Below are 72,089 nucleotides of genomic sequence, written 5' to 3'. Positions count from 1 at the left end.
TAATAAACGAACGAACATGAACAAGAAATTTCGTTCGATTAGTTAAATGAACGAACATGAACAGAGGTCTCGTTCGTTCGGCGGGAAGTTCGTCTATGTTCGTTCGTTTAATAATAATGCTGATTAAACATTAAAATATAATCTAAGTATAATTATAAATATTTCGTCATAAATCCGTAGCAAGTTGCTACACATTTCCTACCAATAAATTTTCCATCACAAATGCGTAGCAAGTTGCTACACATTTTCTACGCAATAATTAATAATAATGCTGATTAAACAATAAAATATAATCTAAGTATAATAATAAATATTTCGTCATAAATGCGTAAAAAATTGCTACGCATTTCCTACGCAATAAATTTTCCATCACAAATGCGTAGCAAGTTGCTACACATTTCCTACGCAATAATTAATAATAATGCTGATTAAACATTAAAATATAATCTAAGTATAATAATAAATATTTCGTCAGAAAACAACTTGTGACGGAATTCTGATAGATGGTTTAAGTTAATTAAAAAAATAAATATTTCGTCATAAATGTGTAGGAAACGATATTATTTTCCCTTAGTTTTTTGGCTTATATAAATATTTATTCGGTAAAAAATAATAATGAACCTTTTGTAGATTATTTCCTACAGATTTATGACGCAACTGTCAATTAATTAGGGTTTTATTATTTTTCGTCATAAATGTGTAGGAAACGATAAGATTTTCCCTTATTTTTTGTTTTGTAGGTTATTTCCGATAGATTTGTTACGCAACTGTCAATTAATTAGGGTTTCTTATTTTTCGTCATGGATGAATTAAAAATTTGTAACAAAATCTTGGAAAAAATTTTTTGTAGGAAATTCGTCATAAAAGTGTAGTAATCTGTGACGAAAAAAATTGTGTAGGAAATTTCTGTAGGAAATTGTCCCTTTTTCTAGTAGTGTTTAAAAAAATAAACATAATTCCTATGTCTATTATATTAAATAATGAAAATCAGTATTTGAAATATTTTGCTATGTAAACATGTATTTTTTTATTTTTAAACATGTATTTTTTTATTTATTTTGATATTCACCTATTTTTTTAAATGGTAGAATGACATACTAACATTTTATCTTTAGGGTGTGTGTACACATGTATACACGAGCTGTTAAAGTTGTTTTAAGAGTACACATTTCATAAATAATATTGGAATTTGAATGCATTTCAAATTGTACTTATATTTCATCACTGAATCTTATATATGTTGTTTGGATTAATTCTTAGAAATTGTATTTTTGTTTAAGTTCTTATGTGATCTCAGTTATTATTATTATGTAAATATATGAGGTGTGTATACATTATATTAGTTAATTATGAATAATACTAAAGTATAAGTTTATTAGAGTTAACTAGATCGAAATGAATTGGACCTTCAAAAGTTGTTTTATTATATAGTGGACTTTCAATAGTAATGTTTTACAAACTATTAAAAATAAAAAAAATATCAGTGATTTTTTAAAACACGTTTCTATCACTAAACAATTCTGAAATGTTAAAATGCAAAATTTGCAGTCATCTTTTGAAACAACAATCTTTGCCATTCATGAATATACTTTTTATGTATTTGTATTTCAAACATTACAATAACTAGTTTTCTAGGATCTACTTTTACATGCAATACATTTTCCTTTTACCGGCAAAATACTCACACTCTCGACTCTATGTCTACTCTACTCGCACTTCACAAGATTTAAATCCGCAACTACTTGGTTAAAAAAACCCCACTTTACCATCTTAATGTCCCCTAGGGACACATGCAATACATAACATATGAACAAATAAATATTTTATAAGTTGTGTGAGATGTCAATTGCCAAGTTAAAAACTATAAAAGAATAGAAGTGAGACTTGCATCGCGAGGTTGAGATATACTTATATTCTCGAGGAACTTTAGGTTTTTAACAACGTTGTAATATCGACTATGTTTTAAAGTAGATGGCTTGGGTAACGTGATCATCAGTTAAAGCGATTACGATTAGGCTACACCTTATATGGTTTAGTTATCATTTAGGTAATAAAGATTAGCTAAACTGAATAGTATATACATGTTTTTTAAGTCACAAATCTAGTCTTTTACCCTTTATAGTGTAAAAAAAAAAGAATTACGTCATAGATGTCAATTTATGAATAAATATATAAATAAAAAAATATGTAAAAATTTCTGTTTTTAGATGCAAACGAATAATCCATCATTACATGTTATCTTACTTCATATACCATCTCCCACATGAGTTTTTGACATGAACACATGGTTTATGTTATGAAAAGAAGGACGGGACGTCATATCTGATGCTTGACATCCCAACAAACTCAGAGAAAATTTATGACGCTCAAACCCCAAAACATGAAACAATATGTTTTACGTGTTAAAATAAATAAAATGCTTAAATTTAGACGTCAATACGTATTGAAAATCCAACAATCTAAATTTTAAGGCATCCATCGCTACGGTTTGGAGGATATGGACCGCGAGGAACTTAAAGGTGTTCAAAGACAAGTTTATTCCTATCTCCAAAATAGTGGACCAAATCAAAGAAGATGCTTATCAATGGATAAGTAACAGATCGAAGCGGAGCTTGCCGAAGTGGGAAAAACAGACCGTTTTTGACATCTTAAATATGATGTAATTGTGTCGTTTTTTGCTGTTTTTGTCCTTGTTTTTGCGTTTTGTTGTATCGTTTCTCAGCTTCTGCTGGCTTTATATATATATATATATATATATATATATATATATATATATATATATATATATATAGAGGATAAGGATCATGTGAGAAGTAGTAGGCTAATTGAGAAACTTGAGAAGCATTCTAGACCACACATTTTCTTTAAGCTTTTCGTAATATACACATATGTATAGTTTAAAATTGACTATATACATATGTGTATAATTCAATATACATATATGTATATAGTCAATTTTAAAAACTATACATATGTGTATATTACGAAAAGCTTAGAAAAATGTATGGTCCAGAATGCTTCTCAAGTTTCTCATATAGGGTGGACTTCTCTTAGGATCCCTACCATATATATATATATATATATATATATATATATATATATATATAAAAAGCGTTTTGCCGTTAAAAAAAAATGAATACTTCTGTGGCAAAAAAAAAAAAATAACGGGGATATGAGACAATGGATTATTTAATGGCATTTTAAGATAAACACAAGTTTGAAAAAAAAAAAAGATAAGAAGGGTAAATTATCTTTAAACACTCATTACCCTTTAATCACCTCATCTTAATCACATTTTAATTCTCTCATCTTTAACAAAGTTATAGATAATTAGTTAGTTTTTTTTATCAACAACAACTATATATTAATACACTGAAAGCAAGGAGCTGCAAAAAGTACATACAAACGACTGAAGATCAAAATCTAACCAACTATTCCATGACACTGCATTGCTCCTTGCCCTGTTTTTAAACCACAAATACGTATCTTCCTTGATGTCGTCGATGATCCTATTGACCGAAACCATATTATCTTTAAACTGTTTTTTGTTTCAGGCCAGCCATAGCCTCCAAATGCAGCCTAACACCACCATATGGATTGTTTTTTTTTTCACCTCTTCGAACCCACTTGTTCTTAGCAGTGGCGGATCCAGGATTTTTATCTACTGGGTTCACTTTTTTAGGTGCTCGAATTTCGATCGACTCGACTTTAGAGTTTTCGGGTCGGGCAGCTTTATCAACTTTTTTTTCTATAACGCTTCGTTGCATTCCTATCCCAAATAAACTGAGGATGCGTTGTGCCAGATTCGTTGTTTGTTAACATGGTAACTGAGCAACACACAAACAACACAAGCAGAGAATAAAACACGTTCGACTTCCGTGTAACTGATGCCTGCTACTAACCCTAATTTCTTAATCATTGAAATTATTAATTATTACCAATCATTAGTTCAAATAAGCACACACCCTCCTAAACATATCAAATTCAGTAACTTTAGTTCCACTTTAATTAAATAAGTGACATCTTGATCATACAATCAAGCAAAAAAGGAAATCCCCATCTCACCTACATTCAACAAGATTCCATATCAACCACATTTGTCACCACAAACTATTAATGACCAAAGGGGGCATAACTAGCACACTTAAGTTCCTCTAACATAACCTAACTTTCAAACAGAAGATCTGATTCACAAACAATCATCATCTAAAACACATTCAGGGCATTATTAAACCAAACAACACCATCAAAACCCCACAACATACACCACTACTTACACATTTACACCCCCATGCAAAAACCTCCATCATCAATAATCAAGATTCCACAAATACCCACAAGCAAAAACCAAAAGGGTAAAAGAAAAATCAATCTTTTTTTCTAATAAAAAACAGCAACTGGGCTAACAAGCAAATCATGGGTCTTGCGATCCTATCTATACATGTATCTATAATCCATAAAAAACAGGAAAAAAATCCTAAAAATTGAGGTGTTTAACGTGGCAGTTACAACATTGAAAGAAAGACTTGCCAGAGTGTAAAGTGTAGTAAACTGGAGGAGGACGGCCGGAGCGAGCGGAGGTGGTCGCTGAAGGTGAAGGCACCGCTGATGACTGTTGTTCACTTGTTCTCTGTTTTTTTTTTTTTTTTTTTTTTTTTTTTTTTTTTTTTTTTTTTTTTGCTGTAACCCTAAATGGGTCTTACATTAAAGAAAAAATAAAAATAGAAATAATTGCCTCATACGGGATTTAAACCCGGGTATCTTGGGAAGAATAACGCGGATTAACCAGTGGAGAACCAATGTTTTTTGTTTATGGGTTCCCTTTATATTTTACTTATGGGTTCCTTTTCAGTTTGTTATATATATATATATATATATATATATATATATATATTTGCACTAAAATTTAAAAACCGAATGGGTTCCAGGGAACCCGATGTTTGTTAATAGGTCCGCCCCTGGTTCTTAGACATGGGATAGGATATCGCTTATCGAATCCACGTCACACAACACCGGAATCCTTAAACATCTAAAAAAATCTACGAGAGACTCCTAGCCAACAAACAAGAAGCGAAAATATGATCGCACGTTTCGTTGTGAAGTTCGCATCGAGAACATACCAAGTCTGGAATAGTCAGCCCCCCTTTTCTAGGCGACACCATAGTCGCCACTCTCCCCAATTCGACCCGCCAAGCTAGATAATTGACCTTCAGCGGGGCCCAAGCGTTCCACTTGAAAAATCCACCATCGCTAGGAATCGAGGATCTAAAGGCAAACTCGTTCCTAATGCTTCTGGTCGAAAATTGTAACCCGTCATCATTCTCCCACACCTACTCGTCTTTTGCTTTTGTTAAGTTGACCACTTGAAGAATCTGCATCAGATTATAAAGCTTAATCCACTCCGAACTCGAGCTTGGGTCTCTACACCAATCCCACCTCCATTACCTTAAACATTTTTTTATATTTTTAGTTTTTGATGTTTTTATTAAAAATGCTTCCACACGTATTTATAAGGAAAGCATCGATCTTTTAAAACATTGATTTTTAACATGTTAAATTGAATTTTTAAGAGCGTTCCCCGGTTTCCCACTTTTTAGTGTTCCCCAAGAACCCTCCCTATATATATACATATATATATATATGTATATATATATGTATATATATATATATGTATATATATATAGTGGAGAGTTCAAATGAGAAGATTTTTTTTGTAAGAAGAAAAAAGAAGAAGTTTCAACCAATAAGAATGCTTCATTTTACTTCATTTAATATTTGTATTTAATTTTAATATAAGGGTATATTGGTAAACTTACTAAATCATTAATGTGTATTCTTCTCATTTAATAACTAGTTAAATTAAATTTGTAACTCCTTTTCAAAATATATACTTTTTTCAAATAAAAAAAAACAAGTTAATTTAAAGTGTAGAATAAATTACTAGTTGTGTAGGATAAATCACGAGTTGTGTATGATATATTTCGAGGTGTGTAGGATAAATTTCGACTGTGTAGGATAAAATTCTGTAATGTGTAGGGAATATGTAGGAAAATTTTTGATATGTGTAGGTTTTGTAGATTATATGTAGGATAATTAATAAATAGTTGACTAACTAATTAAAGAGAGAAAAATTAATGATCTATATATATATATAAATGAGATGGATTTGGGCTATGTGTCCTTTGTCTTTGGCCATCTAGGCTGATGTGGCAATTTGGTTTAGGAGGGAAATCCCAATTTGCTTTGTACAATCACGATTCCAAGGAAAAAAGGCGGGATCCGAATTGAGTTGGGTCGGGTTTTTCGAATTCGGGTCATAGTATATATTTCCTTTTTTTTTCATTCTTCTTGCACACACTTTACAAACCTTAAAAAACTAAGTTGCATCCTCTCTCCTATCACCACCACCAAGATCCTCAATTCTAAACCATAGCCAAATCTCTGCAACATCATCTTCTTCACACAAATCAATCCTATTAACCAATCAAAGGTATGTTTCTATGTTTTTGATTTTATTGTTTCTGATTTCTTTGTTTTACGATTGTAATCTACACAATCGATCCTAAATCTACTTTATTTATGTTATTCAATTCTATAGAAACTTGATTTTATAAAGATTGTGTCGAATGCTATTAACATCTTCTTTGTCCTAAACTTTGTAGATCTGATCATAAAAATTGAAGGTATGTTGTTTTAATTTGTTGTTTATCTATTGTGTATCTTTAATCTAGCGATTGAACATTTATCTTTCTGTTTTTTTTTTTTTTTTTGCAAATAAAATCAAGATTAGAGGTTTTATTATCATCATCTACATATATCAAAGTTACTGATTTTTGTTGATTTTGTTTTTCATGTGGAACCCTAAATCTTGGATAAAATCGGACTCCGATCATTCATGAAACAACAGAGGTTAGTTAAATGTTATAGCTGTTTTCTTTTTTTTTTTAGTTTGTGTAGGTTTGATTTTATCCTTTCTGTTCGGTATTTCTTTTTTTTTCGTTGTTTGTTGGTTGTTTGTTGATGATGATCTTGCATTATCCGATTCCAATCATATGAAATGATATTTTGTTGATGTTTTAATTTTGTTCTCATGTTACTCATATTTTTATTTACAGTCTTTTAGTTTGTTGTTGATGATGATATGTTTTGATTGTGTCCGATGTTTTTTGATTGTGTTGATGAAGATTTACAGTGGTCTGATATTTTTTCATCCGGTATAATGTTTTTGTCTTCGGAATATTGATTTTGGTTCTAAAAAATAAATATTTTTTATTTTTTTTAAACCGTTTCTTTTTATTTTTGAATTTGGAAGTTTCTCAATTGATTCAATTATCTTTTAAAGCTTATTGATTGTTGATTTAGGAATATTGATTGTTTTTCTATAAATACTTTACCGTTTTATTTTTTTAAAAACCTTCATATATATTTTTCAGATATGCATCCCTTGCACAACAGTCCTTCATTTTTAAAGCTTATTGATGAAGATGAACCGATATTTTTGGTACATTTATGTGTATTCTAATTACTAATCATATTTTAAGTAAACTGATATTTATCTTTTTTTATTTCGTTTTAAACTTATAGCAAATAAATGGTGATTTATATTTAGTATGATAATTTATGGCATTGGATGTTAGTGATATAATTTTTAGAATTCAAATTTTAAATTTTAAATTTTGAGGTTTCTAATTTAAATTTTAAATTTAAAATTTTGAGCAATTTTAAATTTCGTTAGTGATTTATTTTTAGTATGATAATTTTGCGGAATTAAGGTTTTTGTTTCTATAAATAAATGGTGTTACGTTTTTTGAAACCTCAAATTTAAAATTTTAAGGTTTCTATTTATATTTCCGGATTTTAAATTTTAAATTTAAAATTTTGATCAATTTTAAATTTCGTTAGTGAATTATTTTTAGTATGATTATTTTCCGGAATTAGGGTTTCTATTTCCGGAATTCAAATTTTAAATTTATATTTTTGAGCAATTTTAAATTTTGTTAATGATTTTTTTTTTGAAACCTCAAATTTAAATTTTAGTGATTTATTTTTAGTATGATAATTTTTCCGAAATTAAGGTTTCTATTTAAATTTTAAATTTAAAAGTTTTCAATTAATGTGTTTCATTTTAAATTTCGAATCTGTAAATTGAATTTAAATTTGAAAGGTTAGATTTTCCTAATAAGTTTGCTTGATTTACGGGATTGGATATTAGTGATTTAATTTTCAGATTTTAAATTTTAAATTTTGAAGTCAATCATTATTTTAAATTTAAATTTTGAAGTAAACCATTATTGTGTTTGATTTTAAATTTTGTATGCTTTGAAATCTTGATGTTTTTTTATGAGATGCTTTGACTATATTATTTGTAATATTAGGGATGCTTCGAGTCTTTGACTATTGTTTTTGTACTCGAGTTGCATATCTCACAAACTTTTTATGTTTTGTAATTTTAGGTGAAGAGCTTCTTTCAGACTCCTTCCCCTACAAGGAACTATTGAATGGGTTCCTATGAGAAGTTGAAGAAAAGGTATATCTTGCACTGTTTTGTGAGTTATAATTTTTTGTATTTTAGTTATAATTTTTGTATTTAATTAGTTTTTAATTCTTTAAAGATGTCTTTAATTTCTTTTTAAATCTGTTTTTGTTTCTATAAATAGATTAGTGTTGTTAAAGATGATTTTTGTATTTGAAATTATGATTCGGTTTCTGTAAATAGACTTTGTTTCTATAAATAGATTACCGTTATATTTTTTTAAACAATGGTTACTTCCTTTGCAGTTATGGATAATGAAAACAATGCTCCTTCGTTATTAAAGTCGATTGAGGACTATGATCCTATATTCTAATTACTAATCATATTTTAAGTAAACTGATATTTATCTTTTTTTATTTTGTTTTAAACTTATAGCAAATAAATGGTGATTTATATTTAGTATGATAATTTATGGCATTGGATGTTAGTGATATAATTTCTATAATTCAAATTTTAAATTTTAAATTTTGAGGTTTCTAATTTAAATTTTAAATTTAAAATTTTGAGCAATTTTAAATTTTGTTAGTGATTTATTTTTAGTATGATAATTTTGCGGAATTAAGGTTTATGTTTCTATAAATAAATGGTGTTACGTTTTTTGAAACCTCAAATTTAAAATTTTAAGGTTTCTATTTATATTTCCGGAATTTAAATTTTAAATTTTATAAATTTTGATCAATTTTAAATTTCGTTAGTGAATTATTTTTAGTATGATTATTTTCCGGAATTAGGGTTTCTATTTCCGGAATTCAAATTTTAAATTTATATTTTTGAGCAATTTTAAATTTTGTTAATGATTTTTTTTTTTTTTTTGAAACCTCAAATTTAAATTTTAGTGATTTATTTTTAGTATGATAATTTTTCCGGAATTAAGGTTTCTATTTAAATTTTAAATTTAAAAGTTTTCCATTAATGTGTTTCATTTTAAATTTCGAATCTGTAAATTGAATTTAAATTTGAAAGGTTAGATTTTCCTAATAAGTTTGCTTGATTTACGGGATTGGGTATTAGTGATTTGATTTTCAGATTTTAAATTTTAAATTTTGAAGTCAATCATTATTTTAAATTTAAATTTTGAAGTAAACCATTATTGTGTTTGATTTTAAATTTTGTATGCTTTGAAATCTTGATGTTTTTTTTATGAGATGCTTTGATTATATTATTTGTAATATTAGGGATGCTTCGAGTCTTTGACTATTGTTTTTGTACTCGAGTTGCATATCTCACAAACTTTTTGTGTTTTGTAATTTTAGGTGAAGAGCTTCTTTCAGACTCTTTCCCCTACAAGGAACTATTGAATGGGTTCCTATGAGAAGTTGAAGAAAATGTATATCTTGCACTGTTTTGTGAGTTATAATTTTTTGTATTTTAGTTATAATTTTTGTATTTAATTAGTTTTTAATTCTTTAAAGATGTCTTTAATTTCTTTTTAAATCTGTTTTTGTTTCTATAAATAGATTAGTGTTGTTAAAGATGATTTTTGTATTCGAAATTATGATTCGGTTTCTGTAAATAGACTTTGTTTCTATAAATAGATTACCGTTATATTTTTTTTAAACAATGGTTACTTCCTTTGCAATTATGGATAATGAAAACAACGCTCCTTTGTTATTAAAGTCGGTTGAGGACTATGATCCTATATTTTTCGAATTGTTCGTCGACCAAAAACAGGTTAGTTCAGTTTTGTTGGTGTTGTTTGTTTTTTGGTATGTATAGTCTTTCTTTTTTATTTTTGTCTTTAGGTGTTAATTTGAAATTTTATGTGATTATCTTTTGAAGTTCTTATGGTTTGTTTTGTGAGTTATAATTCTTTGTATTTAGTTATGATTTTTGTACTTAGTTAATTGTTAATTCTTTAAAGATGTCTTTAATTTCTTTTTAAAGTTGTTTTTGTTTCTATAAATAGATTAGTGTTGTTAAAGATGATTTTTGTATTCGAAATTATGATTCGGTTTATGTAAATAGACTTTGTTTCTATAAATAGATTACCGTTATATATATTTTTTTAAACAGTGGTTACTTCCATTGCAGTTATGGATCATGAAAACAACGCTCCTTCGTTGTTAAAGTTGATTGGGGACTATGATCCTATATTTTTGGTATGTTTCTTAAGTTTTCAGTTTTGTGCACACAATAAGTTATTGCAACTTATATGTTTTTTTTTTGTTTCGATTGATAGGAAATACCATATGATTTTGCAACCTTATTGTGGGGAGAACAACTTTCATATGTCAATGTCTTAAAGTTATTGATGATGATTTATCGTGAGTCATTGAGTTATAATTTTTGTATTTAGTTAGTTGTTAATTCTTTAAAGATGCCTTTGATTTCAATTTTAAAGTTGTTTTTGTTTCTATAATCAGATTACTGTTGTTAAAGATTATTTTTGTATTCGGAATTATGATTCGGTTTCTGTAAATAGACTTTGTTTCTATAAATATATTACCATTATATATTTTTTAAAACAATGGTTACTTCCTTTGCAGTTATGGATCCTAAAAACAACTCTCATTTGTTGTTAAAGTTGATTGGGGAATATGATCCTATATTTTTGGTATGTTTCCTTAGTGATTTGATTTTTAAATTTTAAATTTTGAAATCAATCATTATTTTAAATTTAAATTTGAAAGTTTTCCATTAATGTGTTTGATTTTAAATTTCGAATCTGTAAATTGAATTTAAATTTGAAAGGTTAGACTTTCCTAATAAGTTTGCTTGATTTACGGGATTGGATATTAGTGATTTAATTTTCAGATTTTAAATTTTAAATTTTGAAGTCAATCATTATTTTAAATTTAAATTTTGAAGTCAATCATTATTTTAAATTTAAATTTTGAAGTAAACCATTATTGTGTTTGATTTTAAATTTTGAATGCTTTGAAATCCTGATGTTTTTTTATGAGATGCTTTGACTATATTATTTGTAATTTTAGGGATGTGCTTTTATTTTGATTCATTAGGTGTTTATTTTGGATGGTCCGGAGTTTTTGGCTGCAACTATGTTGGACAGAGATATGCTTGATATTGCTGTAAATTGGTACCATGTCGGTTGGTTTTGCTTGGTAAGGTTAGACTTTCCTAATAAGTTTGCTTCATTTACGGGATTAGATATTAGTGATTTGATTTTCAGATTTTAAATTTTAAATTTTGAAGTTAATCCATATTCTAAATTTAAATTTTGAAATAAACCATTATTGTGTTTGATTTTAAATTTTCAATTTCGAAGTCAATTATTATGTTAAATTTAAATTTGAAAGTTTGCCATTAATGTGTTTGATTTTAAATTTCGAATCTGTAAATTGAATTTAAATTTGAAAAGTTAGTCTTTCCTAATAAGTTTGCTTGATTTACGGGATATGATATTAGTATACTTTGTTTATTGGGTTTTAACTAATAATTTGATTGATTCGGTTGTTAGATTTGTGACGATGCGTCGGACAAACAACATTGGGAAAATATACAGCCATGAGCCTTGGTAAGTTAACACATTAGTTAACGTTATGATGTTTTTTCATGGCACCGACACATTATTGAGTAGTAGCGCATTAGGTTAGTGATATTAAAATTTGTGCCTTGAGAAATTTTGTATATTGATTGATGTTTGAAATTGATTGTGAGGTCTTTGATTGTGCATTATATTGCTGATTGATGTATGAGATTTTGTTGATTGGCATAAGGTATTAGATAAGATGTGTTTGAAGTTGTGAAGATGAATAAGTGAGACATTTGTAGCAGATATTAGTGAGTGCACAACACATTAGTTAGGGTTTTGAATTATTGCTACAGGTTAGTGATGTTAGAGATTGTGTTATGAGAAATGTGTAGATTGAATTATGTCTGTGTTTGATTGTGACACCTTTGATTGTGCATGAAATTGCTGGTTATATGAGATTTTGTTGATTGTAGACAAATAAGTTTGAACAGAACTTATTAGATTTGAAAGTTTGCCATTAATATGTTTGATTTTAAATTTCGAAACTGTAAATTGAATTTAAATTTGAAAGGTTAGACTTTCCTAATAAGTTTGCTTGATTTACGGGGTTGGATATTAGTGATTTGATTTTCAGATTTTAAATTTTAAATTTTAAATTTTGAAGTCAATCATTATTTTAAATTAAAATTTTGAAGTAATGGCAATCTGAGTCTGATTTTTTCGTGATTAATATCTGCTTGAGTAACCCAATCTGAGTCTGATTTTTTTCGTTAACGATTCTGGTAAACTTTCCCGATTTGGGTTTTCTGCAAGGCTAATCATCTAAATTAATTTTTTATTTTTATGGTTTACCATTGCATAAGTTAGTATAATTTGTTGACAAACTTTTGTTTTGTGGGATAGTAGTCATAAATTGAGTAATATTCAAGGTTTATGTGTTTTTATTTTGATTCATTAAATAAGATGTGTTTGAGTAATATTTAAGGTTTATGTATATATGAGATTTTGTTGATTGGCATAAGGTGTTAGATAAGGTGTGTTTGAAGTTGTGAAGATGAATAAGTGAGACATGTGTAGCAGATATTAGTGAGTGCACAACACATTAGTTAGGGTTTTGAATTATTGCTACAGGTTAGTGATGTTAGAGATTGTGTTTTGAGAAATGTGTAGATTGAATTATGTTTGTGTTTGATTGTGACACCTTTGATTGTGCATGAAATTGCTGGTTATATGAGATTTTGTTGATTGTAGACAAATAAGTTTGAACAATTAGATTCACATTTAAGTATAAAAAATGAGAGGTTCTTATAATCTGAATTATATTCTGAACGAAAAACTGAAAGGAAAAGGAAAAAAAGAATAATTTAACACAAAGAAAAGAGGATAGAGAGAGAGTTGCCACATTTTTAAAACCAAAAATATAAGGTAACCATGCTTCTAAAATCTACTATACTTTTTAATAATATTTTGTGGAAAATGGACTATATTGGGTAGGTAGTCAAACATGGTTTTTAGGGTCAAAACGGCTGTGTTGGGTTGACTCGGGACACTTTTATGAAAAACTTGATGTTTCTGACCTTAATAAACCATTTTTGTAGATGACCAATGTATATCTCTATTTGAGGAATTCTCCAAAGATCCAGAGCCGATTGTTTCATAGAGCTGTGAAGTTGCGTTAAACATACTGGATTTTGAACGATCCGACAAACCATTCGAGGTACTTGGAAGATTAAGTCTCTTATCTGGGTGGTTGTTACAGGTTTAGGATGTTAAATGATTTTGGATGTACTCTGCGATGTCGATGATGCAGAGATGTTGGTGAAGCTCAGGTTAACAACTTCATGTGTATATTTTAATGAACAAAGTTTTTGTTGTTTATATTTTCTAATTTAAACTATTAACTTCTAAATTTAATTAAATGAGTTTGTTTTGCAGGTTCGAACAACTTCATGTGTATATTTTATTATAAAAAATAAAAGTTTTTTTTTGTTTCATGGGTCGTTCAGAGAGGCAAGTTTTTGCCTCCGGTTCTTGCCCGAAGTTTCTGACCTTACTCGCAACCCATTGACTACAACTTTCAATTCAAAACAATTATAAAAAAATTACGTTTGAAAACATGTATTTTTATTTTATTTAATGACACAACTCGATTAATATAAAGTAAATTTTTCTACCCGCGAAGTTCGCGGGTGATAACCTAGTATGAGTTATAAATGAAATAGCATTTTACTAATATGTCTTTTCTTCTTTTTCTTCTCACATTAAATTTCTTCTCAAATGAACCTTCCCCTATATATATATATGCGTATATATATATATATGTATATATATATATATATATGTATATATAGGATAAAGCTAGGTAGAAAACCCTCCATTTTGAGAAAACCCGGGAAACTCAAAGCTCCCGACTTTTTTTTTTGAAAAAAATAACACATGTAATATACATGTTTTTAAGAGTTTTGGGCAAAAAAAAAAAAAAAAAACAAAAAAGCGCCGAAGGAATCTTAAGAAAAAAACAAATTTCAGCAAGTTTCAGCCTTTGTTGCCTAACACATGTTAGTTACCCGGACATTGCTGAAATTTGTTTATTTTTTTTTAAAACATCCATTCGGCGCTTTTTTGTTTTTTTTGGCCCAAAACTCTTAAAAACATGTATATTACATGTGTTATTTTTTTCAAAAAAAAAAAAAAAAAAAAAAACGTCGGGAGGTTGGGTAAAAATGGGAGTTTTCAGAGTTTTCTTAAAATTTTAGGGTTTTCTATATAGCCCTCCCCTGTATATATATGTATATATATGTATATATATAGGGGAATGTTTAAATGAGAACGCTAAATATTGTGAAAATTGTGAGAACGAATAAAAAAAAAACAACGAGAACTTGGTCAAAAACAATTCAAATTCAAAAAAAAAAAATTTACACTTATCATTGTTATTCGAATACAATGTTAGAAATTTGATTTACACGTTTAAATTTAAGTGAATTCCTAAATAAAGAAAGTTTACACATGTGTAAGTTTGCCATTTACACATATGTAAAAAATCTAATAAGAGTGATTTTGAGAGGACAAAAATGTATTATTTGATGTTGTAAATTCTTTTTTTTGATGTTGTGTTTTAATTACAATGAGTGTTGTATTAAAATTTTTTGGGTATTATTGGTTTTTTCATACGTTCTCATGTTTCTCGCATTATTTAGCGTTCTCAAGATAACCCTCCCTACATATATATGTGAGAACACTAAGAACAATTTCCATCCATAGATTATACTAAATTAAAGGCTAAGATTAGTGGCTGAGATTAAATGAGGGAGGAAACCTAAATTAAAAGAGCAAGGGTATTATTTTCAAGGAACTACACACCCCCCAATCATATTCCCTCCCCAAATCCCCAAACAACATAGAGAGCTCTTCATCTTCTCCTTCAAGCAATCGGAAATCTTTGTGACTTTTGTGCCTTTACGACCATTGTACAATTCCGAGCAATTTCAAATCTAATGAAATCTTGTGTTTCATATCTGAGATTGTATAATTACGTGTGACATTTACAAATTTCAATCCTTGTACGATTTCGAACTCTCGAGAAGTTTTTCTGGAAGTTTTACGTAAACTATTACGCAAACGTAATCAGTTTAACGCAACGTACACTCCGGAAGTTTGTCGATTCGTGTATTTCTTAATACGGAACATGTATGCACATCCAAAAATTTTTGTAATCACTAAAATCTTGTATTTTAGTGATGAGAATGCAAAAATATCATCGTTGCGTAATTTCGGTCGTTTTTACGTCCGTTTGAGCATTCGTCGTAATAAAGCGAAAAACGTGACTGTACAGTCGAATGAACCGACATCCACGATGTTTCCAAGCTAATTTCAAGTCCCCTATGCTTTAACGTCCTTGAAAAGCCTGAATATTGGGTTAACTGGGGTTAAATGCGTCAAAAATGCATTAAAAAGGCTGCAGGGACGATTTTTGACAATTTTTGAAAGTCTGACCATACATGGTCGCGCCACACGACAACCCAGGGTGGCTCTGGTCACGCGACGCGAGAAGTGGGTTTCGACAGAAGGTTCTATACAGCTGCAGCTCTTGTATTTTTAACTAGTTTTTCCTTATTGTGGGCAATATTGTGTGATCTCCAAGGCTTTGAGTCTTGTCCACACACTTGTTGTGATCACATAAATCCTTGGGCAACACTCCTAGACACATGGCAAGATCTTATGGCTTCACAACTAATATAAATACCCATCAAAATCTGCCCAAAAACTTGCTCATTTGCTCTTTCTCATCTCAATTACTCTAAGTGGAGTTGCTACCATATTTGGAGGCCTCCCATCTGAGTTTTCTTTCATCCTAGAACACAAGTAAGTGTTCTATCCAGTCTTTTTTATTTATTTCAGCTATTTAAGCTGAGAGTCAAACAGTTTGACTTTCCGTTTTGACCATGAATTGGTCAAATCAAAGTTCAATCGAACTTTGCAACATGATCGTAATCACGAAGGTTATAACCCCCTGCGATTATACCTACTGATTACCACGTTTACTAGTCGAAGTGACGAGTCAAAGTTTCGGTCAAAATGCACAATTATGTACATTTTACGACGGAACTATTTTTGGGTATCAAAACACTAAGTTTGATACCAAATCTGTGTTATAACTTAGTTAAACATGTTTTGACATGTTTAACTCGTCACTTCTAGTTTAGTGCTTATTTAGGGTCGTAAGTCGAGCGGTTTGACCACCGCTTTGGCTTTCGAATCCGACCCGTTTGGTTGATCTTAGGATCCGACCAAACACATATTTGTGACCATAGTTGTATAGAGAATAACCTCTTAAGGTTATACCTTATGGTCACTTCGTTTGGTTAGTTATATGATAAGTCATTATTATACCCTTAGAAAATGACCAAAATGCCCTTTTTACTCATAAATTCACTTTAAGCATATGTGACCAACTTTTTGACATATAAACTAATATAATAACATTTTCAAACATGTTTGGGCATTTAAGACTTATCATAGGACTTGTCTAACCATCCAAACGCGTAATTACGCAAATGACACGTTAAAGTAGCATAAACTACCTTAACGGGTCATAACGGGTCAAAAGCACTTAGGATTCATTCCAAATCAGAATGTAGACTTTGTTAAACCGTTTCATATGAGTTCCAACACTCATTTGGTTTACAAGACCTCATTCTATCCGATTCCCCCAATTATGTACTGTTACTTTAACATAGTTACCTGATGTTAGGACACATTAGGACACGTTGGAAGCTTTGATATTTCCCTTGATTCAAGGATACTTTGCAATCCCAAGTGAGTACATAAATCCCCTCTTTTATGTTTTGCTAAATGATTTGGGGTGATTCATATGTGCCTATTCATTATTTTCATGATTTCAAAGCTATATGATTTCACATACATAGTACTTATCCTTTAACGAATTGAAACCATTACCTATGGCTTATAGAATGATTTTCAAAGTTTGTAAGAGTATTGTTGCTGCGTATTATATTCTTATACATTCATTAACAATGATCAAGCTGATTGGTAGTACGATATAGCGCTATAGGACTTAACACCCCATTCCCGTTTTAGGGAATGTCAGAAACCAAGTTTAAACCAAATAGATTTTGCCTTCGTGGTAAATCTATAGTCACTAAAGTATAGTTTGATATACTAAGGTTTGAATGTATTGCCAGACGTCCACAATGTGTTTTACAAAGGTTTTCCAACTAAGCCATAAAGAACTAATCTTTTATTTAATTTCTTAAACCAAACTATAGTTGATATACTACCAAATCACAATTTAAGTATATTTCGATATACTTCCAAAGCATAGATTGATATGCTACTAATGTGATATTGTTTACCAAAGTATAGTTTGATATACTACCGATTCTGTTATTTCCTAAACCAAAGTATATTTTGATATACTACCAAAGCATAGTTTGATATGCTATTTTCAAACCAAAGCATAGTTTGATATGCTATTTTCAAGCCAAAGTATACTCTGATATACTACCGATGCTTTCATTCCTAAACCAAGGTATATTTTTTATATAGTTCCAAATCTATTATTTCATGAACCAAAGTTTATTTTGATATACTATCAATTCAACTATTTCAAAACCAAAGTATATTTTGATATACTACTTATTCAATTATTTCAAAACCAAAGTATATTTTGATATACTACTTATTCTATTATTTCAAAACCAAGTTATATTTTGATATATTACTTATCCTATTATTTCAAAATCAAGGTATATTTTGTATATACTACAAACCTTTGTATCAAAACAAAGTATTTTAGAAACCAAACTTTTATCAAGGATTCATGGCCATCTTTGTAAACATAAAATCTTTTCTTATGATATCCAAAGCCATGAATTTAATTCACTAAAATCTATGTTACTCATAGGCATTTTTATGCTGACGTTTTATTTTCACATATGTTTCAGTTTCTATTATGTGATGATTGTTGACACATGCTACACATAGGATGGACTCGTGCCTTAGTGACTTTAAAACTTGAAAGACAATTGTTTGTACTTATTTGGTTTGTATCAAAACAATGTGATCTATTAATCAAATAAAACAAAACTTCGAATACCATGTGTTATGAAACAATGATTCTGTGACATGACTCCCCGACGTTTCCACCGCGGTTTGTTGTATTACGCGGTCGGGGTGTTACAATCGTCCTTCTCCCTCAACAATCATCGATGACCGAAGCACCGTCGTTCACAACCGTAACACCACCGTTCAGAACCATAAGCACCGTTTGATTCGCAGCAGCTGTAAGCACCATCTGATTCGCCATTGTTTGCTGTTGTAAGCATTATTCTTCTACTGACGTTCTCTAGCATTTTGTTTAATCGTAAGTCTAACCGTCTCCAATTCCCTTAAATTCTTGTTTAGAAGTTCTTACGAATGAATTTGGTTCAGTATTTGTTGAGATTAGGTTTTGTTTGACTATTTGATTTTGCATTTAAACTTTGTTATTGTTAGGTTATGAAGGTGTTTGTATTGTGGAGATGTGATCATTGTATGAAATATAGTTTAATTATGGTGAATTATTTTTAGTTTTTGATTTTATCCAATGCTTAGGGTTTTCTATAGATGTGCGAATTTAATTTGTGTTTTGATTGTATATGTGGGCAAATAGATTAGGTGACAACTACACAAATTTAAGATCTGTTTTTGTTTCCAAAATGATATGATATTGTATTTAAACTCTGTTATCATTAAATTTTTAGATTTTGTGATTTAGTTGGATTTTGGCAGTGTTAATACAGTAGTGATTTGATTGTTATGTGAAATGTAGTTTTATGGTGGTTCAATGGTATTCATAGTTGAGGTTTTATTTGCTATAAGATTCTTCTTGTATGCAGATAGATTTTAGGTAATGATTGCAGAAAGTCAAGATCTATTTTACGAAAATTTATGTGAAAAAGAAGGGATTGATGTTACAGAAATGTAGAGAGTGCTCCTAAATTGATCTTGTTGTATTGACTCTTGATCACCATTAACCAGTCTCAAAGTTTCACATTTTGTGATTTAGTCATTAAAGTCTAAAGACGAGACCATTCTTGGTTGTCACACCCCTATTTTCCACGTGTCACCGGTGGGCCTGGTGGGGAGTATCGTGACGTAGTTGATATCGTCATAGTCAAACAACACAACTTAAATGCACAGCGGAAGCAAAAGATGAATATATTACAAACCGATATAAAGTAATATCAAAGTATTACAAACGGAAAGTAAAGGATCCACAGGCGGATCAAAGATAAATGAAATATTGTTCAACAGACTTTAGGCATCTTAAGCTTGCGAGACTCTTTATTGATGCTAGGAGTAGCCAGCCTATTCCGATTAGTACCTGCACTTAGCCTTTTTGGAAAATACGTCAGTTTTCACTGGTAAATACAATTTAACTGACTTATTTTGAAAATGTTTTAAAAATTGATTTGAATGCACATGGCACAAAACTTTTTATAACTTGGGATAATTAATAAATTTTAAACTTGTAAAAGAATTACATGTTTGTTATGCGTTTAGTCGCCCGGTTCGTGCCGAGTTTAAGATTAATAGACACACCACATAGTATAAACCCACGGCGGGAAACCAGTGGTTATACCTTAATAATTATGGACACACTGTCGGGTGTACGCCTACACCCGCGTGTCAAGGTCGTGGCCATTTCATGAATGATGCCAAGGATATCCGGGACATGGTCATTAAACTCCCAAAGGCGTAAAACAAACAAAACGAATTTTTAAATGGGTCACATTAATAATACTCAACTACTAATGAGTTAAGGTCAATTGCCCGACCAAGCGGTATTTTATATACCGTACCCCAAGCCCGTATAAGGGAAAATAAGTTAAAAGTATTTACCTGAGCAAATTTATAAAGTTTATCCCAGCCGTATACCACCAAGCAAGTACAGATAGCTTTTACTGGGCTCCTAAATCTGGAACGAAGGTTTTTAATAACCTATTAGATTCCTAACGGGTCTTTAATTAAGCCTATGCTTAGACCGGTTAGTTTTTAAAGGTGGATACGGTTCAAAACGCATGATTAAGCGAGAACCGGATTAGAATGTGGTTTAGACCCGACAAGCTTGTATACTTGTGTAATAAGGGTAAACTAAACACATTCTGGATTTTGAGATAAAAATGATAAGGTTTGACCCGTCTCGGCTAATTTATGCAAACTAGTTACATAAGCCGATCCGAACGCGGAAAGTGCGTAACGGGTAACCACAAGAGTCATGAACAAATTTCCTAAGTTAATATGCCTTAAATATGTTGTGATATCAGTAGGATACCTTCCATTATGCCAAAAACGAGATTAAGACCAATTTATGCCCCGTGGGGGTATTTTGGTCATTTTAAAGGTTATAAAAGGGATTAAATGTTATTCTGAGTTACAGGTCTAATTAAATCAGTAATTATACTTAATTTAATAAGTCATAACAGTAGGGTATCATATATATGTGAAATTTATTAATTATAACCATACTATGCACCGTAGGAGCATTTTGGTAATTCCACATAGGCTTAAAAAGGGCAAAACAGAGAATCTGAGTTTAAAACTTTTGCTTACTGTTAAAATATAGAAATTTACTGAAAATATCAGTAGGCATCAACCCTTATATATTTAAACTAGTTTCGATACATACTATGAGTTAAAAACGCTTAAAAAGGCGATTTAGAGCCATTTCCGGGTTTTGTATAGAAAGCTGATATTTTTATTATTCCAGAAGGCTCAAAATATTTTATTTATCATATTAGATCAGTAGAACAAGGTTTGGGGTCAAAAGGATTTGTAAAACTCATTTTATAGCCCAAAAGGGCAAAACCGGCAATTACCGAATCAAGCCTAGAACCCTATGTTATGCTCAGTCTAAAAATAAATAAAAATCTTTAAAAATCCCAAAATATTATTTTATATCAGTAGGTAAAAAGTTTGGTATCAAAAATTGGGTTTAGATAGGATATACGCTAATTACGCCGTTTAATTAATAAAAGGCTTTCTAATTACGCTATTGAGCATAACTCCTAATCTAGACCTCAAACTGATGTCAAATTTTAGGGACAAGTTTATAAATTAGTAATAAAGATTATTGTCCTCTCACATTTTCAAAATTCTCGTTTAGGGTCAAAAGGGCATAACGGTCAACATTTAGGCATTTAACGGGAACATGCATGAACTAGGATTTCTATGGAACCAAGTTGTATAACCTTGGAGGGTTATACTAACTTATAATACGGTCTTAATGGAATCCTAAGGCATATCTAAATTAATCTAAATCGGGTCAGAACTGAAAGTCAAAGCAAAAGTCAACTTTTGCGACTTTCGGTTCCGGCCGAGCCTATACTTAGAATTGTCGGGTTGAATCATGCTTAGGCATGTTCAACTAATATTTACCAAGTTATTAAAGTGACAAAACTGATTTTATAGCTTCTATATTATTAGTTATGAATTTTATTTAAACTAACCCGTTTGACTTTTATTTGACCCGACAATTAAACTAAGTAAACGTGGTAATTAGGAGGTGCCCTTTTGAGGGTTAATTACCTACCTAATTACGGTCACGTAGCCATGTTCGTTGCGAACCATAGCTCAACCGTTTAAAAGTCAAAGCGTTTATCGATAACGCTTGACTTTTCGGTTTAAAACGCTAAATAATTAAACTAAGCACGAAGGAACACTTACAAAGGGTCCAAAGGACAGAAGGAGGTAGCTCAAGATCCTCCAAGAATTAGAGAACAAGCAGAAATGGAATGAGGTGTGAATGAAAGCCAAGATCAAGTGGGTTTATATAGGATTTCAAGAACCGTTAGGATCGTTTCTCGTAACCCGAGCTTCAATCTTGGCCCTCCATGTGTGCCCAAGGTTTCTAAATACAATGGGTGTTGAAAACCAGCTCATGGTATTGAGAATTTTACCTAAAAGCCCTTGAAAAATGACAAAAATGCTGAAAATATGAATCTGCCCAGACCTGGGCGTAGGCTACGCTGCAGGGGGCGTAGCCTACGGCCTGCACAGCTCAAACAATCTTTCAAAAGTGCAGTTTTGGTCCCTGCTTGCATAATAATGTGTTTCTAACACATCTAAGGCCTGTTAACCTCATTTCAAGGCTCTAACATGATGCCTAAATGTAGGGGACATGAAACATGCTCAAAAGCATGTCGGATGTCGGTTCGTTTGGCCGTACGGTCACGTTGTTCGTCTAATTACGACGAAACACAGACGGACGCGAAAAACGATTCAAACTATGCGACGAATGGAATTTTATCAATCCAAACATTAAAATAAAATATCTTAGTGCTTACATAAATTTTTGGGTGTCCGGATATATTCAGAATGCAAGATATGCGCGAAAATGCAAACTTGTGCACTTTTTGACACTTTTAGTCCCTGCATGACTTAAAAGTTTATTTTTGCGCACCAAACACCTCCAAGCCTATATCTAAGCTATATAAATAATAAATAGGGTATGTTTAACTCATGGCCATATTCCGGAAGGTCCGATATCCTACGAATTGACATACTTTTGCAGTTTGACGCAATTAGTCCCTTAATTGCGCAAAGTAGCGCGAAATGCCGTTTAATGATATCCAAGCCTTCCATGGCTCATATTGATCATTCCCAAGAATATACTTAAATATTACTACGCTCTCGTTCACTTAGATGGTCACCGAAAGGCGTAGATTCAAAAGTTGACGCTTTAGGTCCCTCTATTGCGCAAACTTGTGCATCTCATCATTTAATAGCATTGAAGCCTCATCTAATCCATATTAGACATTCTTGAATGTATTATTAAACATCAAGATGCTTTGGGTTCGCTAAATGGTCATTCAGAGGTATAATTAAACATATTGACACTTTTAGTCCCTCTAACTTGCAAAGTTGCGCGTAACTTTACTTATAGGCATAAAAGCCTTAGTTGGCCAATAATTGGCATTCCCGAGAGTATAATCAAATATCATGAAGCTCCCGGTTTGTCAAAAGGTCACTCAGAGGTAAGAATTAACATGTTGACGCTTTTAACCCTTTATTGCGCAAGCTTTCCATTTATTCCGCAAACGGCTACACTCGATCGCCAAGTGGCTCATTTGTGAATATAATTATCATGAGAGGTTATTTAGAAACTTATTTTAGGTATGCTAACACTTCCAGTCCTTTCACAATCAAAGTTTTTGATTTTTCGAAAAAAATAGTCTCTTAAATTCACTTTTTGACTTTATTGGGGTTTATTACACGTGTCAATATATCATTGGACGTGATTTTTACAAGGTGTTACATTGGTGTATCGATATAATATCTTGACATGTTGTACATTTTGGATGGGAACTATAGGATTACAACCTTCACACATTTCTATTGACTTATCTCAGTTTGTTCCACAGGAAGTAAAGTGTCTAGATAAATTTGTAAAAAAAAAAAGAAAGAAACCAACACTAAGGACTAAGGTTATATGTCAATTGTTTGATGGTACATTGGTTGTTTATTATTATGAATCTAACATATTAGTTTATTATCTACACATCTATATATTTCCTAGAGATGGTAGATTAGTAGGTTGATGATAACGAGTTAAATTTGATGTAGGCAAGTTTTGAGCTCTGAAATGTGTGCAAGACGATATCAGAAGGTTTATAATTCTTTGTTCTATAAGTCCTAGAAGTTTGATTCACATGTGTTTGTTTACTCTTGTTTCATTATAGAGAATCGAAAGTCTTTCTTGAGTTTATATCTAATCAGATGTATATAAATCATTTTTATAACTAAATGTGCTAATGAAATCGTGTTGCTCTCTTGCTGAGTTTAGTCTTTATATTTACTGATTACTTCACTAAAATAGGGTACTTTTGCAAGTCTAGTGGTGTTTATCAAAACGGTTCCCGAGGACGAAAAAGGAAAAATGAAAAGTAAGCATCCTGAACACTATTCTGAGATTTATAAAGATTTATTGTAGACTTACTGAACGATATATTAATACACTATATTTTCAACATCGAACGTTTCGGCTCGGGTTCGTCCTCGACATTCATCGATATTATTTCCCATTCCTTGAGCCGAATTTTTTCATCGGAAATTCGGATTTTCTCATTCGACAATCGGACCTTCTCGCGTAACTTTTCTTCCGATACACGAGATTTTTTCCTCGACGGCCCGCTCCTTCGCCTTCGTCTTTTGGGCCGAGACGTCGTTGTACATTTTTAAGTGTTCCATAAACTCAACCATGTTCGGGTCCACCTTTTCCTTTTCTTTCCCCTTGGCCCGCTCCTTCTTTGATTTGTCTCGGCCCAGTGGACTCTCCGGTTCTTGTACGGCGTACTCCTCTTCGTCAAAGTCGGCGTCATCATTTAAGTTTATGTTACACCTCGCGTCCGATCCACCGGCGCTAAAACTACCCGTTTCCGATGTTTTTTGGCGTTTCGCCGTCGCCCCCCCTTCCCCCCCGCGTCCCGGCTTCTCCGTCCCTCTCTCGCCGTTTGAGACGGTCCAAAAATGTGGGCCCACAATTAATGAAAGTGACCGTTATAAAAAAAATTCCAATTTTTGAAAAAAAAAACAAACGGTCAGATTTTAAAAATATATATATTTACATTCCATTTTCACTTTCAATCACAAAATTAACCCCAAAATTTCATCGCTCTCTCACATAATTTTTATAAACCTTCTTCCACTATTTTATAAACCTTCTTCCACTATTATAAACCTTTTTACACTATTTCATGGATCCCTTCAACAACCCGGACAACCCGAACAATCCGAACAACCCGAACAATCCCAACAATCCGACCCAACCTAATGTTTTCTCGGTTCCGGGATATTATCTGACGCTAGAACCGAACCAATTCTCGCAATATTCATCAAATGCGTTTGCTTCATTCCAACACTCGCCAAACCAATTCGCTCAATTCTCCCAAAATCAAGCCCTTCAACAAATGATGATGCGGGGTGCTTATAATTTCCCACCCGTTCAACCTCAACCGATCCCCACACCACCCGTTCAACCTCAACCGATCCCGACCCAACCATTTCAACAATCCGAACCCGAAGACGATGTGGAGATTGTTCCCGAAACCCAACCGCCTAAAGGAAAAGGAAAACGAAACAAAGGCAAGCAAGTGGTGGGTGATCAACCGTCGAAACCGAAGGCGACTAAGTGGACACCAATCGAAGAAGAAGCCTTAGCCAAGGCTTTCATTAGCACTTCTGACCACCCAACAAAAGGTTCGTATTTTTTTTAAAGTTTAAATTTTTTAAAGTTTACATTTTTTAAAGTTTAAATTTTTTAAAGTTTAATTTTTTTTAAAGTTAAATTTTTTTTTCTTAGCCAAGCCTAAACAGTTTGTTTTTTTTAAGTTTTAATTTTTTTTTTGTTAACAGTTGGTTTTTTAGTTTATTAGTTTAAAGTTTAATTTTTTGTTTATTATTATGTTAACAGTTTAATTTTTTTTGTTTATTATTTTGTTAACACTTTATATATTTTGTTTGTTTTTTATAGGTAATAACCAATTGGGTGAGGGGTTTTGGTCCAAGGTATTGGCGAAGTTTCTCGTCCTTATGGATCAAGGCCCGTATCGAGATGTCGACTCGGTCTCCTCAAAGTGGCGGAAAATGAACTCGGCTATCAATAGGTTTTGCGAGGAATATAATAAATTATATACAAGTGACCGTCGTAGCGGGTGGAGCGACGACGATGTGTTTAAAAAAGCGTTGGACAAGTATAAGCAAAACAATGGTAATACCAACTTTCCTCACGTTCGCGCGTGGATGGTTGTAAAAGACGAACCAAAATTGTCACACCCCCAAAATCCACACGCGGAGTACCACCGCTTGGGAGCGTGACATGACCAGGATCAAGCCATCAATCATATCAAACATAGCATTTAATATAAAAGTAAATAATGTAAATCATCATGACATGATTGATGTTTCAAAACCAACATCGTTTAAGTAGCGGAAGCAATATAAAGTAAACCCAAATTAAGTTATAAGTTCAATAACGTTCATGATCCATCTGCCCACAACGACCTGCTCCTTCCTTGTGCAAGCTCCATAATGTACCTAAGGTCCTGCAAGGCATGCAGCAAATAATCAACAAACTAGTTGAGCGAGTTCACAGAAAGTAAGTTCATAACGTAATGCATAAGTATAGCTAGTGGGGGCTTCCCATACTAGTGTGTACTAAAGGTGGGGGCTTCCCACGTTTATCCTGGCTAATGAGGGCTTCTCATTAACGGTACTTACTAGACTAACTTCCGACCATGTGTTCTTCTTTACCGAGAACAGGAATACGTACAGGGTCACGTAGGCTTTACGTGACGTGCCCTTCCCCGAGGACAGTGGTACGCGTGGGGCTACGTAGGCTTTACGCAGCGTGGCCTTCCGACCTGGAAGCCAGTGAATGGTATTGGGTTACGTAGGCTTTACGTAACGTGTCCTCCCGACCCGGGAGACATATGGCAAATATACTGGGTTACGTAGGCTTTACGTAACGTGTCCTGACTAACCTGAGGACGATGGTCTATAGTCTAGAGAATGCGTAAGTACGAGTAACTCTTTCAACATCAACATATCCAACCCAATTCCCAACCCGGGAATCCCATGCCTTGGCTGTGTGAACTCACCTTGGTTTGCTCGGCAGATACACAGAAAGTACAAGTAGCAAGTAAATGGTCACTCACGTCCTATCATGGTTATTACGCAAGTCAGGTTTGTATAAAGCACGTAAGTTACTAACACGTATTGATCATGGCAATGAACACGTATCCAATAGCAGCCCAAAGCAAAACAGTTAAACAAATAGCCAAGTGTCCGGCCCAATCAGTTGGGCCTGTAATAGTAAAAGTCCAATAGCAAACAGTCCACAAATTCAATCGTTGGGCTCAATAGATTGGGCCTGTGACAGTGAAGGCCCAACAGTGTGCGTGTAAATGGTGGTCTCGAGTCGCAACCGGCGATCTCGAGTCGCAACTGGAGATTACGACTCGCAACAGCTGGTTACGAGTCGCAATGGTGGTCTCGGTTCATCATGGTCTGGTTACGAGTCGCAACGGGACTCGCAACCGTGGTCTCGGCTGGTGCTGTTGTGGTTTCGAGTCGTGACCACGAGGTTTCGACTCGCAATCTGAGTCGCAACCGTGTGTCGTGTGTGTGTAACTGATTTCCATAATTCCTGCATTGACTTATCCGTGATTCTAGCAAACAACTTAGGCAGTTTCACAATTTCGATCAATCAACAGTTAATTTCAGATTTCATTCAACTTCAAATCATGAGTATCAAGCATGTTCATATTAACATCAAGAACAGAAATCAGATTATTATAAAAACTATACCGAATCATAAATCATTGGCTATCATGCATTCTACCCGGTTTGCATACATTCAGACTAGTAACCCATCCGAACTATTCCTCATAACGCCAAACATACATATAACCGATTTCATGTCAAGTAACCGTATAGCTTAATCATTCATGAGAACCGATTAACAATCCAATTAACATCAACATTTAACCAATATTACAAACATACACCCTAGTTACATCACCTAACAGAATGATAACAATCACATGATATCACAAATAATCAAAAACATAACATCATCACTAACCGGATTAAAGAAGGAAAAGAGAGTGATTCCGAGTAGGGGTGTTCTTGCCGTCGGGTTCCAAACGAACGAGAGAGAGAGAGAGCAAAGCTTCTAGGGTTTGTGTGTGTGTTATGTGTTTTGCAAAAACAGTAAAACAAAACCCCTAAACTCGGTTTTGTGTTGCGAGTGGGGAGTGGGCCGATCCCAACATAGGGCTGCCCTATGGTCTCGTGTACAAGGATAAGGCCCAAACGGCCTTGTGTGGGTGTTGTGAGCTTGTGCGGTCCGATTCATACATGTACAAATAGTAAACATCATGCACATAACACAACATTCATTCAATTAATATAATCACGTAATCACACTAGTTCAATGGTTACACGTAATGTACGAGGCGGTAAAGTACGAGTTGTCACATTATCCCCAACTAATTGGAAATTTCGTCCCGAAATTTGGTATGCACTCACTGAGGAAGCTAGGTAAACTGTACTGTTCACTGATTTTCCTGGGGTGTCACATCCTCCCCCCGTTGATCTGGAATTTCGTCCCGAAATTCCGAAGTAGTAGCTTCAGCCTCAGTAGTGGTTGTACTGTTCGCGAACAATTGGGGGTACTTTTCTGTCATCCTGTCTTCGCGCTCCCAGGTGTACTCTAGGCCACGTTTGGAGTTCCAACGAACTCGGACAAGAGGGATTCTCTTGTGTTTGAGGACCTTCACATCCCGGTCCGTGATTTCAACTGGTTCCTCGACGAACTGCAACCGCTCGTCAATAGTGAGTTCCTTAAAAGGAATGATGAGGTTTTCATCTGATAGACACTTCTTTAAGTTCGATACATGAAAGACATTGTGAACTGCCCCGAGTTCAGCTGGTAGGTTCAACTTGTATGCAACTTTGCCAACCTTTTCTATAATTTCAAATGGTCCGACGTACCGCGGATTTAGTTTGACCCGTTTGCCAAAACGAACCACACCCTTCCAGGGTGAAACTTTCAATAAAACCCGGTCCCCGACCTCAAATTCCAATGGCTTTCTACGCTTGTCCGCGTAGGCTTTCTGACGGTCGCGTGCTGCCGCCATGCGTTGTCGTATCTGTGCAATCTTTTCTGTGGCGTCCACTACAATCTCTGGACCCGTGATCTGACTATCCCCCACCTCTGCCCAGCAGAGGGGTGACCGGCATTTACGTCCGTACAATGCCTCAAATGGAGCGGCTTGAATGCTGGTGTGATAACTATTATTATACGAGAACTCCACCAAAGGGAGATGCTTTTCCCAGCCGTTGCCGAAATCGATAACGCATGCCCGAAGCATGTCTTCAAGAGTTTGGATCGTTCGCTCAGACTGCCCATCCGTCTGAGGGTGGTATGCTGTGCTCATGTCTAACCTTGAGCCGAAAGATTTATGCATTGCTTGCCATAGCTCTGACGTGAATCGTGCGTCGCGATCCGAAATGATAGATGTGGGCACCCCGTGCCTCGAAACAACTTCTTTAAGATAGACGTCTGCGAGAGTGGAGAACTTGTCCGTTTCCTTAATCGGCAGGAAGTGTGCAGACTTGGTGAGTCGATCCACGATCACCCATATCGTATCGTTCCCACGCTGGGATCTAGGTAGGCCTGTAACGAAATCCATGGAAATTTCTTCCCATTTCCACTGTGGTATCTTAGGCTGCTGAAGTAGGCCAGCTGGTTTCTGATATTCAACCTTGACTCTTGCACAGGTCAAGCATTTTCCAACATACGTAGCGATGTGGGCCTTCATGCTAGGCCACCAATAAGTAGTGCTGATGTCGTGGTACATTTTATCCGACCCTGGATGTACTGAATAGCGAGACTTGTGGGCTTCATCCATTACAAGTTCGCGTAAGCCGCCATAAAGAGGGACCCAAATCCGGCCCGTTACATAATAGGCGCCGTCTTCCTTTTGTTCCATTTGTTGTCGTGAGCCGCGTAAGGCTTCAGCCTTGACGTTTTCGGGCTTCAATGCTTCTACCTGAGCATTTCGTATCTGTGCAGGAAGGCTAGACTGAATCGTAAGCTGTAGCGCTCGCACGCGCCGTGGTAAAGTGTCTTTCCGACTGAGGGCATCAGCCACAACATTGGCTTTGCCTGGATGGTACTTGATAGCGCATTCATAATCGTTTAGTAACTCGACCCATCGTCGTTGACGCATATTTAAATCCTTCTGCTTAAGAATATGCTCGAGACTCCTGTGATCGGTGTAAATCGTGCACCTGGTACCGTACAGGTAGTGTCGCCATATCTTAAGCGCGAAAACAACAGCTCCCAGCTCTAAATCGTGCGTCGTATAGTTGCGTTCATGAACCTTGAGTTGACGAGAGGCGTAAGCAATAACCTTGTCGCGCTGCATTAACACACATCCAAGTCCCCGAATGGATGCATCACAATAAACCACAAAGTCATCCGTGCCCTCTGGCAAAGAGAGGATAGGTGCACTGCAAAGCCTATCCTTTAGGTGCTGAAAAGCAGTCTCCTGGGGCTCTCCCCAGCGATAGGTGACACCCTTCTGTGTCAGTAACGTAAGCGGCTGAGCAATCTTCGAGAAATCCTTGATAAACCGTCTGTAGTAACCTGCCAAACCCAAGAATTGACGTATTTCCGTTGGCGTACGCGGTGCAGGCCAGTTTCTGATCGAGTCTACCTTGGATGGGTCGACATGAATCCCATCCTTGTTCACTACATGGCCTAAGAAGTGAACTTCACGAAGCCAGAAGTCGCATTTAGAAAGCTTGGCGTACAACCGTTCCTTCCGAAGGAGTTCCAATATCAGACGAAGATGCTGCTCATGTTCCTCCTGACTCTTGGAGTAAATTAGGATGTCGTCGATGAATACTATGACGAACTTGTCAAGGTAGGGTTTGCACACCCTGTTCATAAGGTCCATAAATACAGCAGGCGCGTTCGTTAACCCGAATGGCATGACGAGAAACTCGTAGTGACCGTAACGAGTTCTGAAGGCTGTCTTAGAGACGTCCTCCTCCCGGACTCTCAGCTGATGATACCCAGACCTCAAGTCTATCTTCGAATAGTAACACGACCCTTGCAACTGGTAGAATAAGTCGTCTATGCGTGGAAGAGGATAACGGTTCTTCACCGTCACCTTGTTCAGTTCCCTGTAGTCTATACACATCCTGAACGTACCGTCTTTCTTCTTCACGAAAAGTACTGGAGCTCCCCAAGGCGAAGAGCTTGGACGAATGAAACCCTTTTCGAAGAGTTCTTGCAGTTGCTTTGACAATTCCTCCAATTCGGATGGAGCTAGACGATAAGGTGCGCGAGCTATGGGTGCTGCTCCTGGAGCGAGCTCGATCTGAAATTCGACCTGACGATGAGGCGGTAAGCCAGGTAAGTCTTCAGGAAACACCTGAGGGTAATCACGTACAATTGGAATATCCTCCAATTTCTTTTCCTTTGCAGACGCATCTGAAACAAGAGCCAGAATGGCTGTGTGCCCCTTACGTAAGCATTTCTGAGCCTTCAAGAAAGAGATGATGCCAACCACTGCACCACTCTTGTCGCCTTGAACTTCCAGAGGTTCCTGACCAAGACGAGGAATGCGAATAATCTTCTCGCTGCATAAGATTTCTGCCTGGTGTTGGGACAACCAATCCATCCCAATCACGACGTCGAAGCTACCCAAAACTATGGGAATGAGGTCTATAGAGAAAGCCTGGCCAGCTAGGATAAGATTACAACCCTGAACTACGTGCGTGGCTTCTAGACTTTTACCGTTAGCTAACTCTACTACGTGTTTGGTGGGTAAAAGTGTTGGTGCACGTTTTAGCAGTTGACACATTTTCACAGACATATAGCTTGTATCCGCACCCGAATCAAACAAAACAGTAACGTAAATATTGTCGAGGAGAAACTTACCCATAACAACGTTGGGATCGTTCACTGCGTCACCTCGACCTAGCACGAAAGCACGACCACGAGCTTCATTGCCGTTGTTGTTGTTGTTGTTCCCACCGTTATTGTTCCCGTTGCCCTGATTGTTATTGTTGTTGTTGCGGTTCTGGTTCAACTGAGGGCAATCACGTTTGAAGTGACCTTCAGCCCCACACTGGAAACATCCCCGGTTTCCACGCTGTGGCTGCTGCTGCTGATTCTGGTTCTGTGGAGCTGGTTGCTGAGGCTGCTGATTCTGATTCGCAGGCCGTGGACTCCTACAGTCTTTGGCCTCGTGACCCATTTTGAGACACCTTTGACAACGACCCTTGTTACACGGGCTGTGGTGATGCCTGTTGCAGTTGTGACACCTAGGTTGACTACCCTGATATCTCCTCTGTCTGTGACTGCCAGAGGATTGCTGACTGGGACTCTGATAGTGGTCAATCTTCTGCTGCTGAGCTTGTGACTGAACAGATGCTGAACCTTTACTGGAATCTCCATCCCATTTCCTTTTACTGTCACCAGATGTAGCAGGAGTAACTGAGGTGGTGACGTTAGCAGTAGCATTAACACGCTTGGGCAGTTTATTCTGATCCACTGCCTGATCGGTGATGCGATGAGCAAGGCGCTGGATTTCCTGGATGTTTTCGAGGTTAGCCGACGTCACGTGGCTCTGAATTTCTGGCGCCAATCCCTTGAGATACAACTCAATGCGCTTGTATGGAGGGTCCACCATAGTTGGACACAGAACGGCCAGCTCATTCGACCGTTTAGTATACGCTTCGATCTCTGAACCAACCATCTTCAGATTATACAGTTCGTCTTCCAGCTTGTGAATGTCTTCACGCGTGCAGTACTCACGCTTGATGAGTTCCTTAAAATCGTTCCATGGGGTGGCGTTAGCAGCTGCCAACCCTAAGATCTGGACTTGGGCGTTCCACCAAGTCAGTGCTATTCCCTCCAAAGTACCGGTGGCAAACTTGACCTTGCGAGCCTCAGGGCACTCGCACATTTCGAATACCGATTCTAACTTTTCAAACCAATGGAGGAGTCCCACTGCCCCCTCTGTGCCACTGAAAGAATTTGGACGACAGTCCATGAAGTTCTTGAATGTGCAGACAGGCTGCTGCGCGTGTTGACCTATTGTGTACGAATAGGACGAAGTTAAATACGAGTGTTAATGTAGGATCTAAAGATCCTAGTGTGTGCCTATACTGCAGGATATACTACCTGTTTGAGCTGCTGCAACTGCCGCAGCAACTTGAGCTTGAACGAGAGCCTCTAGCTGGGCTTGTGTCATGTTGATTCGTCCAGACATAATCTTCATTGTAGCAAGTAGCATACGTAAGAATGGTTCGCGAGTAGGGCGATGACAGAAAAGTGTAAGCACGTAGGGATTCTCATGCTATAGTATCATGTGTATCTAAACGTAATGCGAGCAAAGTTCTAAACAGTTCTAGCATACAGGCAATAAACATAAACCTTATCACCTAGGATGTCGAGTCTTGCACGTGGAGCGAAGCGTCGTTGTGGATCGTTGAGAGCACTGTTCTGGTTATAGTCCGGTTTTAATAAAAACGTTTTCCCATATTAAAACCAAGTTCTCTATAACCAATGGCTCTGATACCAATCTGTCACACCCCCAAAATCCACACGCGGAGTACCACCGCTTGGGAGCGTGACATGACCAGGATCAAGCCATCAATCATATCAAACATAGCATTTAATATAAAAGTAAATAATGTAAATCATCATGACATGATTGATGTTTCAAAACCAACATCGTTTAAGTAGCGGAAGCAATATAAAGTAAACCCAAATTAAGTTATAAGTTCAATAACGTTCATGATCCATCTGCCCACAACGACCTGCTCCTTCCTTGTGCAAGCTCCATAATGTACCTAAGGTCCTGCAAGGCATGCAGCAAATAATCAACAAACTAGTTGAGCGAGTTCACAGAAAGTAAGTTCATAACGTAATGCATAAGTATAGCTAGTGGGGGCTTCCCATACTAGTGTGTACTAAAGGTGGGGGCTTCCCACGTTTATCCTGGCTAATGAGGGCTTCTCATTAACGGTACTTACTAGACTAACTTCCGACCATGTGTTCTTCTTTACCGAGAACAGGAATACGTACAGGGTCACGTAGGCTTTACGTGACGTGCCCTTCCCCGAGGACAGTGGTACGCGTGGGGCTACGTAGGCTTTACGCAGCGTGGCCTTCCGACCTGGAAGCCAGTGAATGGTATTGGGTTACGTAGGCTTTACGTAACGTGTCCTCCCGACCCGGGAGACATATGGCAAATATACTGGGTTACGTAGGCTTTACGTAACGTGTCCTGACTAACCTGAGGACGATGGTCTATAGTCTAGAGAATGCGTAAGTACGAGTAACTCTTTCAACATCAACATATCCAACCCAATTCCCAACCCGGGAATCCCATGCCTTGGCTGTGTGAACTCACCTTGGTTTGCTCGGCAGATACACAGAAAGTACAAGTAGCAAGTAAATGGTCACTCACGTCCTATCATGGTTATTACGCAAGTCAGGTTTGTATAAAGCACGTAAGTTACTAACACGTATTGATCATGGCAATGAACACGTATCCAATAGCAGCCCAAAGCAAAACAGTTAAACAAATAGCCAAGTGTCCGGCCCAATCAGTTGGGCCTGTAATAGTAAAAGTCCAATAGCAAACAGTCCACAAATTCAATCGTTGGGCTCAATAGATTGGGCCTGTGACAGTGAAGGCCCAACAGTGTGCGTGTAAATGGTGGTCTCGAGTCGCAACCGGCGATCTCGAGTCGCAACTGGAGATTACGAGTCGCAACAGCTGGTTACGAGTCGCAATGGTGGTCTCGGTTCATCATGGTCTGGTTACGAGTCGCAACGGGACTCGCAACCGTGGTCTCGGCTGGTGCTGTTGTGGTTTCGAGTCGTGACCACGAGGTTTCGACTCGCAATCTGAGTCGCAACCGTGTGTCGTGTGTGTGTAACTGATTTCCATAATTCCTGCATTGACTTATCCGTGATTCTAGCAAACAACTTAGGCAGTTTCACAATTTCGATCAATCAACAGTTAATTTCAGATTTCATTCAACTTCAAATCATGAGTATCAAGCATGTTCATATTAACATCAAGAACAGAAATCAGATTATTATAAAAACTATACCGAATCATAAATCATTGGCTATCATGCATTCTACCCGGTTTGCATACATTCAGACTAGTAACCCATCCGAACTATTCCTCATAACGCCAAACATACATATAACCGATTTCATGTCAAGTAACCGTATAGCTTAATCATTCATGAGAACTGATTAACAATCCAATTAACATCAACATTTAACCAATATTACAAACATACACCCTAGTTACATCACCTAACAGAATGATAACAATCACATGATATCACAAATAATCAAAAACATAACATCATCACTAACCGGATTAAAGAAGGAAAAGAGAGTGATTCCGAGTAGGGGTGTTCTTGCCGTCGGGTTCCAAACGAACGAGAGAGAGAGAGCAAAGCTTCTAGGGTTTGTGTGTGTGTTATGTGTTTTGCAAAAACAGTAAAACAAAACCCCTAAACTCGGTTTTGTGTTGCGAGTGGGGAGTGGGCCGATCCCAACATAGGGCTGCCCTATGGTCTCGTGTACAAGGATAAGGCCCAAACGGCCTTGTGTGGGTGTTGTGAGCTTGTGCGGTCCGATTCATACATGTACAAATAGTAAACATCATGCACATAACACAACATTCATTCAATTAATATAATCACGTAATCACACTAGTTCAATGGTTACACGTAATGTACGAGGCGGTAAAGTACGAGTTGTCACAAAAATGGGCGCCTATTCCCAACGAGGTGGCGATGGCGAAACGCCAAAAAACATCGGAAACGGGTAGTTTTAGCGCCGGTGGATCGGACGCGAGGTGTAACATAAACTTAAATGATGACGCCGACTTTGACGAAGAGGAGTACGCCGTACAAGAACCGGAGCGTCCACCGGGCCGAGACAAATCAATGAAGGAGCGGGCCAAGGGGAAAGAAAAGGAAAAGGTGGACCCGAACATGGTTGAGTTTATGGAACACTTAAAAATGTACAACGACGTCTCGGCCCAAAAGACAAAGGCGAAGGAGCGGGCCGTCAAAGAAAAAACTCGTGTATCGGAAGAAAAGTTATGCGAGAAGGTCCGGTTGTCGAATGAGAAAATCCGAATTTCCGATGAAAAAATTCGGCTCAAGGAATGGGAAATAATATCGATGAATGTCGAGGACGAACCCGAGCCGAAACGTTCGATGTTGAAAAAATTACAACACGACATCATGAAAAAACATCAAATTATTTAACTCTATGTTTATTTTTATTTAAGTCTTTAGTTTTTTTTTATTAAGTGTATGTTTTTTTTTAAGTTTATATTTTTTTTTATGTTTATGTAATGTGGGTTTATTAATGAAAATATTTTGTTAGTATATTTGTTAAATGTTAAAAAAATAGAATACTAAAAAAATAAAAAAACATAAAAAGTGGTGGAGGACTATGACTAGGACCATCCTACCATGCCCTCTAATTTTGGAGGATGGACCATCTTTGGGAGGAATATGACGTGGCGCCTACGTGGCGGATCATCCTCCAAGGATGGTCCATCACCATACCCACTAGCCTTATAGTTTTTAGTTTTCATCACGATGATACCATATATTCATTGATTAATTAATGGTTCTATTAAAAGATTACATTATTGAAAACTTTATTAAGCTTTGGTAAGGATGTTATAATAATAAATATGGTGTCCATTGGAAGTATTTTGAGAATACTTGTTTTGGTTCTAAGAAAGTGGATCTGATTGGTTAGTATTTATAATCTAGTTTCCGAGAGTGGTCTCTTACTTTTAATAATAAAATCCTTTTCAAGAAGCCAATAAATATTTCTTTTAGTTCTGAAGGATGAATTACATATAGGTATATTTTAGGGCTATATGATTGTATATTCATTTTTCAGTTTTCATATTTCTTGATCAACTTTTATTTCCTGATATTGATTAATACTTTTCTTAATGGAAAATGAAAACCTAAGAAAAATTGTTTTTTAAAGTTCTATTGTAAGTTGTTTTATATGAAGACATGTTATAACATTGGAAGCTATATAATTTTGTTGTATATTATCATAATTGCTATTGTATATCCTTAGTTGATATTAAACACGCATATCATACATCATGACTATTTGTATAAGTATAAGATGTTATATATGTTTATATCTTTATATAAAAATATTTGTGTAACAAAAGATATTTTTTCTAAATTTCCTAGACACCACTCGATATCCTTTTATGTGTGGAATTTGATCGAAATATTTATTATTATGAAGAAAGCCTTATTTGAAGGTAATAAATAATCATATTTTGGGAAGTTGATAAAGTTATTTGTATTTTTCGTTTGCAGGAATCTTCTTAAGAGAAAACCACTCGGGATCAGTTTAAAGCTTTCAATGAGAAGAAATATACTTTCAAGATTCAAGTTGGGCAATTCAATATTGACAATCATACTGATGGTTATGCTATTCATAAATTAGTAAATGATCCAGCAATAATTGAATCTTTAGATAAGCGAATTCCACCAGATCAGGTTACTTCATACCAACATTTTATTTATAGATTTCGTAAAAGTTTATTATCTTTGTGGTGTTGAGCATTATTAATTTACCAATTGTAGGGTACTGATGAACCATTAGTTGATGTATCTCTTAGTGATTTATCAACTCAGAATCCATTTGCCCTTAAGGTATTAAAATAAGGATCATCTTATAAGTATATACTTTTTGTGAAAAAATTATGGTTTCTTATGTTTATTTATATTAACAGGAATGTGTTTCTTCTATTGGAGATAGTTTCACACCTGAATGCACCTCTAAGGACAGTTCGAAGACTTCATCCGGTGAATTGAAGTGTAACCTTTCAGAAGTGTATGAAGTTGACGATTCCACATCTCAGTCATCAACTAAGAACAAAAAGTCCGGTGTCGCAAATGTCTCCATTGATGATGAGGAAACTATGATTTTGGTTCCTAAGATTGAAAAATAGTTTCATTTCCACTATGTGTTCTGCAGAGAGTATTTTTTTTTTAATTTTTGAGTTTTGATGTTTTGGATTGGTGATTGAATGTTTGGTTGGTAATGTTTGTTTTCGTAGGTTTGGTTGTTACGACAGTTTATTTACGAATAAAATGTTTATGGTTTACTTATTACTTAAGACTTTTATTCTTTGAATGTTTGTCTTTTAATTATTTTATGTTTTGTTGACCATTTGTTCCCATGTATGTATTGATCCCAATAATATTTGTAACTCGATTTTATATATACATTGATTTATTTTGTATTTTTATTAGTGAAGTTGTCGATATTTTTTTATTAAATAAAATAATACATTTGATATACATTTAACAAGGATATGATGATAATAATAAATAACTATATATGTATATATATGTGTGTATATATATATATATATGTTTCTGCTAGAGTTTTAAACAATAAAATTGATCATGTTTAACTGTAAACTATATTCTCCTTATGTTCTTAATGGTCTTAAGATATCCGGTTTGCCTAATCATCGATTAGTCCTTAAAGTCGGTGTCGCTGTAATTAGGGCTGTAAACGAACCGAACGAACACGAACAAGGCCATGTTCGTGTTCGTTCGTTAAGGAACAAGCTTGTTCATGAACTGTTCAAGAACGCTTACCGAACGAGATTTCCTGTTCGTGTTCGTTCATTAAGGAAATTAACATGTTCGTGAACTGTTCACGAACACTTAACATATGCTAATGAACTCTAACAAATGTTCATGAACATAAATGAACACAAACGACGTTTACTAACACAATATTCATTTTAGAATAAAATCTGCATTTTCATCACAAACATTACGAAGAATCCACAGAAAAATAAATAAACACTTAACATAATTATCCGAACAGAGTTAGCGTGATTATCAAAAACATGATAAACACAAAATTAAGAGTTTGTTAAGCCTTAACACAAACTGAAACTGAAATAGTGAAATGAGGGATGTTGTTAGAGGCATATAAGATAACTAGGGTTTCAAAATTTTAAAAACTAGAAATAATAAAACAAAATACAAAATATAAAAACCTTTAATGAACTAAAACAAATACATATTAACAAGCAAACATAAATGAACTCATTACCGAACGCTCACGAACATAAACGAACTCATTACCGAACGTTCATGAACATAAACGAACGAACGCAACCTCTGTTCATGTTCGTTCGTTTAACTTAACGAACGAAATTTCTTGTTTGTGTTCGTTCATTTACTAAACAAACAAACATAAACGAACTTCCCGCCGAACGATTCACGAACTGTTCGCTGAACGTTCGGTTCATTTACAGCCCTAGCTGTAATATTGCTTCGAAATATTGATCAACAAAATGGGTTATGCAATGGTACAAGATTACGTATTACTAAACTTTACAAACGTGTTATAGAAGCTAAGATTATATCCGGAGGAAACGTAGGGACAAAAACTTATATTCCATGAATCAGTTTGACACCATCAGACAAAAGAATTCCTATTAAATTTCAACGACGACAGTTTGCTTTATCTGTATACTTCGCAATGACTACAAACAAAAGTCAAGGACAATCTCTATCAAGGGTTGGATTGTATCTCAAATATTCAGTTTTCTCACCTGGTCAACTTTATGTTGCATTATCAAGAGTCAAAAGCAGAGTCGGTGTCAAGTTACTTATACTGGATAAAGATGGGAATGTAACAAATAAAATAACTAATGTGGTCTATAAGGAAGTTTTTTTTTTCCGGGATTTGAATAATTTTGTTTTCTTGTCTTCCAGTGTATGTGTTTTTACATAGTATTAAATTTTGAACATAAATAATCAGTTTTTGGTTGAAGTCGCGTTTAACGCGAGCATTAGCCTAGTATTTGTATATAAGATATACTTGTGATTGGTTACGTACACTATGGTATGTTAACACACACACACACATATATATATATATATATATATATATATTTGTTTATAAGTGTTGAAAAAAATCTCACTTCCTAAAGTTTTAGTATAACTCGTTTTATATGGTGACATGTTGTAACATTATCTTTTCATCTATTAATTGTATTTAAATATGCTATATATTTGTATAGATCGTATTCAATATAATAACTAAACCAAAATTATGGTTTATTGTCACTCTCAAGAAAGAGTATACATATGGTTAGATATGACACTCAAATTGTCATACTCCCTAAATTTCATTATCAGTTTGTAGAATGTTATATGATTTTAGACCAGGAAATCGCATATCGCTCAGTCATGTATATATATATATATATATATATATATATATATATAGGGGACCGCTAAAATGAGAACCACCTCGAGTTATAAGAACCGTGAGAACTACACCGTACGGGGCGAGGTGGACTGACGGGTGGTCCATAGGACAACCCTTAAAAGGCTTAATATAACGCACATTCTACATTTTATCCGGTTATTTGCTTGAATTAGGTAATCACAAGATGTTGATGATGCAGGTGTTAAAGTGTGCAAGATGCGGGTTTTAGGAGGCACAGATGGATACTAGAAGTTGCGGGACTTAAAAAGAGCGAAAGAATGGAAAGATGGAGAAGTCATGGAAGGAAATAAAGCTCAGGACCGTAAGCTACGCCACCAGGCCGTAGCTTACGGCCCCCATCCAATGCCAAAATGATATGCCGTAAGACAGGAGCAACTTGGCGTAAAAGAACACTGACTGCCGTAAGCTACGGTGGTCTGCCGTAGCTTACGGCTCCTAGCTGACTTGTTGACCTGCTGCCTGCCGTAAGCTACGGCTGGGAGCCGTAGCTTACGGCTCCGACTGATCCCATCTTGTAACATTCGCATTTATTGGCCATTTTAAGGAGATTTATGATGCCTAATCATGCAATTTCGGTTACTACTTGGCTAGAACGAGTTGGAAAGTATATGAAGAGCACTTGGAAGCTAGGAAACACATCTTGGAACTATCTTTTCACTAAATTCTTATCTAGTTCTTGTTGGTGGACAATATTTTTCCATTTCTTGCATTATGTTAGCTAAAGCCATGAGTGGCTAGATACTTGGATGATTATCTTGTGTTGAAGGTTTGTGGTAGACTTTTGTGTTTTTATTTACATTTCTAGAATAACAATTCCTTTTCATTTGAATTGATTGTTATGGTGTATAATTGGTTGTTAGTAACTTGTTGATTCTTATGTTGAACTAATTAGAAACCATACGTTCTTGGTGCCGTTGGCAATCGAGATATCATGGGTATAGTTAGGTTTGGGTAAGGGTTGATTGATCATCGGGTGATAACCTCACGTTCTCGGAATCTGAGTACTTAGTCCCCTTTCATCACTGCAATTGGTTATACATGAACTATGTCTATGTAGTTCTTTCTAGTTGAATGTTAACACAAAAGTTGAAACAAACCGGATACTCAAGATAGTCATTTTTCTCTCAATTGCTTACAACCCAAATTTTCATTTTGCAAATTAGTTAATTAATCTTAGTTTTTAAAACCAATCAAATCAAACCAACTCTTAAATTTTATTTTCTTGCAATTAGTTTAATTTTAGTTAACTTAGATACACTTCTAAATAACACATTTTCCACTAACTCCCTGTGTTCGATACCCACTTGCCACTATCTACATAGTTGTTCTTGGGATTAAATTTGCGTGACCACGACATCACGTCATGGACCAAAATTTTTTTCATAAATGTAGATGCGTGTATTATAAACACATTTGTAAAAAAAATTCAAAAAAAAAATGCCGTGTGTGTAGTTTTGAGCACCACAAGTTTGTGTTTACGGGTACCGTAAATCCTACCGGAAAATTTACGGTACCCGTAAACATACACTTGTGGTGCTCAAAAACTTTTTTAAAATTTTTTTTTTTACAAATGTGTTTATAATACACGCATCTACGTTTGTGAAAAAAAAATTTGGTCCACTTCGCCCCGTACGGTGTAGTTCTCACGGTTCTTACAACTCGAGGTGGTTCTCATTTTAGCGGATCCCTATATATATATATATATATATATATATATATATATATATATATATATATCTCAGTTTATATTATATGAAAAGAGGGTTGTTTATAATGAAAAACTAGACAAAAGATTTCCATTTGTCATACGTAAGATATACTACCAAAGTAGGAATATTATTAAGAGAGTATGATAGTTTGAAATGATTTCATACTCGTGGGACTAAGTGAAGGATGAAAATTCATGAAAGTTTTTAGATTCTATCTCATTCCCTGAAAGTGAATGTGATTACATATTAATCATTGTAAAGGTAGTGATCATGGACATAACTGAGAAAGTTGTAATAATTAGATCGGCCATTTAGAATTGTAAATTTTCATGTTAAATAATGAGATGGACCACTAAAAGTGGCAAACTAAGGAGTGACAATATAACGTGATAGTTAAACTATAAAGTTATAAGACACTCCCTTGTATCTGAAGTTTTGTGTTACATACGTGTAAGTAATGCATATATGATCATAAACCAGAAGTTTATGTATCATAATTATTTAATTAGTTGGCATGACCGGTTAGACCATACCGAGTTGATGATTGATGTATTGCAAAATACATCTTTTATTCGTGTAAAGTTTGTATAGTTTTCGTTATATTTAGTTTTGATTTTCGTTAGAATATGTATACTATTGATCAAATCGTGTTTTGCAGGTCTTGATGCTCAAATATGCGAGAAACCGAGTAAAACGAGTTAAAATGTTGAAGTGTCAAGTCTTGAAGCGTGTTGGAAAGGTCGAGGAGTTGAAATAGAGTTTAAAAGCTGAAGAATCACTTTCTGGCACCCCATCACCCACTGAGCAAGTTCCTGGCACCTGGCGAGAGTCTGAAGTTAATACATGAGCTGAAAAACAAGGTGGCACCCCACCACCAAGTCCCTGATTTTCTGGCGCCCAACCAGAACGTTCTGATTGGTAATTATTACGAATTTAGTAAAGGGTTTCTATGGAAAGTCATATATAACCATCCAAAACGTGGGTAAACCCTAATTTTCGACTGGAGGGACTTCTTGGGCAATCATTGAGCATTCTTGGAGCTTTTTCGGAGATTTCGAAGCATAGGAATCATTGATACGAGTTCGGGGAAGAAGACTTGAAGATCTAATCGGGTTTTCTAGCTCTTTGTTCTTGTCTTTTCTTACGAAACTTGTTATGATGAATTCTTTGTTGAACATCTTTGATTTGTTTTCGTTTATGAACATGCTCGGCTAGATTTATTAACCGCCTAGACTTGATGAATGGATTGATATAAAGTTTTTACCGTTTATGTTATTTGCATGATTGTTATGGATTAATTGTGTTTTGTAAGCGGTTTGATTTAATGATTTGATGTATATGCATGCTTTGAGTTGGTTTATTGTTATTATTTGCTTCGTATGATTCTTAGTGACGGTCTATATCACAACATAGAGTCATATTAGGGTTTAGGGTTTCGGTGAGTGTCTATATCACATAAGAAAACCTTCACTCTTTAGGGAGAATCGCGCGATAACCTCTAGAAGTAACTAATAATAATTTGCTAGGTCTTAGTGTTCTACTAGTCCTAATAACTGGGAAGTGAGGGGCTATTGGTAGGTCTTACCCGGCGAATTGCTTTAGATAGGCCTTGGGAAAGGTTATGTCTTGGTTTACCTGTCGGTCTTATTAGTCTATCAAGTCAAATTAATTACTTCAAACTACCCTAGACCTAGGATTGGAAAAGAATAGGTCAACATTAGGGTACTTACACAATAATTAGATAACTGGGAAGAAGTCTAATAACCGGTAGGATTAACGGCCTAGGTAGTGTCACAGGTTTCTCCTTGAGAAGGGTCGAGGGGCCTCGTTGATTCTTAATAGGTTTAGTATCATACGATCCCGGTTTCATAACTCGTGCATTTAACTTTATTGGTAATTTCTTAAAAACAATCCAGGATTCTTGTCTAGGTGGTCCAGTTCTCATATAAGTAAAGTTCACAGTCTTCGTTCGTCTTTAGTCTAGTTCTAGTTATTTTAGTAGTTTAATATAGATTTTCTTAGTTTTCAGTAACCCCCCCCCCCACAAACAAATAAACAAGTTAAGTCGTGTCTGTCAGTGTCTATTAGAGTCTAGTCTACGTGATACATAGAGTCCTGTGGTTTGATACTCGGACTTGCTTAGGCTATACTACATTGACCGGTACACTTACCGGTTATGTGGTTTAGGTTTTAGAGAGTCTGTTTTTATAAATTTAAAGCTTCGTAGTGTCTAGCTTAGGGAGTCTAATTTAGTTAATTTTTATAGTCTGTTTAGCACACATCAAGTTTTTGGCACCGTTGCCGGGGACTCTTGGCAATCGCGTTTATTAGCTTTGATAGACCTTATTTGACATATACGTGCTACGTGTTTAGTTTGTTTGAGTCTTTTATTTTCGTTTGAGTCGTAGTGACTACTGTTGCTTTTCTCACATTTAGGTTTTTACGGATAGTGGATGCCACATCTGCGCTCGCACGGACCGCCACCGAAGCCACCAGTCACCGAGTCATCATCATCGTCTCGTTTGGGCCAAGGCCCACAGGTTTGTATTTCATCCACGTCTCAGTTTCCCAATTTCGATTCCACTCCATTACCCACCCCACCTCAATCACCCAAAACATTACCTAAGATTTCCCCACCCGATAGCCCTACTTTTAGCACCTCTAGCATCCCAGAAAACCTAGAAGAGATGGCCAACCCTAGGCAAACCGTTCACCAACAAGCCACCCAGAATTTCACCGGCCTCGCTTCACCCATCACCGTTCCACCCATAGTTAGCGAGAATTCATGGCAGATTCCATCTTATGCCATGCAGGCCATTACTAATAGCATCCAATTCCATGGCCGCGAGGACGAGGACGCACCGGCCCACATAAACCGGTTCTCCCGTATCCTTGCTACTTTTAGCCTTCAAGGAGCACCTAATGATGCTACTTACCTTCAGCTTTTCCCATTTTCACTAGCAGGCCGTGCGGCTACTTGGTTGGACTCTCAACCAACCGGTACCTTTACTACTTGGGCGGGGCTTCGTCAAGCCTTTTTGAACAAATATTTCCCGCCCGGTAAAGCCTCACGTCTTAGAGACCAAATCCACTCTTTTCGCATGGGGCCCGACGAGCTTTACTACCTTGCTTGGGAGCGGTTACAAAACCTTTATGCTCGTTGCTCCCAGCATGGTCTTTCCGATTGGGCTTTATGTGAGAAATTTTATAACGGTCTCACCCAAGAGACTCGTGATAGGTTCGACACTAATGCGGGGGGGCATATGATGGGCATTCTTACAGTTGCTGAGTGTTTAGAGCGTTTTGAGGCATTTGCTCAGTCTCAATCCTAATCACGGTCCGATCAGCGGTATCAAAGTGGTAATTCGAATACCACTACTAGTGCGCCCGCCCGAGGGGTGAACCATGTCACCATGGATCCTAGTTTAGCCGCTGTATTGGAAAACATGTCTAGGGAACTTAAGGAAATTAAGGCTAAGGTAGACAAATGTGAGTATTGTCGAGGGGGTCACGACACGAGTGCGTGTCCACTGCTAGTGGGTGAGGAGCAAGTCGATTTTGTAGGAGGGGGTCAAGGTAGAGGTCAACCTAGTGGGTTTGGTAATAATAACTTTGGTTCGGGTTGGCGTAATAATAATAATAATTTTGCTTCTAACAACAATTTTCGCTCAAACGGACCCCCTGGTTTTCAAATAGCTCAAAATCCAAATAGGGGTTTAGGTTCACTCTTTGGTGGGGGTTCAAATGGGCAGGTTAATGATGGGAGGTCAAATAACCAAGGTCAAACAGGTCAAGGTCCAAGTTTGGATTTAGGGGGCAGTCTAGAAAGGATGGAGGCTATGATGAGCCAGCTAGTTGTTAGGGACCAAACCACCCAAAAGAAACTTAGCGAACATGACCTTATGCTTAAGAATCACCAAGCTGCTTTCCAAGACCTTCAAAGGGTTGTAGGCGATATGTCTAGGAAGTTAGAGGAGAGATTACCCGGCCAGTTTGCGGGTAACACCCAACCTAACCCGAATGCTCATGTAAAGGCCATTACCACCCGTAGTGGCAAAATCGTAGGGAACCCGAGCGTAGAGGAGAGAGTAGTCGATGAGGATGGAGATATTGTAGACGAAGAGATAGAGATGGAGGCTCCCGGCAAAGTGCAATCGAGGCTGCGCCCAGCAAGTACCGCACAGCCCGGTGAGTCTCAAGGTGAGAAGAGAGTAGAAAAACCTCCTATAGATGTTAGACCTTCACCTTTAGTGAACCATGCGTATGTCCCGTTCCCTTCTCGTCTTAAGAATCAAAAATACTCGAGGGAATATGGGCAATTCTTAGACATCTTCAAGCAATTGAAGATTAATCTTCCTTTTATCGAGGCACTCCAGTCCATGCCTAAATACGCGAAATTTTTAAAGGACCTTCTTAGGAATAAAGAGAAGTTAGGGGAGTTGTCGAATGTCCCATTGCATGGAGGATGTTCGGCCGTTGTCTCAAATCAGCTTCCTGAGAAGCTTACCGATCCCGGTGTTTTCACAATTCCTTGTCTATTCGGTAGTAACACTAATACTAGAGCTTTAGCCGACCTAGGTGCTAGCATCAATTTGATGCCATTTTCTCTCTACGAAAAGCTAGACTTAGGCGAGCTTTCACCCACCCGAATGACATTATCCTTAGCTGATAGATCCGTGAAACACCCTAGGGGCATAGTCGAGAATTTGCTTGTTAAGGTGGACAAGTTCGTTTTTCCGGCGGACTTCGTCATTCTCGACATGGAAGCCGATGAAAACGTACCGTTAATCTTAGGACGCCCGTTCTTGAACACCGCTAAAGCTCTCATAGATGTCTTTTTAGGCACCATCACACTTAGAGCGGGCGAGGAATCGGTAATTTTTAAGGTTATGAATTCGAGAGGGCCTAGTGATAGAGTGGAGGCGGTATCGTCAGTAAGGGAGTGTGAGAAGAACGAGAAAGATGAGGAGAAGGTGATAAGTGATCCGAGTCTAGAGAAGGTGATAGGAATCAAGTGTAGGGATCCACCGGATAGGAGAATAAAGGAATTAGAGGAGAGAATTGTGCGTTTAGAATCTAAGATAGAGACATTGAGAAAGGCTTAGTGTGGGGATGGAGTTCGATATGAAGAGTATAGATTCAAACCGCCAGGTGGGGAGTTGAGAGGTTGTGAGAGAGATAAGAGTGTTTGGTTTGATTCAGGCAACAAGTATAATGGTGCTACAGCCCGTGAGTGTATATTTGGAGGTGAGTTGCATCTCTATGATCCCCCATAAGTACGTGAGAAGTTGTTACTCATTTGTAGAGTTTGTACCGTTTGTATCTTCGTAATTTTCGGTAGCTAACAGTTGTTTTTCATAGTTTTTCGGGTCCTTGTTTGTGTTTTGAGTCGTTTGCAGGAGTGCATCACCGAGGATTTGCAGGAAATTGCGAGGAGAGTAAGGTTCCAAGTAAGTTTTAAGTCGTAGAAAAAGAAACAAAAATTCGGTTGGTTTTTGGATGGTTGGGTAAAATCCAAATTGTTTCTAAGGCATAGGAGATTTGGGGTAAACTTTCAAAAAAAAAAAAATCGAAAATTAGTCACGGTTTGGCTGGCCGCCACCCCTTCAACAAGTTTCTCGCCCCCTGCCAGCACGTAAAACATTGTTTTTTTTTCGGGCCTAGCTTTATCGTGGTGGCGGGCCGCCACCCACTTCACTTGTTTCTCGCAGCCCGCCATATGGCATACCTGAACATCCCTAATTTAATTGAAAGCCAAATTTTTAAACCCACCCACCTTCCAAGTCCCCTTTACGCAGACACCTTTACCCCCCCTTTTCTTTCTTCTTCTTCCACATGCTTACCACTCCTCCCTCCTCTTACCCATTAATCGCCGACCACCTTACATCTCCACCACACCCGCCGCCGGTCACCTCATAACCCCTAACAGCCGATTAACCTTCCACCACCGGAAAACCTCCCTAACCGCCGACCATCCTTCTCGCCGATAACCCTCTTTTTTCCTCTACATCACTGCCGGCCCCCTTCCTTTCTCACCACTGCCGCCGACCACCACCATTCGCCGCCGTGAACCCTTACCATCTTTCACCTCACCACTGTTATCCACCAATACCCACCATATTTCACCTAAACCTCCATAACCACCACCGAACAACCTCCACTCGTCACCACCATATCTCCTTCGCCGATAACCCCAATTTCACCACCACCACACAACCTTCGCACACCTGATTCCATCCATCAATTCACCATCTTTCGCTAATAAATCGGAGTTCCACTTCGGGAATTGACTTACAACCGAGAGTTTTTCTTATTTTCTCTTGTTTCTCATCAATCTAAGGTATGTTCTCCTGCAAGTTTTTTTCTTGTATTTTAGTTTACTAGTCGAGTTTTCTGTTTGGTTTGTTTATCGAGTCGGTTTAGTTAAAGTCTCTGTCTATAGTGTCGGGTCAGATCTTTGTGACCGTTTAGGTCTGTGTTTGGTCAGCGATGTCGAGTTCAGTCCGGTGTTGTGGTCGGGTCAGTGTTGGGTGTGTGTCACTTGTTTCGAGTCGTTTGTTTTGAGTCAGTGGTTTTATGTCAAGTTTTGGTCATTGTTCTGTCAGTCTGTCGTCTGTCATTTTTGAGTCGAATATTAGTGGATCAGGTTTGTACTTTGTTCTGTTTGATGTCAATAGTCGAGTCAAGTTCAGTTCAGTAGTTTCAGGAGCTGCTTTCCGTTGGACAGGTCTATGTTTTATTTGACGAGTGCATCGGCAATTTAAGGTCGTGCTAGTTGTCGATATGTTGATGTCGTTTAGAGTCCGTCGAGTATGAGCAGGTTTGATACTAGGACATTGCGAGGGTGCGGGTGGATCAGGTTGGTTATATAGAGTTGATGATTGTTTTGGTGGAACTGTTTGCGAATGTTTGCTTGTGATATGCTTAGAAAAAAAACGAGTGATAGGAAGGGGTGGTTGTTTTTGTTTTCTTCGGGCAATAAATTTTAGTCGGGTCAGATTTTAACACAGTTTGGTCTGGTTTGATTTGATTTGTTTTGGAAATTGCGGATGATTTGGTTTGGGATAGGTAACACTCAAGTGTGGGGATACGGTTCGCGCTTTTTGACATAAAGACATAATTTTTCACTAAACGCGCACGCCGTTTCCGTTGCTTCCACGCTTACATTTAGATTGGATGTTTTGTTGGCACTTGGTTTTACTTGAGGGCAAGTAAGGTGCCGGGAGGAGATATAGTGTGTTAAATTGTGTATTTTGCGTCTTTGTTAGATCGAGTCTAGTTTAGTGTTCGTTAGGTCGTGCGTGTCATTTTTGAGTCGTGTTAGTGTCGTCTAAGTGTCATTATGCTTTGTTTTGCGTACTTTATTATTGATACCACTCGCCCGTACTCAATCTCCATTCGGGCGAGGTTCGGTTTATGCTTAAAAAGGGATTTGCAAAACGCCGCTTTAACATCACTTTGTTTTAAACTACGGTCGCGAACGTAATGCCATACGGCCGTTGTTTTTGTTTATAAAAAAAAATTAAAAATTTCAAAAATACAAAAAAAAAATGAAAAATTCAAAAATACCAAAAATAGTTCGTGACTAATATTTTGCTTTTCTTTGTCTTGTCATACGTGAATTGTTTTTGCAGAATGTCAGGTGCAGGATCATGCAGTCGGCCCAACAGGAAACGAGGCCCAGATACTCGCCCAAGAGTGGGATACAGGCGGGTGGTGAGGTGTTGGATAATGCGGAGTAGAGTGCGAGGATGACAGCTTATATCTTTTGTTTATTTTTATCTTTATGCTGTTTTTAATCCTCGTCTATTGGTTTGTACTTAAATACATTAAACAAGTTGGTTGGGATTTTGGGGTTGGTTGATATAATTGTGGATGGTTGTTGAACGTGATATATTATACTATCTTTTGCTAGTGTTTGGTGTTTGCGTGATCAGGTTGGTATTAGTAGCCGCTTTCGTTCGCGTGTCCGAGGTTAGGAGTTGTTTGCTGAGCGCGTATCGAATTGGAGGGCTTATGTGGAAACGACTGGCACTTTGACAGTCTCACATACTCAGCTAAGCCGTTTTCCTTTTTGTTGTTGTTGTATATTTTTATTTATTTCGTTTGCAGTTTTTTTTAGGCAGTTGTTGAGTCGTATTTTCGTTCTTGCATTAGGGACAATGCAATCTCTAAGTGTGGGGATGGGATACATGTAAATAATCGAGTCTAAATTATAAAAAAAAATACAAAAAAATTAAAAAAATTGAAAAAATCCAAAAAAATTGAAAAAATCAGAAAATGTCTTTCGAAATAAAAGAAGTTTGCATTTTTAAACGGAAAGTGATAGAAAAGATAAATTTTCTACTCGGGTCGAATTAATAATAATATGAGATTATAATAAATCGAGCTTGCGTCTAGTTAGGGATATGTGGATAGGCCCGGGTTTGGTTTTAAGTCCCTTTGATCTAATATATCTTAATTGTCGGTTTACTAGTGGGTTTTTCGCCTGGGAGATATGGGGAACTAAAACCGCCAATAATGGTATAAAGGGCACCGTTATAAGTTAAAACCGTTAGAGTTTTTGATCGTGAAAAAAAAAATAGAATAAAAAGTGAGCTAGAAACTAAATGAAAGTAACACAGGTCTATGTAATCCGAGTTGGGGATAGCGACTCTACAGCCGGAATTCCTCTGGGATGTGTGAAATCGAATTGCCGATTAAAAGTACCGAAACCTAAGTAATCTGTGGTTGGGGATAGCGACTCTACAGCCGGAATACCTCTTGGTTAGGGAAAGCATCGTCTAGACTCACGAGAGAGAAAAAAAAAGAGCAAGAAGCAAAGCAAAAATAGAAAAAAAATGGAAAAAAGAAAAAAAAATATGATTGTAAACTCTCCTGGTTTTGATATAAGACGGTTGGGAATTGATCAAATGATCGTTCCTTTAGTCCTATAAGCTTGAGGCGGGAGTAGGTGGACTGTAGATTCTAGCATGAGACCCTAGGTAGACTGACCGCACTTAAATTAAATTCACATGATAAGGGCTTAGGATTGGATTCGGGTTTAAAGGGACAAGTATATTCGCAATCGCAGCTAACGCAAGCCTTGGTTTTAATTAAATATACCTATGCTTTTGTCCCGAGTGAATATTTTTCTATGATTCCGTTGCATAATTCTTTTTCGAGGACGAAAAAAGAGTAAGTGTGGGGATGTTTGATGTATTGCAAAATACATCTTTTATTCGTGTAAAGTTTGTATAGTTTTCGTTATATTTAGTTTTGATTTTCGTTAGAATATGTATACTATTGATCAAATCGTGTTTTGCAGGTCTTGATGCTCAAATATGCGAGAAACCGAGTAAAACGAGTTAAAATGTTGAAGTGTCAAGTCTTGAAGCGTGTTGGAAAGGTCGAGGAGTTGAAATAGAGTTTAAAAGCTGAAGAATCACTTTCTGGCACCCCATCACCCACTGAGCAAGTTTCTGGCACCTGGCGAGAGTCTGAAGTTAATACATGAGCTGAAAAACAAGGTGGCACCCCACCACCAAGTCCCTGATTTTCTGGCGCCCAGCCAGAACGTTCTGATTGGTAATTATTACGAATTTAGTAAAGGGTTTTTATGGAAAGTCATATATAACCATCCAAAACGTGGGTAAACCCTAATTTTCGACTGGAGGGACTTCTTGGGCAATCATTGAGCATTCTTGGAGCTTTTTCGGAGATTTCGAAGCATAGGAATCATTGATACGAGTTCGGGGAAGAAGACTTGAAGATCTAATCGGGTTTTCTAGCTCTTTGTTCTTGTCTTTTCTTACGAAACTTGTTATGATGAATTCTTTGTTGAACATCTTTGATTTGTTTTCGTTTATGAACATGCTCGGCTAGATTTATTAACCGCCTAGACTTGATGAATGGATTGATATAAAGTTTTTACCGTTTATGTTATTTGCATGATTGTTATGGATTAATTGTGTTTTGTAAGCGGTTTGATTTAATGATTTGATGTATATGCATGCTTTGAGTTGGTTTATTGTTATTATTTGCTTCGTATGATTCTTAGTGACGGTCTATATCACAACATAGAGTCATATTAGGGTTTAGGGTTTCGGTGAGTGTCTATATCACATAAGAAAACCTTCACTCTTTAGGGAGAATCGCGCGATAACCTCTAGAAGTAACTAATAATAATTTGCTAGGTCTTAGTGTTCTACTAGTCCTAATAACTGGGAAGTGAGGGGCTATTGGTAGGTCTTACCCGGCGAATTGCTTTAGATAGGCCTTGGGAAAGGTTATGTCTTGGTTTACCTGTCGGTCTTATTAGTCTATCAAGTCAAATTAATTACTTCAAACTACCCTAGACCTAGGATTGGAAAAGAATAGGTCAACATTAGGGTACTTACACAATAATTAGATAACTGGGAAGAAGTCTAATAACCGGTAGGATTAACGGCCTAGGTAGTGTCACAGGTTTCTCCTTGAGAAGGGTCGAGGGGCCTCGTTGATTCTTAATAGGTTTAGTATCATACGATCCCGGTTCCATAACTCGTGCATTTAACTTTATTGGTAATTTCTTAAAAACAATCCAGGATTCTTGTCTAGGTGGTCCAGTTCTCATATAAGTAAAGTTCACAGTCTTCGTTCGTCTTTAGTCTAGTTCTAGTTATTTTAGTAGTTTAATATAGATTTCCTTAGTTTTCAGTAACCCCCCCCCCCAAACAAATAAACAAGTTAAGTCGTGTCTGTCAGTGTCTATTAGAGTCTAGTCTACGTGATACATAGAGTCCTGTGGTTCGATACTCGGACTTGCTTAGGCTATACTACATTGACCGGTACACTTGCCGGTTGTGTGGTTTAGGTTTTAGAGAGTCTGTTTTTATAAATTTAAAGCTTCGTAGTGTCTAGCTTAGGGAGTCTAATTTAGTTAATTTTTATAGTCTGTTTAGCACACATCAATGATCTTGTGAAACTTAACGAAGAATCAAAAGATGCTGTTAATTAAACTTGACATCTTTGCTCTCAAGGGAAATTAATGATTCACCAACCAAAGTATGGTAAGAATCACTAAATATTCTGGAAGTGATTAAAGGATATGCATATCCCAACATGATACCATTTAGTGTTTTAAATAGATGCGTCGTCTAAATGGTTATTAAATCCACAACCTAAAGTTTGTATGATTATGGCTTAGCTAATGTGATCACAAGCATATTATTCCAGATTGACATATTTATTTCGATTGTAATAGTGAATTGGATTCCCAAGTTATTGATCATCATTGGAATACATGTTTTGTTGAGACGATCGCTAAACATCTATGATTGGTTGCAAAACTTATGATCATGAGAGTAGAAGTTCATATGTTATGGACATGTTATTTTACATGCAACATTAATTCACATCAACCCAACAAGTCATCATACTTTCTCTCCGTATCGTTGGTTTTTGGTCAGGAACCAAAGATGTCCCATCAAATATTTTGGTTGTGCGACATATATTGAAATTGATCCACCACAATGCATAAAGATGAGACCTTAAAAAGTGGTTGGGAATATATGATAATGAATAGAACCATTGACGAGATATTTAATTACGGCTCAATTATTTGATATCCATATCAATGGATTAACATTCCCAGCATCAGGGGGAGATAAAAAGCAGTTGGAAAAGAAATGAGTTAGTATGAATTATCATTGATCCTCAAAAACTAAAAGTGTGAACCAGAAGTTCAGATAATAACTCATTTACAAAGATTAGCGAATCTATTACCAGAAACATTCATTGACCTTAAAAAGGTGATTTATATAACATATGCCAACATAATGCTCCAATTAAGATGAGTGTCCCAGAAGGACAACCACATATTTGTGATGGGTCTATTGCACATCTAATGCATGGTAGACTAATCGATTCCAATAATAAAATTCCTCGAAAGTTGGAGCAAGTAATTAAGATGGTCAAGTCGGGGTTATATTAATATGGTCTCCTGAAGAGACATTAGACATGATGGTTCTAGAAGAACCTCAGGTACCTGAAAATAAAGAGATCTCATTATATTGTATCATGTCTATGAAATATATGGAATCAAAACAAATCGACGTCGTCATACTTTTCTATATAATATAGCGCTTGAAATGATGAGGATCAAAATTTAAGCTCTGCCTATGAGAAATGATTAGCCAAAATGGAAAGACGCAAATGAGGCAGAGTTGATTCTTTATTAAAAATGGAAAGTTTTCGGACCAACCGTCCGTACAACTGAAGTTGTAAAACATATTGGATACAAATGGGTCTTTTATGTGAATCATGAATTGAAATCAAATTAAGTGATATAAGACAAAATTGGTGGCACAAAATATTTGCAAAGACCCATGATTGATGATGAGGAGACACATTCTCCAATGGTGGATGCATTGACTTTCCAATATCTTATTAGTCTGGTAATATAAACAGAGAATTGATATGCGTCTTATGAATGTTATGTATCACTTGATACTGAAAGTTTACATGAAAGTCTCGAAGGATTAAATTATGTAAGTCATGTAAAGTAAGTTCTCGAGAACATTAGGATTGTTATATATAGACTCATATTTGAATACGATTGAATTGAATATCACAAGAACTCGTCATGAGTATCATAAAGCAGTTAAGTGTTTAAAGGTATTATGAAACATCATAGGATGTAATTCTTATGCACCGATACACACGTAGGAAATAAATTGAACCTGGTGATTATGATGCCTCAATGTATAAGAATGGTATATCATGGGTTGGAGATGAATTGGATATTATTGATTTTTCCAAATGATTTGCTAAATGATAAAAGTAGGTATCAAAACTCCTAAACAGAGTGAATGCATATCCATAAAGAAGTCCCTGATGAATTGATAATGCCTGAAGCATTTATAAATGTAAAAAGAATGTTTATTGACAAAAAATTAGTTGGGTCGAGTATAGTAAAACTCAAGAGATATATTGATAAAGAAGGATACAAATTTGATAAAAGTACCCATAATTTTATCACAATTTCACTCTTAAAAGTTCACCATAATCACAGTTTACAGTGATGATGTGTAGATATCATCGAGAGAAACAGTTGAACTTTTGTGGGAGAATTTTGAATGATGTTAGCATAGTTTAAATATTGCTTGTCCTACAGTTTGAGGGTATGTGGAATTATATTTATATCCATCGATCAAACAACATCTAAAAGATGTTGGGACATTTTAGTATGGACAAAACTCAACCTTAAAGTATGTTAAAGGTTTGTTCAGTCACTTGTTATAAGAATGACTATTCCTACCAAAATAGATATTCTCATTCTAGAAGTATCATAGTTAAATGCATATGTGCATTAATATGTTTTGCTAGCTATGCATCTTTCACTTGAACTTATTGTTATACACAATAACCTGTGTCAAAAGAGGAGACATTAGAATGAGTTAATACCAAATTTTCAGGTATGAATGATATTTGATTATATTTTACTAACCCATGAAAACAAGTTTGGTTAGTCTTATAGATGTAGAAATGTAACAAAGCGCAGTCGTGGACATATGATATTTTTGAAAGGAGGCACCTAAAGTCTCGTTAGAAGATTATACAACATTGCTCAACATAAAGAATTGCACATTAAGGGATCAAGCGACAAATCATTGGCTACAAAAGCTTTGATCAACTTTCAAGGAAGATAGGCACACGTCACTTAAAGGATACATGTTAAAATGAGGGGGAAACTTATTCAAGTTGTACTCTTTTTCGCTTGACTAAGTTTTGTCCCATTGGGTTTTCTTAGTAAGGTTTTTAATGAGGCAACATACCTGATCCAGAAGTATCAGAATAAGAAAATACGCGCTGCACTCTTTTTCCCTTAGCTGAGGTTTTATCCCACTGGGTTTTCCCGGCAAGGTTTTTAATGAGGCAGCATCATAAAGTGTATAAAGTTGATAACCAAGGGGGAGTGTTACAAAAATTATATATTATATGGTTATCAACTTCTAAGGATTAGGATCAAATACAAAGGATCCTAATTGTAAGAAGTGTAAGAAGGATTTATAGAGTGACAAGTGCCCAATAACCTAAAAAAACCCACTACACAAAAAAACCCCACTAAAAAAAAAACCTTAAACATCCACCACCACCAAAAACCTAAATCAGATTTGTAATTCACTGCTTGAATTCTCTGTGTTATTTCTCCTCTATATATAAATAAAAAACAAGATTTGTAATTCGCGGCTTGAATTCTCTATGTTATTTCTCCTCTATATATAATACAAAACATATTCTATAAATACGAAAAGTATCTATATATATTAATAAATGAGATGATGTGGGCTATGTGTCTTTGAATGGTGAAGCCATTTTGATGATGTGGCATTCATTTGTTTAGTGGAGGTTGATTTTGGGAGGGAATTGGTCCAATTATGTCTACACAAACCAAATCTAAAGATTTGGACGCGGGATCCGAATGGAGTTGGGTCAGGCTGTTGGTATGTTATTCGGATCATATAATTAGGTCAATTATTGAGACCCAAATCATATCTACTGAGCTCTCCCTTCTTTCTCTTCTCTTTCTTCTACAATCGTTCATCAACTCTCCGGATTTACAAGATTTGACCAACATCAAAGGTAAATATACCGAATCGAACCTAAATCTTTGTTATTTATGTTATTTCATTCTATTTAAAGTTGATTTTATAACCATTGTTTCTAATGCTATTAACTTCTTCTTTGTTTAGATTTCTCTAGATCCGACCATAAAACTTGAAGGTATATTGGTTTACTTTGTTGTTTATGTACTATTCATCTTTAATGTAAGCGATTGAACATTTTTAAATTTTTTTTGTTGATTTTTTTTCATGTGAATCCCTAACTCTGTGATTACAATCGGAATCTCATCATTCGTTAAACAACAGAGGTTAGTTTAATGTTATAGTTCTTTAATCTTTTTTAATTTTGTGATATTTGATTTTATCCTATCTGTTCAGTTTTTTTTAATTAGTAATATATGTTCTGAATGTTTTATTGTTTGTATTTTCTCATGGTGAACCCTTCAATCTTTTGTGAAATTCGGACTCGGACTTTTCGTCCACCAAAACAGGTTAGTTAGATGTTCTTCGTATTGTTTGTTTTTTGATATGTAAATTCTTTCCTTTTCTTAGTAAATTTTGTGTTTAGTGTTAATTTGAAACTTTATGTGATGTTATAGTTCTTTAATCTTTTTTAAGTTTGTGATATTTGAATTTATCCTTTCTGTTCAGTTTTTTTTAATTAGTAATATATGTTCTGAATGTTTTATTGTTTGTATTTTCTCATGGTGAACCCTTCAATCTTTTGTGAAATTCGTACTCTGACTTTTCATCCACCAAAACAGGTTAGTTATACGTTCTTCGTATTGTTTGTTTTTTGATATGTAAATTCTTTCTTTTTCTTAGTAAATTTTGTGTTTAGTGTTAATTTAAAACTTTATGTGATTATGGTTTGAAGTTCATATGGTTTCTTTTGGCAGTTATCATTTTTTCAATTTAGCTTTAAAGATACCTTTAATTTCTCAATAAAATTGTTTTTTTTCTATAAACAGATTACTTTTTAAGGTTAATTTTTGTATTTGGAATTATAACTCGGTTTCTGTAATTAGACATTGTTTCTATAAACAGATTACGTTTTTTTGTTAGTAATAAATTTTGTATTGTATTAATTATCAATCCATTAAAGATTTTGTTTATTTTATTTTATTTATGGTCTGATATGTTTTTCCGAAATACTTTTTGTTTCTATAAATAAATTGTTTCTATATTAGATTATTATGTATTGTAAGTGTTTAATCCCAATTTTTGAAGATTTCTCTGTATTTTTTGTGTTGTTCTTTATGATATACATTATCTGATTTAATCACTGTTTTTTTGCAAACAATATCAAGATCGGAGGTTTGTTATCATCATCTACATTCTCTTATTTATGTAATATCTATGAACGTTAATCATGTCTTGGGCATTTATCAAACTTACTGATTTTTGTTTATTTTGATTTTCATGTGCATCCCTAAATCTTGGATAACAATCGGACAAACGATCATTGAACAAACAACAGAGGTTAGTTGAATGTTATAGTTGTTTTCTCTTTTTTAGGTTTGTAATATTTGATTTTATCCTTTCTGTTCGGTTTTTTTTTTTAAAAATTAATAATATATGTTCTGAATGATTTATGGTTTGTTTTTCTCATGGTGAATCCTCCATCTTTTGTGACAATCGAACTTGGAGTGTTCGTCAACCAAAACAGGTTAGTTCAATTTTCTTGGTGTTGTTTTTTATTGATATCTATAGTCTTTGGTTTTAAGTTTTGTCTTTATGCTTTATTTTGAAAGTTTATGTGATTATCTTTTGAAGTTCATATGGTTTGTTTTATCAATTATATTTTTTCTATATAGTTAGTTGTTAATTCTTTAAGGATACCTTTAATTTCTTTTTGAAGTTTTTTTTTGTTTCTATAAACAAATTACTGTTTTAAGTTTAATTTTTTGTATTTTGAATTGTTATTCGGTTTCTGTAAATAGACATTCTTTCTATAAATAGATTACCGTTATATTTTTTAAAAACATTGATTACTTCCTTTGTAGTTATGGATCCTAAAAACAACGCTCCTTCGTTGTTAAAGTTGATTGATACAATCTTATTAGTTGAACTTTATTTAACATTGTTACTAATGTGAACTTTTTATCTGTAGTCGAAACTAAGGAGAAGCCACAGACTACCGAAAGTCATGTTGAAGAAGGTGTTGCTGGGGATAGTGTTGCTCACTTTCAACTTTCAAATTTTGAGTCTATTTTTAATGTATGTAACTATGTTTTAATATATATTAACAAACTAACAACCAGTACATTGTTGTATTCTCATATTTATGATGTCATTTTTTAGGATACTGACGACTACAAGTTTGATCGACATATAGCTGCTCTAATTGAGATGGAAGATGCTAAGAAGCTGGTAAGTGTATACGTTCAAATTATTAACAGATCTTATTATATCTATTAGATAAGTACACTATTAAATTGTGCTACTATTTTCTTTTATGTAGTTCAATGATGGTTGGAATACAAAGAATGATGCTTTGAAAGAGACTCCGTCTGCTACCTCTCAATGTCATGTAATATTTTTTTTATAAGTTTGTTTATATATTATATAGATGCTATTAATTACTTCATGTTATATTTATATGTTTCTTATTCACTGTTGTGTAGTTTGACACGAAAGGGAAGTCAAAGATTGTCTGCGGTGATGAAACTGTTTCTCCAAAGGTTTAAATGAACTAATACCATAATTTAATATTTTTTTCAATATGTACATTGTATTTTTTTATCATATTATGTGTTTTACTTTATCATATTTTTTTTCTTTTGTTTTAGGTCAAAAGCAAGTTTGATATGGATCTCAATAATTTCTTGATACCAAAGAATAAATTTCGTGTACACGAGTTGTCCAAGAATTCTCATATCTCCTATCGTACGCGTTCAAACGTTTCGAGGAAGATTGAGTGTGTTGTCATTTATATAATGAAGCCTTCTGAAAACATTATTGTAAGTACACATTGTATAATGTTTATTAATAAAATTCATTCATGAAATCATTATAGTTCTTTTTAATTATGATACTTATTTTATATCTTTTAAATATTTAGGTTAAATCAAAGCGTGAGGCTTGCAGATCCACCACGGCGACGGCTGATGTTCGCCGTAAACGTACAGTCAAAAGGTTGAAAAACAATTCATTTTTAGAGTTCACCAAAGTGGCTGAAAGCAGACTGGTATACGTTATGATATGATTACAATCATTATTATTTATTAAATGTCTACTAATTTTTTGATTAATGAATTTAATAATTAATCCGTTTTATTCATTTCTCAGCATTTACCGGTTGATGTTTCGACTGATCTGTCTCTTTCTGTTGACAACTTGCGTGACGTTACGATTGAGAACCTAAGGAGTGAGCTAACTAATATGAACACAAGAGCCGAGAAGCCTGATGATGGTTACAGGTATTGTTTTACCAAGTGGTCAGCTTTCTTGAAATCAAATCACATCCGGTTCGGTGCCACACTTTTCTTTAAGTACGTCAAGTCTTTGGATCTTTTGATGTTGACCAAAGTTGTACACAAGACGACAAAGAAAAGAGGTCGTGCGTGACGACAAAGGAAATCATGGTTTTTGTTTGTTGGTTTAGGCTGAACAGTTAATGTGGTAGTTTGGTTTGGTTTTTTGATCCTTGGTGGGTATTAGTGAAGGATGGTTAGACGGTTATTTTGGTAGTTTGTAGTTGTTGTTGACATGGTTGATGGTGGATAGTCGGATATGTTATCGGTGGAACTGTTAGTACGTAAACAAAGCCCTTTTGTGTTAAATCTGATAAATAGCTATTAGCTTTGGTTTGAATGGATAATAGAATTTTGGTATTACCTTCCTTTTCATATTTGTCTTATTTATTTCCACATCAAAAGTTGTTTTGGTTATGATATCGATTCCTACACTCAACCATCCGAATCTCTAAATTTATTTGTACGATACCAATAATTGTGTTCTATGCTTTGTTAATGTTAAATACAGTATCTTCGGTTTGTTATTGTTTAAAAATAAAATTTTATTGGTATTTTAACTTCATAAACTAGCAGTAAACATGCCATATACTATTTCTCCATCTATTCCAAACCAATACTAAAATAATGTTAATTGATTTACGTTATCTTATTTTTTTAAATTTGGTTTTTTTAAATGTATATTTTTTTATTAAGTTTATATATTTTAGGAAAATTCCATCTATCTCAAACCAATAAGCAAACAATACATATATACATTTTGGGAATATTTATATCGTTTTTTTTTTTCAAAAAAAAGGTGTTAAACAGTATTTCAACTTATGTTGTTATATAATATAAAAGTATGATACTTAAATTGATTTGTTTACTAATTTACAATCAATTTTAGCTAATATGGAAACGAAATTTGGTAGACTAATAATTTTGATGTATGTTGTATGTTTTATTTGATTATAATCTTTATATATATATAATCTTAAAAATTTAAAATTACGGTAATTTTCATTCTTTTATAATATAGATATCGAATTTTTAATAATTGTAATAACAGTTAATTTTGTAAAGTCAACCCTTTTTATTTGATGAATATGATTAGTTATATGATTATACAGTTTCTCTTTTTATAAATTTGTATTTATGTTAATTTTTTTATCTAATTAAAAACTATACACTTTCCTTAATTATGGTATTTTTAAAAACGATTATACAGTTTCTCTTTTTATAAATTTGTATTTATGTTAATTTGTTTTATCTAATTAAAAACTATACAGTTTCCTTAATTATGGTATTTTCAAAAACAATTTTTTGTGATTTGAATTTTTCATCATATATTACTAAAAATATTATCTTTTCTAATTTTATATAAAAAGATCATTTGTTCATCAATCATTATTCCACTTATAGAAAACAACCTCTCTTTGGTTAATGTACATTGGATAGGTAAACTATGTTTGTTTTTAAAGTCATATTATTTTGTTTTCCACAGTCTATTAATTTTTTTGTTGTCTTCATAGCTACAATGGAAAACCAAGGTGACATCACCTTGCTGAAGCGATATCGATACTCTTACTACAAACTACACTATCAAGGTGAAGATTGTTAGTTTGTGGAGAAAGAAGATGAGAGGTAATGAAAGAGACGTATCGTATTGATATGATACTGATGGATGAAATGGTAATTTCTTGATTTATTTCGTTTTGTTATTTGTATTATGTTTGTTACATATTTACAATACCATAAATCTTTTTTCGTTTAATTATACTGATTGTGAGTTCATTTTAACATTTCCTTTGCGTGTTATTATTTATTTACCCTCAGGATACCAAGATTCAAGCTTTTTGCTTACATAAGCTATTTCCAAAGTTTGAGAGACATCTAAATGTCGATGAATGCCTTATCATAAAACGGCCATCTCTTGCTGCGAACACTGCATCATTCAAGATTGTTCCTAACAATCAGAAGCTATCTTTTTACTATCACACATTTGTGGAAAAGTGTAGTAAATGGGAAGGTCCACAGTACGTTTTCAATTTTGTTAATTTCGATGATGTTGTTTCACAGAGAATCAAGGAGGGTACGACAGTAAGTATGTTCATTTATATTTACAAAGTTTATATACCACAATATTTTTTGACGTTTTATTTAGTTGTTTTTATGTTATTATATATGCTGACATCTTTTTTCTTTTATTCTTAGATTTCATTGGTTACGTTGTTGTTTATTATAGGATTGAGGACACTAACAAAAAGGATGGTAGTAAAGGGAAACGTCTCAATCTTAAGCTTCAAGATCTCGAGTAATATAGTTTTAAAATTTTAGTTTATTTGTTTTTTTCCATATTATGCTATAATTTTTATAAAATTTTGTTAAACTTATGTTTTTTTCTTATATGCTATTGTAGAGATGTTTAGATCGATTTAACTCTTTGGGATGATTACGCTAAGGACATGTATTCTTACATGGTTAGTAAAAATCGTGAAGCACATGTTGTCGTTGCTGTCCATTTTGGTGCTGTTAAGACATACAAAGGTATTTTGTCAATTACACAATTTATACCATACAATATATATCTGATTGATTGTTTAATTTATTTTTACCTAAAAATAGGTAAATGGGGGATTTCTAATAATTTTGATGGTTCACGGCTTTTCATTAATGACAATTTTGATGAGATGCTATCGTTCAAGGAAAAGTGAGTCTGATTATTTATTTATATTTTTATAATTGTATCAACTTTACGTTTTGTTTGTATTTTTTGTTAATTACACATTTTGGTTTCTTCAAAAAATTTTATAGGTTTCTTTCAAAACTTGCTTCTTCAACCGAGTCAAGTAGCCATGCTGGGTCATATATGATGTGTTCTGTGGAAGATGAATTTTTAAACAATGATGTTTTTTCACCAATTGCTTATCTTGGCTCAATCACAGAGGTTTTCCTTAACATTTGATGTTTTATATTTCAACTATTTTCAAAATTTTAATGAACTTTTATTTCTTTAATTCTTTAAACAACCAAAGAAAGTGGTTATTGTTGGAACTATCATAGCAATCATTTCTGATAAGATGTGGTATTATGATGGGTGTAACCATTGCAAGTCCAAGCTTGAGCAAAAGTTTGAAACTTATGATAAGGAAGATGGAACAAGTGATGTTAGAGATGAGAAGGTGTATCAATGTTCCAACAAGGATTGTCAAGTAAAAGAATTTTTCCCGCTGTCCAGGTAAAGTGTTTGTTATTCATAATTCTGTTATTGTTGATTCAACAATGTACGTCGTTTATATTATCTATTCGTCTATGTTTGTTAATTATTTAAATACACTTTTAAGGTTTAAAATACCAATTCGGGTTCAAGATTCAACCGGTACGGTGACACTTATATTGTTTGACCATGAGGCATTGAAGTTTGTTGGGAAAACTGCAAAGGAACTTATAGAAATTCAGGACGAGGTTCTATTTAGTACTACTTTATATTTAATTCAATTAGATTTTTATATATACATTCTAACCACACATGAGATTTTTTTAATATAGTTACTCAAGACAAATGAGCTTCCAAGAAAATACCCTGTTGAATTTGAAACGTTGGTTAACCTAAAGTGTGCTTTCGTGATCAAAGTAACAGACTTTAATATTGTCAATGCTGTGGAGAATTATGGAATATCAGTTGTTACCACTGATGTTGACATCTTGGATTAGCTCAATCAAAAATGGAAAAACGACCAGGTAAGCGATTGTTTTATTAATATATTTGCACTTACAAAACCGTTTAAAATATTTTTAAACAATTTGTCTCTTGCTTTCGATTTTTTTACAGCTTGATGTCTCTGATTCGTTTGGTATGAGTCAGTCTGAGTTCCAATATGCTGGTGGTGAATGCTCTAAGGATTACGTGGGTGACTTGAAGCAATCATCTTCTGATTTGAAGCGTAACCTTGGTGATGTTTATGTGATTGAAGAGGGATTGGGGTCGGCAGCAAGTAAGCCTCGCATGTGTGTTGAGAACAATGATATTGACGAAGATTTATGCAAGAATTGATAAACGAGATTTTGAAAATGGTGGTTACAATAAAAACAATTTATTTGTTATTGGACTATTGGAATTTTGTTTTGTGGTTTTTAATTTTTGATGTTTGAATACATTTTTATGCTTTCCCTATATATTATGACATTTTGACTTATTCTTTACTATTTTTGGTTGGAAATCATGTTTGGTTATGTTCCTTATTCTATAAGACTACATTTATTATTTATTGTATCATAATTTAATCATCCGATAATATAAAAATAAGAAAATTAAAAATTACATATTACTTTTGACCTTAATGAATTACTTTTCATGAAATGAACATTAATCATTTGTTTAAATATTTATACAATTCAGTTACATTTCTATAGTTATTTTAAGAAATATCGTAATTATAGCAACTCGATTTTAGTGTTGACACATTCACTTTAATTTCCCAAACTTACAAATATAAGATTGTTTCCATATTTCAGACCATTAATTTGATTGCAACTGATTTTTAGTAATCTTTATTATTAATTACATAAATAAGTTATAGCTTATGTCTATAAATACAGATACTTTACACACTTTCAAACATCTTCAAGGTTCTTTGAATAGATATTGAACACTCACGGACAAGTATATGTGACGCTTTCAAGATTCAAAAGTATGGATGGCTTAAAGATGTTAATATTTAGACAGTGATGGGAACATTACTAATAAAATTACCAATGTAGTCTACAAAGAGATATTCTGAAATTTATACTTTCAGTATTTTAATAGTAATTTCCAACTTATATTTTTCTTCATTGATTTTTTTATGGAATTCATCTTTACTGTTTACTTCAACATTTAAGGTTACATTAAATTGTTAGTAAATATGAGTTAGAACTTATATAATAAATGCAAATCACATATAAACAACCACATCTTAATTTGTAAATATATATATATTTGAACATCGATAATCAACAAGCATTTATAGTCGATACCATTGTTAGTTATATTCAAAAATATGGTATCTGTCATGATAATATACCACTAATTGTTTTCAAGCTTAAACTACCAACGACGAAAATTGAACATGATAAGAAGAGAACGTGCATGTCCATAAAAAGATACATAAAATCAGTAGCACAAAAGACTCATGATTTCGTCTTCACAAACACCTTCAACATTAGCTTATAAGATTACCTGTTAACCTGCATTAACTGCATCCACGTGTGATAAGATCAGGAGATTTCCTGAACTTATAAATGTGAAATGCATTGTGTCACCCGCACAAAGGCCATTCTCCTTCATGAACATCGACCAACCTTCGATTGCATACCTTACACCATCTCCATTCTTCTGACGCCTAAGATTCATATCGATGGTTTTTCCATTCATGTTCTTCACTTTCAACTCATGCACTTTATTTTTTAATCTGACAATTCTTACAATATCAGCAGGCATTCTCTGCATGTATACGAGAATTAACAGCTAAATCAGGCTTATGATTGTTATACTTTTATTCTTAATGAATGATTAGTGTAAAAAAGCATACCATGCAGTATTTTCCCTTCTTTGTGAATTCATAATTATCAGTTTTTTCAACATTATTTGTCCTTGCAACACGTTTTGGTTCAACATCCAATATCTTCAATGCATTAGCATATCTCTTTCCATTTTCGTTAACCTTATTATTACAGATACACATTATATTTAGAGTATAATATTTTATCCGTTAATGTATAACAAATATTTATAAGTAAATGTTGTTAACTTTTTTCTATACATACCAACCGACTGCGAGTTCTCCGTCTAAATGTTGAGACGTTTGGCATTTCCACTTCTGTTCCGCATATCAACCGCTTACTAACGTCTGGATTACAATATGCCGCCATCTGTTTCCCTTTCTTTTTAAACTGTTAATACAGTGATTAAAGTTAAATAACAATAACCAACAATCATTAACTAAATATGTCTACATATATGAATGAAATTACTGATCTATTATTATGTTTGAAATAATTACATTTTCTTTTCTTGGGTTGTTTCTCTCTTCCATCATCAAACTCTTTCTTCCTACCTTCGACTTTTTTTTCCACCAATGTTCTTATTCACCTCTTCTTTGTTAGCAGCTTCATGCATCTGTGTATGATAATTAATAAAATCCACAAAATCTTAGTGTAATGTATTCCAATCTATATACATGTAAACTTATTACCTCATAAATCAACTGATCTATTGAGGCTTCGTCTTCAGACAAGGTCTGTTATACAATAATATGCGTAACTAAGTCGTATTTTGTAGTAAACCATGCTACTTTAATTCAAAATACTTACAAAGTTAATGTTTTCATAGTATGTTTCTTTAGGTATTTCTAGCAGAGAGTCATCTTCAGTTTCTTCCTTCTTGCTTAAAACTACCTCAACTCCTCTACGATAAATTTTTAACTCAAATGTAACAGTGTCCATCTTAATCAACAACAACATATCCTCCTCTTCTATTTCAAGATCATCAAATAATTTCGAACAACCTTTTGTAAAAACATAATTATCATTGATTTTGTCGGTCTCAACTTTCCAAGTCTGACCTGCTACATATATGTTATAACAATCGTTGACTGGGGAATAAGAGTAACAGTTTGTGATATAAGCTTCTGGAATCACCTGAAAAGTTATGTAACATTTTATTGTTAGATATATATGTATACCATTTAGTTGACAAGTACAACAAAATAAATATTGAATCAAACATGTTAGTATACTTACTATTATCTTTAGAACTCCGTAACGGTTTACTGTCACAAATGATTCACCACATATGTTTTCTACGAAACAATCGATTTCAATATTTTTATCTTCAATTATCCTTAACAGCAAGAACGTCCTCTTTGTCAACTCAAGATCCCTTACGACATTACCCCATCCGTCAGTGATAACGGATTCCCCGCTTACACTTCTCAACGATACTTGCCAACTTCTTTGACTTTGATGATGTATCATTATTTTTGTCCTTTGCCAATAATCTCCATATACATTCTTCACAAAGTCAAGTGGAAGCACCTGCAGTTATTTTTATTTGTTACATGTTCTCTAATAAAAGATATATATAATTTCTTAAGCATTATAGCATACCAGTTTTAACGATGATGGCTCTTCTGACACACAGAGACATGATGGACTCATTTTTGTATACCTGTAATATACCAACATTTGTTATTAACATGTACTATTGAACTTGAATGAATACATATATGTTCATAATGATAAAAAAAATATGTGTTAAGGACCATTAGACGAAGACCTTTTGTGAATATGCCTTTATCATTCTTATATTTTGAAAACTTATACTGATATAATGTCGATATTATTTCCATTATTCCTAATCCTAATTCATAATTGAAAGGACTACAAAAATATCCCTAAAACGACCCGTAAGTAAAAACTCAGACCCCTGAAACTCTACTGTGCATGAAAAACCAAGAAAACAAAGTTTTTGAGTTTCAGGCGGGCCGCGTAAGGGTTAGCTTAGCCTTACGCAGGCCGTGTCAACTTGAAGTCTGACCGGATAAGCATCCGGGACCACGTGTTGACCACCTGGTGACCCTACTTGTGACCCATGCAGCCTATACGTAGACTAGGCGGCCACGCGGGCCGCGTAAAACCCAAATTCAAGCTATAAATAGCCTGTGCATGGGGCTTCATTCTATTGTCGAAAACTTTCAATCAAAACGAATTCTCACTGCTAGAAATCATAATTTCACATAGCGAGGTGCTGCTACGATCCCGTGTATTAACTCGATCGCTATTACGATTCAATGTCCGATCGATTAAAACTATCCGATGAATGTTTAAGTGCTGCTCAAATTAGGGTTATACTTTGTCATTCGTCGTGAATTTGATGGATGTTTAAGTATTGCACTTTGTCATTCGTTGTGAGGGTTTAATCTCGTGAGTTATCGTAAATGTTGTATTAGTTACTGACCTAGTTCATGTGCATTGTTATTTAAATTAGGGTACAAGGCTAATCAGTAGGCTAAACTCTGCCCGTTAAACTTGCAATGTGAGTTATTCTCTTTTTATTAACAGTATTTTACAATACTCCAAAATATTTTAAAGTTATAATTACAGGGATTAAGTCGTGGTTATCTTGAATGTCACACCCCAACCGATGGCGGAATCATCGGGGCGCGGCACTATATTGCGATAATATTTATTACATTCGTTATCCCATACTAACAAATAATACAATCACGTAAGTCATCACAGATTTCTTGTCCTCTTGAACAATACAAATCCGACAACCTAGATTTTATGTGGGTTTCTAGACTTCCTAGCTTGATTTGATGTAGACCTCGACTTATATACCTGCAACATACGTTAAAAATAACGTCAGTACGAAGGGTACTGGCGAGTATACAAGTTTTGATAGTAGCATAATAGATAAAAACAAGTGCTGCGAATTCCTATATACATAACGAAATACACAACATACGCACTACAAGACTAATGCTCCAGCTTTGTCTCTACGGCTTAGATTCTCGATTGCTCAAACACCTAAACTAGACTCCGTCGGGTGCTACAGATCCATACTAGTTAAGGCGGGACTCCGCGAGTAAAAGTCCTAGCGCATACATACTAGCATCACGTGTAACTATGCATAAGTCATTCGCAAGTGATAGATTGATTGATTGATTGAACACATTCAATTTGCTTGATTGATTGAACACATTCGATTTGCTTGATTTATTGTAAACGTATGTTACACCCAAAATATGATTAAAAAGGGATTCGAGTATACTCACAGTCGGTGTTTAACTAGTAAACACAACTTGGTTGGATTGAGGGGTGCACGTTCGAAATTACCCTGATTACAGTTCGATAACATAAGCGTTGGATAGCGTGTTAAGAAGTTGGGCAGCAATCTAGTCGGAAAGGCTGCTGTTCGATCGGATGGGCTGTCCGATCGGCTAGCATGTCCGATCGGCTAGCCTATCTAATCGGCTAGCATGTCCGATCGGCTAGCCTGTCCGATCGAATGGGCTATCCGATCGGCTTGCATGACCGATCGACTAGCCTGTTCGATCGGCTAGCCTGTTCGACCAGTTAGCCTGTTCGTTCAGCAGGTTTTTGACTAAGTTTCGAAGGTATTTCAGTGGTTTTGACTGAGACGGTGTGCTTTCGTGCTAAACAACTGAAATTCCAACATTTCCGACTTGCTCTGATGGCCGGGAATCACCCCGTTCCATCAGGTTTGGCCGGTTTTTGACGGTTTTCCCTTGTAAATCCTAAAAATCACCCGTTCTTGATTAGAAATCAGATCTTGAACCAACTCAACACTAAGAATGAGTAGAAAAGTCGGTACAACTCCGATTTCTTCGGTTTTTAAGTGCATTGAGTGTAATAGAGTTGAAGGAAGGTTGGAAGTCCATCTTTCAGTCCTTTCACACATGATTGAATGCAGATTTGTACAAAAAAAAACATTGTTAAATCTTGTGGAAATCCTCCAGATCTGAGTTGTTTTTGGTGAAATGAGGCCAAAACATGAAGTTCATAAGAACACCATGATGAAATCATCTTAGAACACCTCAAATCCGCTGATTTCACGGTTAAAAAATTAGAATTTGAAAGATAGAAAGATGTAGGATTGCGTTTTGATCAAGAAAGTACAAGATTTGGGTTGAAAACTTACAAGAATCGCGAGGAATCGAGAGAAAAAGAGGCAAAAACGTCCTGGCCGGTCGAGAGCTGTCACTTCACTGTTCAAGTGAAGTGAATGGCTATTTATAGGCAATGAGGAAGAAAGGGAGGGAAAGGAAGGCCGTTCGATCGGCTGGCCCAGCCGTTCGGCTGGCCTGTCCGATCGGCTGGCCCAGCCGTTCGGCTGGCCCAACCGATCGGCTGGCCTGGCCGTTCGGCTGGCCCAGCCTATCGACTGGTCCTTCGTCGTTTCGTTTCGGCGTTGCGATAGTTTTGTCCGTACATAAACTTGTATTTATTTATTATCATCATTATTATTATACATCAGTACACGTTAACACTTTTCGATTTCGATTTGAATTGATTTGATTCGATTCGATTAACTTCACCAACACCACAGCTATTATCATTATTTATTATTATTATAGATATATATATATATATATAGGTCCATACGTAATTATCCATATTTCGATTCACCTTGCGATAATCGGGTTGCGCGTGACCTCGAGTGCGCTTTCGAATATTGCGACGCATCATCGCCATCAAGGAGGGTAGTATCGGTCCCCTCTTGATGTCATCGCGAGCGTTGGTATGTTTGATGTGATTTGATATTGAAAATACTGAGATATAGCATTATAATAGATATTGATACATTATGATCTGAATCTCCGGTGCTTGGCGTAACGCGTATAGCGAGTAGTAACAACGCACAAAAGTGCGGGTTGTTACATTGAATCACTGGCTAGTGGGGTATTGTGCACATTACTAATTTCTCACGGTTAGGCTAATAAATCCTAACAGTGATAAACGTCACTACTTGGGGAAAGACCCAATAGTGGTATGACCATCGTCACCAGGTGACACGGCGCCAGATAAAAATAAGATAGGAGCCATTGTAATCGCTCTTATGCTGTAATTTATAACTATGTGTCATTTTATCAAAATGAATGATTCACCAGTATTTCCCCGCTGACAAAAATATTTTTAAAACATGTTTCAGGCGACCTGCTGTAAATCAAGGAAAACGTGCTACGGAGCACTAACAAGTTTGAAGAGGTGGCTCAGTTAAAATGAATAAACATGTTTTAATAAATCAGGGAATTTCCTAGTAAAATTCCTCCATTGTAAATTACGGGATTTATCCCAAATTTTGAAATAAAGTAATCGGGCATTTCAAGTTTTAAAAGATCCTGTTTAAAATCTTCCGTTGTCGCATCAATTAAATACCACGGGTTCGTGTCCCGCGGCTCCTGACCGGGTCAAACCGGGGCTGGGGCCGTGACAGGAAAAGGTGGTATCAGAGCCACTGATTTAAGCCAATTAAAGTATTTAAGAAAATACTTAATTTTACTGATTGCCATTTCGTGATTACATGTTTTATTATTTGAATATTTGTTTACAGTATGGTAAACAAAGACTTTCGGGCGTTTATCATAAATTAGGTACTTCACCAAAAGAAAAAGGAACTTCATCCTCAAAATACCCAGCAGATACTGAGGAAGGAATATTTGTCCGTAAGGCACAGTTTGAGAAACCACTTACCTCTAACAAAAGTAGTTGGATTATTAGAAAAAGTCAGGAGAAAAGAAAGAAATCACAACCAAAAGAAGTGAAGGTTGATCAGGAAACCCAGGAAATAGGCAATAACCCACCATGGGAAGATAAGTTAGATGAAAAATGGGTAGATCTCTATATGTTAGCCACTGTAACAGTAAATGCTAATGTTTAAAATACCCTGACCCGGTACTAGCACCCATATCACCTACAAAACTGAAGCTTTGTCCTTTAAATAAAACATTTAGTAAGAGAAAATAAAATAAATTAGGATTATGCCACCTTAGTGTATTTTAAATTTCACTTGTAATTTGTATTAGAAAGTCGCAGTATGTGCAGTAATAATATTTGAATAGTTATATTAAATATTCGCCTATGAAATTCTTAACTTAGCATTTTGTGTGCATTTTGCATATATGCTAAACAGCATGAATTGTCTAAAGCCCTAAAGAATCTCAATCTCTATCCTGTTAAAGTGGAAGTTTCCAAAGACTTCACTGGTTACTTTGCCGATGTGGAGGAACCTATGGAATTTCAAGCTCCACCTCCAGAAAAATCAAAGCCAAAGAAAAGAAGAAGATTTGTAGGCTGGAGATGTGTACGCAGGAGGAAACCAGCAACTAGGAAAATTCCCAAGATAGAAAATCCCATTGATAAAGGAAAAG

General features: G+C 35.0%; 3 protein-coding genes and 2 long non-coding RNA genes across 5 annotated transcripts; all 5 read left to right on the top strand.

Annotated features, from left to right (window-relative positions):
* The first annotated feature begins 11,550 nt into the window (after positions 1-11,550).
* Positions 11,551-13,960, top strand: LOC110892025. The gene is made up of 3 exons (XR_002565772.1): positions 11,551-11,600; positions 13,565-13,795; positions 13,902-13,960. It is a non-coding gene; the product is annotated as an uncharacterized LOC110892025 (long non-coding RNA).
* Positions 13,961-25,225: 11,265 nt separating this feature from the next.
* LOC118484013 lies at positions 25,226-38,092 on the top strand. The gene is made up of 7 exons (XM_035979885.1): positions 25,226-25,727; positions 25,884-25,886; positions 26,002-26,238; positions 35,983-36,303; positions 37,585-37,637; positions 37,725-37,793; positions 37,874-38,092. Exons 1-7 carry the CDS (start codon positions 25,226-25,228, stop codon positions 38,090-38,092), a joined length of 1,404 nt encoding a protein of 467 aa, XP_035835778.1.
* Positions 38,093-45,526: 7,434 nt separating this feature from the next.
* Positions 45,527-47,218, top strand: LOC110888268. The gene has a single exon (XM_022135800.1). It carries the CDS (start codon positions 45,527-45,529, stop codon positions 47,216-47,218), a length of 1,692 nt encoding a protein of 563 aa, XP_021991492.1.
* Positions 47,219-58,995: 11,777 nt separating this feature from the next.
* On the top strand, positions 58,996-59,368 carry LOC118483727. The gene is made up of 2 exons (XR_004871260.1): positions 58,996-59,071; positions 59,163-59,368. It is a non-coding gene; the product is annotated as an uncharacterized LOC118483727 (long non-coding RNA).
* Positions 59,369-62,633: 3,265 nt separating this feature from the next.
* LOC118484012 lies at positions 62,634-64,210 on the top strand. Its single transcript, XM_035979884.1, has 8 exons — positions 62,634-62,703; positions 62,782-62,866; positions 62,971-63,103; positions 63,192-63,394; positions 63,501-63,621; positions 63,706-63,789; positions 63,871-63,897; positions 63,989-64,210. The coding sequence occupies exons 1-8, from the start codon at positions 62,634-62,636 to the stop codon at positions 64,208-64,210; spliced, it is 945 nt and encodes a 314-aa protein (XP_035835777.1).
* Positions 64,211-72,089: the final 7,879 nt, after the last annotated feature.

The sequence above is a fragment of the Helianthus annuus genome, chromosome 11 (genome assembly GCF_002127325.2).
Source record: "Helianthus annuus cultivar XRQ/B chromosome 11, HanXRQr2.0-SUNRISE, whole genome shotgun sequence".
NCBI lineage: Eukaryota > Viridiplantae > Streptophyta > Magnoliopsida > Asterales > Asteraceae > Helianthus > Helianthus annuus.
The sequence above is the reverse complement of the archived record's forward strand: the minus strand, read 5'-3'. Positions and strand labels throughout refer to the sequence as shown.

Excerpts from the sequence above, each read along its gene's own strand:
- LOC110888268 (XM_022135800.1), top strand. The coding sequence starts at position 45,527 with ATGGATCCTAGTTTAGCCGCTGTATTGGAAAACATGTCTAGGGAACTT.
- LOC118484012 (XM_035979884.1), top strand. The coding sequence starts at position 62,634 with ATGGTTAGTAAAAATCGTGAAGCACATGTTGTCGTTGCTGTCCATTTT. Across the intron at positions 62,867-62,970 it reads ATGCTATCGTTCAAGGAAAA|GTTTCTTTCAAAACTTGCTT; the intron begins GTGAGTCTGATT and ends AAAATTTTATAG. Across the intron at positions 63,622-63,705 it reads TTATAGAAATTCAGGACGAG|TTACTCAAGACAAATGAGCT; the intron begins GTTCTATTTAGT and ends TTTTTAATATAG.
- LOC118484013 (XM_035979885.1), top strand. The coding sequence starts at position 25,226 with ATGGATCCCTTCAACAACCCGGACAACCCGAACAATCCGAACAACCCG. Across the intron at positions 36,304-37,584 it reads GGACGAACCCGAGCCGAAAC|TAAATGATCCAGCAATAATT; the intron begins GTTCGATGTTGA and ends TTCATAAATTAG. Across the intron at positions 37,638-37,724 it reads AGCGAATTCCACCAGATCAG|GGTACTGATGAACCATTAGT; the intron begins GTTACTTCATAC and ends TACCAATTGTAG.